Source organism: Cyprinus carpio, chromosome A21, assembly GCF_018340385.1.
Source record: "Cyprinus carpio isolate SPL01 chromosome A21, ASM1834038v1, whole genome shotgun sequence".
Classification (NCBI taxonomy): domain Eukaryota; kingdom Metazoa; phylum Chordata; class Actinopteri; order Cypriniformes; family Cyprinidae; genus Cyprinus; species Cyprinus carpio.
In genome coordinates this window covers 22,313,936-22,386,024 of record NC_056592.1, presented here as the reverse complement: position 1 = coordinate 22,386,024, position 72,089 = coordinate 22,313,936, and the positions used below count along the sequence as shown (strand labels likewise).

The 72,089-nt window shown below is 37.4% G+C and overlaps 1 protein-coding gene, 1 long non-coding RNA gene, 3 other non-coding genes and 1 pseudogene across 5 annotated transcripts; 1 reads left to right on the top strand and 5 right to left on the bottom strand.

Annotated features, from left to right (window-relative positions):
- The first annotated feature begins 6,407 nt into the window (after positions 1-6,407).
- Positions 6,408-21,469, top strand: LOC122134714. The gene is made up of 4 exons (XR_006153065.1): positions 6,408-6,497; positions 12,614-12,765; positions 20,993-21,074; positions 21,161-21,469. It is a non-coding gene; the product is annotated as an uncharacterized LOC122134714 (long non-coding RNA).
- A 25,166-nt stretch (positions 21,470-46,635) lies between these two features.
- LOC122134713 lies at positions 46,636-53,874 on the bottom strand (annotated as a pseudogene).
- On the bottom strand, positions 48,115-48,190 carry LOC122134814. Its single transcript, XR_006153110.1, has one exon. It is a non-coding gene; the product is annotated as a small nucleolar RNA SNORD83 (small nucleolar RNA).
- Positions 49,386-49,462, bottom strand: LOC122134812. Its single transcript, XR_006153108.1, has one exon. It is a non-coding gene; the product is annotated as a small nucleolar RNA SNORD83 (small nucleolar RNA).
- On the bottom strand, positions 51,010-51,086 carry LOC122134810. The gene has a single exon (XR_006153106.1). It is a non-coding gene; the product is annotated as a small nucleolar RNA SNORD83 (small nucleolar RNA).
- A 6,672-nt stretch (positions 53,875-60,546) lies between the features above and the next one.
- Positions 60,547-71,220, bottom strand: LOC122134712 (trimethyllysine dioxygenase, mitochondrial-like). The gene is made up of 8 exons (XM_042711345.1): positions 71,083-71,220; positions 70,775-70,925; positions 69,947-70,123; positions 66,036-66,315; positions 64,852-64,971; positions 64,033-64,269; positions 63,803-63,941; positions 60,547-61,738 (listed from the first exon to the last, which is right to left on the bottom strand). Exons 2-8 carry the CDS (start codon positions 70,917-70,919, stop codon positions 61,655-61,657), a joined length of 1,182 nt encoding a protein of 393 aa, XP_042567279.1. The 5' UTR covers positions 70,920-70,925; positions 71,083-71,220; the 3' UTR covers positions 60,547-61,654.
- Between the last annotated feature and the right edge of the window lie 869 nt (positions 71,221-72,089).

Here is a 72,089-nt window from a genome sequence, read left to right as displayed (position 1 = left end):
GAACTCAGTTTTGGAACAACTGGAGGGCGAAGTAAATGAGGGAACAGAATGGTCATTTTTTAGGGTGAACTGTCCCCTTTGAAGTGATGAAACACTGTGGGGATGACATGTCAGACTTCGGTCTGTTTTTGCTAAAGCTAATTGCACAACTAGCATTGGGATGCAATCCTAAATTACACATAGCTAGCTGAATCAATATCTTGCACCATGATAATCAAACTCATGCTCCCTTAGTGCTTAAACAAGACTGGAAATTCGCCAGTTCAAGTCACTGCGCAGGCGTTTATAGTCATATTACAATCAAAACTACTTTGTTTTATGTTGTTAGACACCACTATTTTTGGGCCCAGTTTATGCATTTTTTTTTGTGTGTGACAAACTTATGCAGAGAATGCAATCTACGGTTCTGGGGAAGCCGAGTCGCTACCGTGTGACGCCCTGCCCTGCACAATTTGAAAAAATAGAACTTTTACTGCATTGTGGCAAGGTCATCAGGAAGTCAGTGTGCAACACGTTTAAGTTCTTCAGAAGGGCAGCTAGAATGAAATGCAGAGCCCGCTCCTCCTGTAGGAATTTATTCTTCTACAAGATTATCATTTAGAGCCCAACATAAAACTCCAATGTGCTGTATACCGTCCTGGCCTGGTCCTATACAGATCTACACCAGTCCTAGCATGCTATAAACAATAAATCTTATAACTGTTCCTTCTGACGATGGAACTCGTTTAAAAAACCCATAAGTAGAGTCAGAACAATCTAAGCCTTTTTGCATGGAGCATTACAAACATTCAGCTCATTTTTGGTGAGGGCAATTAAAAATGACTCCAAAATGGAAAACGTCCAAAATCTGAAGAGATAAAAGTTCAGTATTCTCAAGAGGTAATTGATCAAAAAGTCAACTCAGGGTTATTATAGATGCATTCTCAATGGTGTCTGAAGTGACAAAAAAAGCTTGAGCTCAGGACACGTGAGCTTCAGAAGTGGGGTGAAAGAGAAAAGCGACTGGAGATACACTTACATCACCTGGAAGGACATTAAGAACTGGTTTTTCTAATTTGATTGTATATGTAGAAATTGCTCATTGTTTTATGTTCATAAAGAAGCAATGGAGTAAAAAAAGGCCAATGTGTTGTAACTTCCTAAAACTGATATTGGAAATGTATTGTTGGAAAACATATTATCACAAAGTAAAATAACTGATAAGCTAGAACTTTGCAGCTGTGTAAAACGCAACCATTTTTTGTAATCATGTGTTAGGTGCTCTTTTATAGTAATTATTATAAATATTAACTCCTGCATTTATGGATATATGGTACTCTTGTTTGTATCTACTATGTTTTGGATTCTTATAATTGTTTTGTTAAATATAATCCAAACGACATAATAATATAATAAATTGGTTATGTTTCTCAGCCCGCCATTTTCTCCTGGAGGAAAAATGAGCGCAAAGTTTTAAAAGTAGCACAACCACAAAAAGTATTCAAACAAAAGAACACTTAGCCCCAATATCAGAAGAAACCTTTTTAATTTTGAGGTATATGGCCCATCACTGGCCTTGATATTTAGTGTCACAAGTTTCCAGAGCATTGCCAGATTTCAGCATTAATCCCCAGGTCTTGCGCACTTTATCCTCTGACCACAGAAAAAATAAACACAATGTTAAAAAATTTAGAACAAATACTGCCCACCTTGGCGATCAGGAAAAATCTCATGAGAAACCACTCTGTTTAGGGGTGCGTTAAGTGTAGAGTATGAACTGTGCAATATTGCATTGGATGGTTCAGTGCAGGGACTGAGGGTGTTCATGTAATGTTATACATTAGTACACCTTATAACGGACGCACATCATGTTTTGCATTTCTCTTAGTCCAGCACAAGGCTTTGCTCTAACCCACGAATGCCTCAGTATATCCTGGCCAAAGAAACCATAGAAGAGGCCAATGACACATCATAAATGCCAGAAACAAACAAAATTGCCTGATTTGGGCCACACAATGGCATTGGTAAGGAAGATGGATCACTTTATAGTCTGTGTATAGCAGTATACAAATCTAAGGGCTCTTTTCTTGTACATTTTATGACCTTCATCTGTTGAATTGTTGAGATGTTGCAATAGCACCACAAAACAAACCTCAAGACTGTGATTGGGATGGAGTTTATTTGTCCTGCTTATTATGAGGCAGCTTGGAAAAATGAGTAAACATAAAACAGACATGAAACATTCATTTGAGTTAATTTTTTTATTTAGTGTGATACTGTATAGTTATATACCAAAATTTCCATATAATCAAGATAAAACGATTAATGTGCTGCATTCAGTTGCGTCCAAATCAGTCAGACCATGTAATGTGGCTGTCATAAAAAATGCGGTCTAGTGTGGGATGTATTTGATATTAAAAAGATTTATTAAATATATTTATTCAGTATTAAAGTGACAGCAGCCTAATATAATTGCAGCAAAACAAGAAAAAATCACTCACTGCTCGACTGAATAACTTTAGTAGCTTTAATAAGAATAAATGTATATTTAATTAATACAGTGAAAACTATGCAGTTTTTTTATTTCTACATTTAGTAGGTTATTAACTGAATACTGTACTGTTAGATTGACTTACATGAAAACTTAAAGCATTGTTTATTTTATTTGTATTTTTTCTGTTAAATTTGTTGGATTGTTTGTAATTTTATTAACTTTTATTTTATTAATTACTGTTTACTTGTCTTTAATAATTGTTTGGAGACCTTTTTTTACATTACAGTTATGTTAGATAGCCTAGCATTAGTTTCTGCTATGATATTTGGTATCAGAAATATATATTTGTTTTATTTAAAGAAAAATAAATAAAATAAAACTTGAAAAAAAAAATATGACTCACAAAAGCATGAAGAAAGTGCACCTGTTATTTTTTTAATGTGGTGGTGGTGTGTGAAAAATAGCTATTGTTAATTTGAAAGAAAAATAGCTGTTGTTAATTTTGTTGCACCACAGTAGATAAAAACAGAATGATGTAGAAAGTAGTGTATGTATTAACAAGCTTGGCCTTGTGCTGACTCGACTTTGCCCTCGGCTAGAACACTTATAAGCTCTCTATTGTGAAGCTGAATGTCTGCGTAAAGTGAAATCCATTTTAACACTTGGGAGTGGAATAAATAATAGGGATGACATCATTTGTGTGGTAATGATTAATAGTGTTTTTAATCCCTATGATTTCAGCAATGTTTCATTAAGAAGCTAGAAAATTTCTCTGTATTTGTTATGTTCTGAAGTGTATCTACTGCTGACCTTTTTTTAACCGCAGTCATAAATGGTCAATGATAAAAGAAAACGTTATCTCAAAGGTGAGGGTGCAGAATTATACTCTCATTTGTTGCTGAAAACCATAGAAGGATCCTGAGCAGATTCAGCCCTTGTTCTGTCAGGTGTACTGACAAAGGAGGCATGGTTTGTAACGCATTTATGACTGGTTCTGGTTAATCTTAAACCTTTGATCCAGTACCCTCTCTTCCCATGCCAGGTTCCTCTCTTTTCCATATGTTTGTATGCATTTGTCTATGATTCATAGGAACTTTACATGTCATCATCTCGCAGGCCATCAGCTCCCATGTGGATGTCAGCATGTGAAGCCGTGCAAAAATCATTGTGGGGCTATAGGACGCCAATGTCATAACATTTTTCAAAAGCCAATGAAATAAAATAAATAAAATAAGAAAGCTGCCAATGGACAGTTCAAGCAGTTCAGTTCAGTATTTCTACACATTTAAAGTTAATGTATTTTAAATGTAATAAATTGCAACATCATCATCATTACAATGTGTAATAATAACTATATAAACATCAATACAATTACATAAGCATATTTTAGTGTATTATAAATACTTGTCAGTATATTTGGCAATAGCTATAGTTCCGTGAAGACCATAAGAGATCTAAAATATGGTCATGCAGAATAAGCCATTAGTATGTGCTTTATAAACACTAATAAAAAGCCATTATGCTAGTAATATGCATGCTAATAAACAATAAGTTAATAGTGAGAATTGATCTCTAAACTAAAGTGTTATAAAGTTTATTAAGTATTTATATTAATAGTATGCTAAAGTGCACTTCTGTTTCACAAGGGTTCCCATGCCAGAAAGCACTTTGTACCTACTTTCTTCCATTCTGAAGGCTGGTGTAAGTCAAAACGGAGCAGCTGAAGTCAAGGGCAGCGTGAGTATGAGGTGGAAATGAGGTAGGAAGCACAGAATCAAACGATGAAAAGCCCAGGGCTGTTTGTTAGAGAGTATTAATCACTTGCTCTGCATATGTGACTTACATCAACTCCTTTTTTTTAACACACAACACTATTAAGTATTAAACAGGACCATCTGTCAAACACAAGGTTATGCTATTCAAGAAAACTCAAAATGCGTTACTATTTCAACTTCGAAGAATAGATAGTATATTTTTCTTGTATGTAAAGCCTTTCAATAGCCCCTACATTTGATCTTTTTTCTATTCCACCCAGCTCTCCCTACGTGTGTTAAAGCACATATAGTCCTACTGTACTCAGAAGTTGGACATGATTGCACTAGCGTCATCTGCAAATACATCTGCTACTAATATTCCATACAGCATTATGCTAATGACATCTCATACTGTAAAGTAAATTATTAATTCTGACTTTCGGCCAATTGGATAGTTGTTTGGAAAAACGATGTTCTGTAGAGCTGAGGTCAAGAAAAATGGATACGAACAGCGTCAACTTTATGTTTTGACTGATGTTTGCAAAGTTAAAACTATTGAGAAAGGTGAGGATTATGCATGTGGGGTTTGGCTGCTTTATTTGCAGCATAACCAAACTAATGAGACTTTTTTTTCTCAAGTTAGGTTGGTCATCTTGGTTAAATATGCCGTGATTCATGATATGAACACTGCTGACCATTTTGTTTGTCTTATTTACAATTATTGTCTGGAATACAGTGAACAAGTCAAAGTGTAAATGATGCCACACAAAATAGGGGGAAAAAATAAAGAAAAAAAAACCAATGGCACACATAATGCTTTTTTTCCTTCTATAGAGCTTAGAGAAGCCATCTTTAGAATTTTTTCTTTGAGCTTCCATTTTTTGTGGTATCTCTATAACTGTTTGAGAGTAATTAGCTGAATTTTCGACTACTTTGACTTCTGCAATGACCAATGTTCAGGAAGGGCTTACCAAATCAGGTTTATTATTGAACACACACACACACACACACACACACACACACACACACACACACACACACACACACACACAAAACTGTGTATGATGTTTGCAAAACAACCAGTAGAGATGACACATTTTCTGAGAGGGTTGAAATTATTAAAGAGTTTACATACTTTGGGGTGACTTTGTATTCTGCTTTAACTTTTAGAAGTCATGTGAAAAAGTTGTCTAATATTGTAAAGTTTAATTTAAATAATTTTGACAGTTGGTGCTGCTAGGTTGTATTTATACTTAGTGATCTTTTCACATACTGAGTGTTGTTTTAGTTGGTCATTTATAAGTGGCACAACTCTAAAGACAATAGAATTATTGTATAAGAAGGCGATAAAAGAGTTAGATACAAACACTTGTTATTTCATTACTGTAACATTAAAAAAAAATCAGTTTGGTTTTGGAAATAAGAAGTATTAAATATTGGATTAAATATTGGAATAGCTTACCGCAGTCAATAAGGCAATGTTCGACTTATACCTTTATAAACTGGCTTATGAAGAATCAGTTGTGTAAACATTTTACTTAGAAATTTTTAATATGTGTTGGGTAGGCTATTACTCTTTTATGTAGTGTTGTATGTGTATGTGAGTTTGTGTGTATGTAAATTAGCAATGTTGCTATAATTCGGCTTGTTTACATTTTGTATTAATACAAATGTTCATTAACATAGGCTACATTGTCCCTATCAAACAAATAAACAATACAATATAAAGTTGGTTTACTTACTGAAGAGTTAAAGAAAGTTATCTTGAGCATTGCATTGTAATGCTCGATGCGGATGTTAAAACAAAGGTCATTTTATTTATTTTTTTCATGTGAAGATCTTTAAAAAAAAAATCTTAAGAACCTTTTGTAGAATAGAAATGTGGTTCATTGAAGAACCTATGTTTTATTTTTAAGAGCGCCACTTAAAAGCAGTTGATAAGTTTTAAAGTTTTTTAATTCTTTCTCGTTGTAAAATTTTTTCTGATTGTGTTGATGTTAATTTGCATATGGTTCTGAATGAGTTGTGTGTGGTGTTGTGCTGGGTGGGTTGTGTGAGGTTCCTCCCCCTGCAGCGCTGTGAGTAGCTCCTCCTCACTCGTCAGCGCTAGTTTTATTTAAAGAGTGAATGAGGAGAGCGCAGTTTTTCTGCTGTGGATACTGTTTGAATCAAATATGTCTCTCACACTGTGACTCTCACCGGTCCCTCGCCGTGGGGTTTTCGTCTGGTGGGTGGACGGGACTTTCAGCACACCGCTCATCATTTCAAAAGTACGTCTTTTCTTATTTTTCTCTTTAATGATGAACTCTTTCACAGTGAGGCGCGGGCCTCTTCACAACCGGCGCGCTACTGCAACAATGTAACATGCAATTTTGGGTTTACGTCTCTAAAGTCAGATGAACTACTTAGCAACTCTTTTATTATTTTTGCGTTGGTTTGTTTTGGTAACAGTAAGTATAGAGGGACCGTCTTCGTATTTGCCACCCACTCTGTAACGACAATATTTTAATTTGACTTGTTGCTCTTTTATGCTCATTAAACTGCATGGAGTTCTTGGGGTAGGTTCCATTGAAATATCAACGTCATCTCTAAAAAATCTCTTCAGAGAAATAACAGGAGAAACATGAGACAGTTGCGGACTTACAGTTTAAGCATTTAGCAGTAAAATTCATAATTTTGTCTAGGAAGAAATGTTTGAGTTCATATTAAAACCTCGGACAGTTTGTGCTCAGTCAAGATATTTAGGAGAAAAATGTACAAAAAGCAGGAGCGAGACTTAAAGGGAAAATTCATCCAAAAATGAAAATCATTATTTACTCACCATAAAGCTGGGCTTCTTTCTTCTGCTGAGCACTTAAGATATTTTGAAGAATGTTTGTAACCAAACAGTTGACTTCTCCAGTATTTTTTATGTTATACTCAGTGGCTACCATTTAACCACATTCTTCAAAATACCTTCTTTTGTGTTCAACAGAAGGTTTGGAACGGCATGAGGGGTGAGTAAATGATGACAGAATTGAGATTTTGGGGTAAATTGTCACTTCAGGGAGAGGTCTATATGAGAAACATTCAAGATATTTCGGAGACCTCCTTTGTGATTTTCACATTTCTTTGGGCACTGACTTCGATGCTTCTCAAATAAATGAAAAGCTGAATCATGCTCGACATACCCTATCATTTACTGCACATTTGTGGTCAGTAAATGCCTATGCCAGAAGAAATCTTATTCAGCTGCCTTCCACTTAAATTGCCTTAGAAAAGCAGCAGCTGGTTTTCACCAATTAATATTTAGAGCCAGCCAGCCAGGGCTTTATCTGTGATATGAAATGGTTGTGGATGTTTAGTCTACTCCACCCGTCCAGTGGATGAATAAATGGAGTGGATGCAGGTGCAGTTTTCTAGTTGTTTATTGGAGCTGCTAATCCAAATCCAGATCCTATACAAATAAAATAACCCCTATCCAGAGTAAGAACCCTGCGTTGATCAGTTTTGATGTTGTGCAGGCCAAAGAAACATCTGCAACTTGTAAAGATAGCAGCTCGATCGCACTGAAAGCCGGTGAAAGGCTCCTCAGTATGAAACTGGTAAAGTGAAGGCTCAGCTTTGGATATTTAGCATTCACATCCTGAAGGTTTTCATCTGGCACTGTGGGTAGATTTCCCAGTACATGCTGAAATTAACAGGTCAGCCACAGGTTTTGTTAAGTGTCTGTTAGGGTTGCAGATGTTAAGTTGTCTGTTGCCAAAATAGCCTTTTTTTTCCAGAATCAAAAATGAAAACCTCCAAATGGAAAAGTTTAAACACAACCCAAGATGCAGTTTTAGTAAAACAAACGTGGACAGCTGATTCAGATAATGTGGCAGATGCATTAGTAATATAAAGATATTGTTTTTTAATTCTGCAGTTACTATAGCCATGTTGTAAAATGCCTTTGCTTCTGAGCTAATGGGTTGAACATTTGGTGTTTTCCTGGTGAATGTGAGAGTGGTGAGGTAAAAGCCAAATGCAATACATAAAACAAACGGTCAGCCCTTGTCCGTGTCATACAGAAGGCGATGCTTTCACTACTCTTTCCCAAGTCTTCACTTCAAAATAACTGAAAAGATCTGAATCTTTCATTCCTACGATAAATTAAGTTGTCCGAACTGTTTAAGCAATGCACCGTCTTATAAACATATTTACTCTGTTATCTCTTCATGGTCTGGCTGGCTCCATTGGGGATTTCACAGAACTAATTTATTGCATCCAGGGCCTTCCTCTTGTTATTGCTCTGTAAGGGCATGCAGTAATGCTGGCACGCTGCAGCTCATTGTCCACAGCCGTTCAGCTCTGCATTCGTAACACAGCCACATTCCAGGCAGCCATGTGACATCATTCAAAGTGAGATTAAGTAGCAAATAGGAGATTTTCAAACACAGGACTCATCAAAGTTCACAATTGTTCCGCGTCATGGGTTGTTTTTGCCAAGCAATTAAAGTTGAATGTCTGTTCAAATGCTCTATACAACTGAAAAATAAAAATGGGTTGCTGCTCTATTCTGACAGGGTCATGGACGGTAGGGAAAAAACAATGCTAAAATGCCAAGGATGGCCTACTTAAACAGTGCCTGCCCAAAAAAATCCTACGGTATTTCAATGCGAATTCATCTGTCGCTAGGTAGAAGCTAGGCAGATGCCAGCACTGACAGTTTGTGTGACGTGCACCCATCCTTGAAAAACAATACAAAATAACCAACTTTCAACAAAATATGTTCCAGTTTACAATAAACACGGGTTCAGTTGCAACAAAGATAAACATGGTTTGTGCTGACCACAATCAGAAGCATGACTCACTGTTGCAGGCTTATAACATTGTGGTACATTGAAAACAACTCTTTTATATACAATTTTTCAGTGAGTTTTTCAGTAAATCAAGTATACATATTTTCAGCACCCTAGTATACGTTTTTTTTTTTTTCATAGAATTCTCATTAATAGTCAAAAAAATAAATAATAATGAAGTAGGGATGCGTGATGTTGGATTTTTTTTGTCGATGTCTGATTTGCTTATATTTTTTTAACTCATTTTGACTGACAGCTGATATATTTCCTTTTGTTTGAAAACAACACAGAGGTCTCTACTGTATTGAGACTATGAAACAAATTATTTTTTAAATTTGGTTTTGTGCAAAAACTTACTTGTCAGAACTAAATTATTAAAGTTATTTTTATAATGACAATACATTGAAAGACTCATCAGTTTATGACACTAATTACTGCTTTTTTTATTCAGAAACACAAGTTAAATAACATCTTAATGTTTTTTGTGTATTTTATATTTTATTTTATTACAAGTAGGCCTGCAGCACACCCTAAAAAAACATAACACTTTACCGGACAGGCATTGGGAGCTTCTGTTTGCTAAATATTTTGGGGTTGTACATACGTGCTTGGCTTATTATAGGCTGTTTGCTGATATATTATCATGTAGTGAATGACTTTGAGGTAGGCTAAATCCCACTCATAACAACAGCCCTCGGTGTTTAAGTCAAGTGTCCTGCAGTTAGGAACAATTTCAGGCAATTTCCTGACTTGACGTCTTATCTGGGCTTTTATGTGACATTTAGAGGTCTCTGAATACTTCAACTTCATTGTATCTACACAGTATATAGTTATAGTGGATCTTAGTAACTGTATCTCAGTATCAAAGAATTTTAGATTTGTTATTTTTTACACGAGCTGGGCAATATGGGCAAACATATAATCATAATTTTAAAAAAAATTCATATCGTACAATGTCAGTATTTATTACGATATTCATTTAGCATTAATAGGGAAGGAAATGTTTTACACATGTTTGTTAGACCTTGAGAATGAATAAAGATAATTTGTTTGTTCACAATTAAACTCCACAGAGCTTCCTTTTAATTTAGGGCCGCCATGAAATCTGTTTTATTTTCCACTAAATTCAGTTTTCTATTTTATTTTATTCCTGGATTCTGTGTTTTATGATTCAATGCAAATGTATCAGAAAAACTCTAAATTAAAACTCTAATTAAACAAATGAATAAAACTTGTATGTAATCTAATATAACAATGTAATCTATCTTTTAAAATTTAATGAAATTAAAAAATAATTTACTACAAAACACTGCATTTTTATTTTATTTTATTTTTTTATCTTCAGTACTGAAGATGCATGATATTCCTTAAAATTATTTCTGCTTTTAGATGAATCCATATTGAGTAAAAATGTCCAGAGCTTATCATCGTTATTGACATAATTTTATCGATATCGCAGCTCAATATAATATAATTTTATCGCAGAGCACTAATTTATTCTATGCCAGTTTTCAAAAGCAATTTGTCCTTTTACTGTACATCAGAATGTTTTTGTTACCTGATTTCCTCATCCATCCATTTTTTAAACCACTTGTCATTGTGGTCGGTGATTTCTACTTGTAATTCTCTTTATAGCAGTTTTTTATTGTGAAACTTCTTTTAACAAAGTAGAGTATAGTTTTATAAAATCGACCCATAACATTCCTTACTAACATAAAAAAGGCTATCTAATGGGGAAAAAATGTCTGTTTGCATTTCATTGCTAATATTAAGTGTATTTTGATCCAGAGCCATCCATGAATTGAACAGATAACTAATTTTAGTTTGTGACATCTCAAAGCCAGCGAGTACTGGCAGGATGTGTGATAAGGGCGAGTTAGATGATATAATTACTGAAAATTGTTGTCATGTGTAGAGAAAATGAGCAACTGAAGTCTAACACATAAATGCGTTTTGAAGGAATTCAGCAATTGTTTACTGTAATTGTTTAAAGTACTTTTAAAAAAGATTGTTGTTCTTGCTTCTCATGAAAACAGCTTGTCATTAAAAACCATGTCTAGAAATATGTATCCATAAAATCAAAAGAAGAGGCAAAGAAACTTTGGTTTTTACATGCCTTTTTTGAATTATGGCATTTGGCATTATGATGTTCCTTTCATGACTTCATTATTTCCTTCCCCATTGTCAGAAAAACAATGGCTCATTGGAAAAACTTACCTATACTTACAATTCACTTCAGTTTCCAGCTGAAGTACCACTAGTGGCAGTAAAAACACCACCAACTTTTAATCGTTTCCACGCAAATTATGGTGAAAGAGGCAAAAAATTGATTAATAAAGACTTTTTTTTTTTCACATGGTTCCTTGCACAGTACTCTGATAACCTCAGAACACTATTAGTGTACAATATAGTGCATGGGGTTCCCAAACATTTTATGTTGTAAAAATGTATATTCAAAATATTTACTTGATATATCCCTTGAGATTTTAGGTTAATATTTTAATAATTTAAGGACTTGCTGAGTTCTCAGATAACAGTTAATGGTCACATGACAAGCAAACAGAAAAAAAAAATAATCTTTTTTTATTTTGTTTTTATTTTATTTAATATTTAATATAATATAATTGGAGTTGTAGTAGTAGTAGTAGTAGTAGTAGTGTTTTAATACAAATCATAAAAAATGAAGACACAAATTATTGTTAATTTTTACTGCATGGTAAAAATTCAATATTTGATAATAATTATAACAATAATTTTATTTCACACTAAAATACTGTTTATGTCTAAAGTTCTTCACTTTCAAGCACTCAATCTTATAACATTTCAAATCCTTGAGCTTTTATTTGACACAATACTGGTAAACTTCTGTCCAAAAATATTGGATGTAAATAACGAGAACATGGTGCTTGCAACACCAAGGTCATTGGTTTCATTCCCAGGCAATGCATAATACACTTACACATAATTCACAGTACTTACAGTAAATGTACTGATTGTTGTACTAAATGTAATTAATGCTTTTTTAATAGTAAAAAAAAGTGTTTTGACGATGTTTTTAATTGCTGTATTAAGTTGTAGTGATGAAAATCAGTTTTCTTTTTGCATGGCAATAATGTTTCGATCTATTTATTTATTTATTGATGTTAGCGTAATAAGTCTTTTGCCACATGAAAGTAATGAGCATTTAGGGGGGAAGTTTGGATCTTTATGCAAATATATATTTTTTGTGGGTGGGTGGGGGTCATCTTGGTGGAGCTTTACACCAAGCATAATGAATTGAATTTTGACAGGCAAGGCTTTGCAACTCATAGAGTCACAAAAGCAAACTAATCATAGCTACAATAACTATGGAGCTGCATCATAAGCGTGGATGCGTCACATTGAATAGTCATTACCTTCTACATCAGTCAAGTTTGTGACTGATCATATATCATTGGTCTGGTTGTTGGCTTTGTCTCACAGATGGTTTCCAGTCAGTCAGTAATGGTACCTTTGGCTGCAGGCGCTGCAGTGTTTGTGTTGGGTGTGGTGCTTCCTTAACCTCTTTTCTGTTTGGCTTTTGTTAGATAACACCTGCGAGTAAAGCAGCGCTGGGCTGCTTGTGCCCTGGAGACACCATCCTAGCCATCAATGGAGAAAGCACAGAGACCATGACACACATGGAGGCTCAGAACCGCATTAAAGCCTGCACAGATCAGCTTGTGTTGGCCATCAGCAGGTATATCTGCCTTACTCTACATACACTCACATGATGCTGTTGGTACAAGAGTTGTCACTGGGGCGGTACCTTTTTAAAAGGGTGCCTTATTAAACCCTGAATGGTACAAGAGTTGTCACTGGGGCGGTACCTTTTTAAAAGGGTGCCTTATTAAACCCTGAATGGTGCATATTAGTAACTTAAAATTTCATATTAGTCCCTAAAGTGTGTATATTAGTACCTACATCTTAGTACCTTTTGAAAGGGTACCACAACAGTGAAAGCTTTTGTACCTTTTTTTTTCTGAGAGTTTGAAAAAATGCTTGTGAACTTCTATAAGTGTTTATTATGTAATACAGGACAGTCAGTAGTACCTAAAGGTGGAATTTCTGCACAGATAGCGATATTATTGTGAACTCTTTGTTGGAGCGAGCCGTCTAGGCCAGACATAACAACACTGGCTCAACTAATCATGTGAGTTTGGTGCAAGGCTGGTCCAAGGCTCTACCTGACCAATGGAATGATTTATAATATGTCACAATTTTTCAATCTCTCAGTTTTAATACACTGTACACAGAGAATAAGAAATCCATTAACAATCCCCATTAACAAACTTCTGTTGTTTTTTTTTTTTTTTTTTTTTTTTTTTTTTTTTTTTTCTGTTTTTTTTTTTTATTAATTAAAATGTAATATGATGATGAAGGGAGTCATGCATACATGCTGATATTGCTTTTTAGCAATGTTAGAAAAGAACTTTTCCATTAAAGGGCAATATTTTCCCACTTGGGTAAGTCTTTTTTTTTTTTTTTTTTTTTTTTTTTTTTTTTTTTTGCCTTGGTAAGGTATATTTTTTTTTTAAAATACCTTGTTTAAATGTATCTGTGTTGTATTTTATGTCAAATACTTAAAGTTAGCCTGTTAATTCAATTAGTCAGAATACTGTAGACTGTTACCGATAGTATTTTATCAACATCAAAAGTCATCTTTAAATGGTGGAACAGATGCTACATTTAACATGGCATGTTTATTCATATAGACTACTTAATGCTGCTCAGAGGTGGCATGCATGTAGTTACAGAACAGTTGCATAATGTAAAGCTTATAAATAATACAATTTAAAATATATATATATATATATATTTTTATAGGGTAGGGCTGTAATTTCATGACAAAATTGTCATTGTTGATTGTTGATATTTATATTGTAAAAATTATTATTAATATTGATTAATAGAATACACAGACAAAAATCATCAATTTAAAAAAAATCTATATGTAATTACAATGCAATCTTTGATAAACCATATCATGTTCTCAGGCATTGTTAGAATTAACATTAAAAAAAGTTACTGGCCAACTGGTCGGGTAACACTGTTTCATATACTTGCTGATGCCAGTTTTTACTCGCATTTGGTGCTTGGCGAATGTTCATTTTAGGCCCTGATCATCATTAATTAAAGCATTTGACATGCGTGGAAGATCGTAATCAGAGGAGTACACCTGAAAAAGGCAAAATAACGAGCATGTTTACATATGCATAAATACACTGATAACTCACAAAAATCAAGCTAATTGAAATAACCAGTTGTCCCAGTTTACATGCAAACCAATAACCCAGCATGCAAGTAAACCGTGTTTATAGTGTGCATTAAATATGCTAAGTACGGAAGCTGGAACGTGTGTAAGGTGCTAAATCAGACCTCACTGGTCCTTGAAACAGTGAGACAGAAACAAACTGTGTGTTGATAGTACTGTTCCATTTCTACGCAACCATAGGAAACTTCATTCTCCCAAAAAGTTTAAGTTGTCAGTATGCCAGGCTAAGCCATTGAAATGACAATATGATAAAAGATAATCCTTTTCACACAAACAGAATTTTCATGTGTGAGTGTGAGATTCACCCGGAGGCATCATATGCTACATCTTGCCATATTTGGTGTGTGTTCTCTGAGCAAGCTGCTCTTGTTATTTGAAAAAAGCCCTGACTCATCTTTTGACATCAAGTGGTACATTCACATAGGAGTAGTAAATTTATTTTAAGGACACTCTGGGTTGTTTATACTCAGTCTTCGAATGGGAACTTTAGAGACTCTCTTAGTTTTTCCTCCACAGCTGATCGCATTTCAAAACCTTCAGCATCAGTAAATCTACACGAGTAGAGTAGCAACAAAATTCTACATTTTGTCAACATCTGATCTCTGCTGTCTTTAGGTGTTTTTAAGGCCTGCATAGATGGGCCCTGTGAAGGTCATGTGACAGCATTGTAAATGCAAAAACATGGCCCCCCGTATCTATTGGTATGTGACCTTTAGCATATAACAATGAGTCATTTGTATTAGACTGTGCTCTTGAAATGAGTTTTGCACTGATTACAGACTGTTTCCCGTGTGTTTGGATGGAAATGCAGTTACTTGGACCACGCCACCCATAATCATATTTAATCATATTCTTCTTGAGACTTTGTATTAAACATATATATTAAAATCAAAAACAACAAATAAAGAGACATTTTATGCAAATTTGTGGAAATGGTTTGTTCACACTATTATGTTTAGATGGAAAAAAAATAAAGCAAATCATATGTTGTTAGTTGCAGTTTCATTTGAGAGATGCATAGATGATAAATTGGAAACAATGCATGACACATTATAAAAAAAGACAGTTCAGGTATAGCCAAAAAATGTGCTGCCTCTTTTAACTTTTATAAACCCATGTAAAAAAAATGTATAAAACAAAAGCGGGTTCTTCCAGTTAAATTGAATGTGCATGTCAGTTTAGATTCAATAACAAAATTTAAGATTCAAGAGAAATTCAATACTGGATTATTCTCAGTAAACTGTTTAATTTGTGCCAAAGGGAAAGTTTTTTATATTTACTTTCAAGAAATCATATTTTTCCCACCAGGGTTACAACTGTCATATATCACCATATGTATGTGCCCCCCATGACATTCAGTTTGCAAGTCAACAAATATTAGTTTTTCAGTGGTTGGTTGTTTAACTACTACCACTAATGCTAAAATGTGGTAATAGCCTTGTCAAGTATCAACAGTTTTTATAATAATTAACCCCTATGTTATTTTAGCCCTGTCACAGCAAGACTGGAATTAATGAGCTTGTACAATAAATTGAATAAATAACTGAGTACACTGTGGTAGTATTACAATTAATGTTGGGGTAACACATTACAAGTAACATGAGCTACGTAATCAGATTACATTTTGTCAGGTTACTAGTAAAGTAACATTACTTTTAAATTTACCAGTAAACTTTTTCAAATAATAAATGGGGAGTAAGTGCAGAAACAGAGACACTTCCTTCAGGATTGGGCTTATTGGGGGAAGTCGTGGCCTAATGGTTAGAGAGTTTGACTCCTAACCCTAAGGTTGTGGGTTCGAGTCTCGGGCCGGCAATACCACGACTGAGGTGCCCTTGAGCAAGGCACCGAACCCCCAACTGCTCCCCGGGCGCCGTAGCATAAATGGCTGCCCACTGCTCCGGGTGTGTGTTCACGGTGTGTGTGTGTGTTCACTGCTGTGTGTGTGTGTGTGCACTTTGGATGGGTTAAATGCAGAGCACAAATTCTGAGTATGGGTCACCATACTTGGCTGTATGTCACGTCACTAACTCACTTAATTTAAATTTTGATGTGAAAGGGCCTTTAGAGTTGCCAGAAATATAACTTTGGGGTTTTTTGTTATAATAATAAATAAGCAAGCCCAGCCCAGGTGACAAAAAGTAACGCAAAAGTAACGTATTGCATTACTTTCTATAAAAAGTAACTAAGTAACTCAATTAGTTACTTTTTTATGCAATATTGTAATGCATTACTTTTAAAAGTAACAGAGAGAACAAAATCGTCACTTCCTGATAAACTGAGTGTGTCATCGCCTTAAAGGGATAGTTGACCAAAAAATGACAGTTCTGCCATCATTAACTCACCCTCAGGTTGTTCCAGACCTGTATGACTTTCTTTCTTCTGCTGAACATAAAAAGAAGATATATTGAAGAAGGTTGGTAACCAAACAGTTGACGGTATCCATTGACTTCCACAGTATTTTTTTGTATCCTGTGGAAGTCAATGGCTGCCATCAACTGTTTGACTACCAACATACTTCAAAACCAGCTTGTTATTGTTACAATGTTGTTAGTAGTGTTGTTGGGGGTTAGTTTTTTTTAGTAGTGATTTTTTATGATTTTGTTTTTCTATATAAATGTGTTATTTTTGTTTTACTTAGTTTCTTTTTATGAAAAGTAATGCATTACGTCACTTTTGCATTACTTTTTGTCACATGAGCTGGGCTGGCTTATTTATTTTTAATAAAAAAATAAATAAAAAAACACCAAAAGTTACTTTTTTGGCAACTGTAAAGGCCCTTTCACCCCAAAAGGGAAATTAATGAGCCTCAGACTGAAGGAAGTGCTTCTGAACCTCACTCACAATTTTTTCGGAACATGGGGATAGGAGAAGTTTCAGTGAATAAATGGGAAAACGAAATAACTTGCATAATTATTTGAAAAAAGTAACTTACATATTTTCATGTAACTTTAACAGTAATGCATTACTTTAGTTGTTACTTGGAAAAAGTAATCCGATTATGTTACTTGTAATGCGTTAACCCTAAAACAGATCAGTAGTATATGTAAATAAAAACTACAGATCATACTTGCGCATTTTTGTCTCCCCGTTCATGAACAGTTGGATTGAGCCTAGTGCATTATGGGTGTTGAAGCTTTCCTACCTTTTAGGCAAATAGGAACAGCTCTTTTTCTCAATTTTCTCTAGTCATGATATTTTTTCTACTGTATTGACAGCCAATTATTTAACAGTCCGGTCTTGCCGGTGGTCATTTACCCCTTTAACACCCCTCATTCTTGTATTTCTGACATTCAGTGATGCCATGTCTGGTTACTGGATGTACAGGATATGTTCCTGCTTGACCTCTGAGTCAGCACTCGACAAAAAAGGTCTACTGTAACATGTCATACAAAGCACCCTGGTGTATCCTTGAGCCACTGTGAAGGCAGAGAACAGCTGTTGGGAGTCTCTCCATATCTCACTAGTCTCCTTCCTCTTTAAGGAAAGTTGCAGTCTGGAAAAGGCGGAGAGTGTGGATGACAAAGATTTGTTTCCACAAGTCATGAAGCTGTCGGAAAGAGCCTGCTGGGCCAGCGACTTAAAGCTCAGTGAGTCATAAGAGCTGGGTCATGGAAGTGCAGGGGAGCGGAGAAAAAAAAAAAAGGAGGAATTAAGGCAAAGCGAAACAGGGCAGGACTTAGTGCTTAGTGGACAATGACGCAGGAATGAAGAATTGTGTGTGGATTTGAAAGCTTAGAGGAGGAAACAAAGAGAGGGAAGAGCTACGTTTGCCATTCCTTGACAGTTGAAAGGGGAATTTCAAAGGAACGGTGGAGACGGGTGATGTAATCGAATTGAAGCACTCGTCAAATACCTTACCTTAGTGTTTGAAATGAAAATATAGTTTAGAAATTCTAACTGGTTTTGCCGTTGGTTAAACAAACAGGAATTCCCGACCAAAGACGCACTGGTGGTTGAGCCAAAAGTTGACATGTTAGGACATTCTGCGTTAAGGAGACTTGTATTGTGTTGTTTTTTTTTTTCCCCCAAGGAACACAAATATTTTATTAATAAGATACTAGAGCAGGAATGGACACTGTCCTGCAGATTTTATCTCCATTCCTAATTATACAGGGCCAGTCCCATGAAGCCGGTATAGGTTTTAGATCAGTTGGGTTTTAGAGTGAAAGTAAAGTCTGTTGTGTGTGCATGAAAACAAACACAAAACAACACAATTGCATGAGAGGACTCTTTGAAAAAGCCCAGAAAAACACACAACTGAGTATTTTGACATAAATAAACCAAAAACAGGGATGAAACCGTGGTAAATATCAGATAAAGCACTGGAATTTATGTCTTCGCGTCGCTAGGCGATGTCCCGGTAAAATCGATTCTGACGCAGATTACAGCCAGTGGACTGATGTATATGTTATTGAATATGTGTTAGAATAACACTTTACGTAAAATACATTCAGGTCAAGTCAAGTCACCTTTATTGGTATAGCGCTTATACAACAATTGTTTTCTGTCAAAGCAGCTTTACAAAGTCAAAGTTTGACAATGATGAAAGAAGACAATAACAGAGTAATTTTTCAGCTGAAGTCAGTTCATTTGTTGATTCAGGTGATGTCATCATCTAGTTCAGCTATCTTCCAATAGTGTCTGTGCAATCAGTCAAGCGTCCACAATTAAGCAAGCCAAAGTGGGCAGTGGCAAGGAACCAAAACTCCATCGGTGACAGAAATGGAGGAAAAAACACCTTAGGAGAAACCAGGCTCAGTCGGGGGGCCAGTTCTCTTCAGGGCAGATGAAACCAGAATGGCGTGGTTTAATTCCAGGCTGCAACACAGGTCAGATTATGCAGAGGACTCATCTAGTTTCCGTGGTCTTGTGCTGATGGTCATCGAGGTGATGAGGTCTTAACAGGAGATCCGTCTCTGGGCCGCATCTAGTTGACCTGGTCTCCGCTGACATTCAGGACTGTAGAGGTAGTCTCTAGGTGCTGATCCACCATCTGGACTGGATACGGACTGGATTTGAATGAATGAATGAATGAAACAGACTAATATTAGCGTAGATGCCATTCTTCTTACGATGTATTCTTACATATAAATACTCATGGGATCACATTGAGAAAAATCCCATTTGTCCCCATGAGGAGGTCAGTCTCCATTTATTTGTCTCATTGTCGTGCTGATAGAAGACAGATTTTGAACAGCCTCCCAGTGCATAATTATGTGCCACAAAATTGCTTGATTATAATGGAGAATGAGTGGAAACAAAATGATACATTGTGTGCATCATTTCTGCCCACTGCATCTGCCTCTCTCATTTTCCTCTCATTCCTCAACAAACAGTACTTCATGTTGTTGATGTACTAAGAGTATGACTGTTTATTTGCCATGTGTCTCACGTGACTTTTGTAGAAATTGCTAAATTTCCCAAAAAATTATGAAGAAATTATAATTTTCAATTTCAACAAATTTGGCAAGACATTACATTTAAATGTGGAAATGTTATGTATAAAAACTAAACTAATATGTGTGTGTGTGTGTGTGTGTGTGTGTGTGTGTGTGTGTGTATTCTATATATATATATATATATATATATATATATATATATATATATCTATATATATATATATATATATATATTCTGTTTTTATTTGGAATTTGGGCACAGGCCCAAAGGTAATCATCACAACCAAATGATCTGCATCAGCGTAAAATAATTTAAAAATAAGGCTAACACCTCTGACTGCATTTAAGTTCAATTCCATTTTAAGTTGTACATTACTTGGCAACCCAAAATATTTGGTTCTTCTTTTGCTGCATCTCATTTTGGAGGCTGAGCTGTAGTTGTTGGCTGCATACGTCATCGAGATGGTCTCATTTAAGAAAAGTAACCGTTAGTTTGCGAAAGTAAGACAAAAAAATAACAGTATTTTACACCTCACGAGGAGTAACACAGTCAATTTTAATATGGTTACCTTTCTTAAATGATGTATACAGCCTACAAATGCGACCTCCGGAGGACGCATCCTCTGCAGCTTTTGTCTTGATTTTTTCCTGCTCTGTTTACACCACGGGAAAATAATATAAAGCTGTCATATAGAGTGGTGTTACGGTCATACCACCAAGCCCTACATACAACAATAAAAAAAACTACAGTACAACAATTTTAAAAGCATCGTTATTCAAGTGGGTATCATATGGAAAACATCCTTTAATCAGTAACAATCCAGATGACCCTAAGTTCCTTTGACATTCATTTCCAAGTCATTGCCTCACCCTGCCACATCCAAGCCAACTCGGAAGGGGGTGCATTCATGCTCCAGTGATGAAGTTTCCATTATGGGAGGGAGGGAGGGACCACAGAGGTTTCTTTGTTGCTCAGATCTGCATATGGCTGTATGCATGTAGGTGTAAGTGGAAAGGGGGCAGAGGAAAACTGCCGTCTTTGTTCGTCCATTTGGTCAAAAGATGCTCAGTATCTCTTTTATTTGACCATTTAACTTGACCATTATGCTGTTTGAGATTTTCATGACAAGCAAGCACATTTATCATTCAGTCAGTCAATAATTTATCAGTTGTAGATAAACAGGCATACTGTTTTCACTCATGTATGCAGCTCTATGGCTTCACTCACTTCACTGCTTTTGATTTTTTAGATCTGGAAAGGTTTGGTCTCCAACTGGAATAGAAGAAAACAAGACAAGTCCATTCAGCGGCACACTGGAGTCTGAGTCACAGGTATAAAGACTGTTGGCATAAATATAATGTACTGTATAATGGGATGCTTTTAAACCCTCACAGCTTAAATTATGTTTTAATTCAAGGCATTTAGCAGATGCTTCTCTGGAGCAGTATAATTCTGTTGGCTTCACATCTGAGCATGTTGTGATCAACAGATGTTTTTTTGACGAGCAGCAGCTGCCTTGACCATTCACAGGAATATAAACAACTATACAATAGTGAAATGAGTCTTCAAATCTTAAAATAAATAAATAAATAACATTACAAAAGCCACGTTCGAAATTTCAGGACCATTTGAAGTCAAATCCATTTATGTTTTGCCTTCTGATCTTCTGTTTTGTATGGAAGCTTGTTTCTGACACAGGCAAAAAAAATAAATAAATCCAAATTCTGACATTTTCCTCACAATACTGAGTTTGTTACAATTTTAATTCTGGTGCGCTCTTTTTTTTTTTTTTTTTCAAAATAGTCTCAGAATTGTGATTTATAAACTCATGATTTGTGATAAAGTCAGAACTGTGAGATAAAAAAGTTGCAAATATATTTTTAATTTTAAAATTAGTGGTGGAAACAAAAAACAGAATTGCACGAGTTATATCTTGCAATTCTGAGGTAATATTCACATTTTTCCTCTGAATTCTGATTGGGGGTGAGGGAAAAAAACGTCTGAATTATTAGATAAAAAGTCGTAATTACGTTGATCATTTTTATGCTATGATGGAAAGTTTGCTTTCTATAGTATTGATAAAGAAAGTCACAACAGTTTCTTTATGGAAACTAACTAATAATGTAACACATGGTACCTTTATGTATGATATAAGTCAATGAAGTGAACACGTTTTTTTTTTAGTTTGACAAGCAAAATGTGAGTGATAGTTTGATAGTGTGATAGTGATAGACTTGTGCCTGTCCCATAGAACTTTTATCCCGGAGATCTTTTGACAGTTTCTTGCCGTCCATAGTTGATTGTTTGCTTCAGTTGCACTACCAAAGACTGAAATGCTCCAGGAAAGCTCTTTTCATTCTGATCTAATCAAAATGAGCGCAGCTGATCACAGATGAAAGTTAAATGGCTTTGTGTGCCCATTGAGAAGGTGATTAGCTACACTAGTTTACAAGTCATTTTTAGGAGAGGGGTGATCCTTTTTCCAACTCAGTGATTTTTTTTTTTTTTTTTTTTGACATTGTGTTATATCTTTTACTTGGATGTTATAAATTGCAACAGGCTGCAAAGCAACAAAATGTCTTTTATTTTAAAGGGGGTGGTGACTTTTCTATACCCACTGTATAACAGTGTAGTCTACAGGTGCTAAATGGGGATGTGCTGTTGGTTAATATTCTGGAAAGCAAAGATGACTTTCGCTGGAATTTAAAGAGATAGTTGCCCCAAAAATGAAAATTTTTCCATAATATGGAAGTCAGTGGCTACTAGCAACTGATTGCTTACAAACATTCTTAAAACTATCTTCTTTTGTGTTCAGCAGAAGAAAGAAGAAACTCATACAGGTTTGGAACAACACCACTTTCATTTTTGGGTCAAACTATCGTACAATATTGCTTTTTAAAAGAAAAATTCATCCATCCAGCTAAAATGCATTCTCAAACATGATGCTAGAGCTTTCTTTCTATTCAGTCATGTCATGAAAAATAGCAAATGTCACATATTTGTAGCAAATGAGACAGATGGTCTGAAATGGATTTTTGGCCCTGACATTGGAATCGGTTGGGCATCATGCACAAAATCTTCAGTAAACTCACATTCACATTGTGGTGGCTGTATGTCATAACGTCTATAAAAAGTGTTTTCAGTGATTTCCAGAGCAGATGTGTACCTCATGCTGACATGTAAGTCATTGTGGCTTCTGCCATGGCCACTGGAAAGTATGAATGTTGAAAGTCTGTAAGAACAGTGATAGAACAAGTCACGTCATTTCCAATGGAAGTAGACGCAGCCAAGCATGTGGTAGAGCCAAAGAATTTTTCAGAGGGCTGTATTTTACAGCCCCAGACTGTGTAGGTCAGAGCATAATTGAGGTATTGTTTTTTCATTGCTCGGAATTCTTGTTACTTCAGATTTGTCATACGAGATGGAATTTCTTTTATGAATGGAACAAAATTGCCCATTGCCTGTGATCTGCCAGACTTATTCCTCTTATATAGCCCTAATTTTTGTTTTTTTAATAAATACATTATTAATTCTTGGTGTTCTCCGTTTTTATTTGTACTTTTCCAGTTACGTGAGTAATCCTAATCGAACCATTATTGATTATACAGTACTTAGAATCAGTTTGGAATAATTTAGATTTTTGAAATGAAGTCTCTTATGCTCATAATGTATACATTTATTTGATCAAAAATACAGTAAAAAACATATTATAAATATAATGATAAAATATATCATTATAGTTTCATGATCCTTCAGTAATTTTTTTTCTAATACTGTATGTTGATTTGGTGCTTAATTAGTTATCATTGTAGCGCAATTATTAATAATGGTTCTCATTAGTATCTACGAAACAGTATCTATTTTTGCTTTTTCAGGATTTGTTCAGAATGTAAATTTCAAATGAAAAGTATCAAAACGGAAATCTTTTTGTAACATTATAAACATTTACTGACACTTTTGATTAATTTAATGCATCCCTTGCTGAATAAAAGTATTGATTATTTTTCTTCTTCTTTTTTTAAAACCTACTTACCCTAAATCTTTAAAAGGTAAAAATGTATCACAGTTTCCGAAAAAAGTATTAAGCAGCAACAACTGTTTTCAACATTGAAAATAATAGGAAATGTGATATGCATATCAGCATACTAGAATGATTTCTGAAGAATCTTGTGAAAATTCAGCTTGCACCACAGGAATAAATAATAGTCACTTTAAAAAAAAAAAAGAAAACGGTATATTTTTTTTAATGTATTTTATCTCCAGTATCTTGCAATGTTTGGTGCATTTTGTGTACTGTAACCTATTTGCTTAAGTCTTAAAATTGCATAATTTTTGAATGGTATATTTAGTAGTTTGCTCTGTGTTATTTGATGGTGAGCTGGTGATGTTATGTTATGGGGCTGATGCTGGGGGTGGTGTTTTTTTTTTTTTTTTTTTTTTCTTTCAACAGCAGCCATATGGTTTCCATCAGGTCCTCCCTTCAACTTTTATATCTCCCTTGCAGTGTTCAGGTCGATATCAACCTCATAAAATCAGGGGTCGTTTCCCCACGGCAAACCTTAATTAATAAAAGTAGGTTTGGAGTCAGTTTAGATTTATTCCGTTTTCATTGCTAGCAGTTCCGCTGCAGTAGCAGGGCGCTTTGGATGGTTCTGAATGTTTTGGCTCTCTGGGCCATCACCAGAAACCAAAGGGCATGCTGGGATAGCAGTGTAAAAAAGGTCAGTGAGTGAACCTGATGATGGTCAGGATTTATGAGCAGACACACAACACTCCTCATAAATAATTTGAATCTCTTTGGTGTCTTTCTGTGGTTTCTGGTGGGCCCTCACTGATGATTAAGTTCACTTTAGGAAAGTCATTGCTGTCTGTTTGAATCGTACAAAACATGTCCAGGTTGTATTTTGTTCAAAAAGAAAAACAAGAAATTAAATTTAGCATTTTTTTTTTTGCATCGCCCTGATGAGGACACTGTACCACATCTTTTGAGTCCATTATACTCTGGAAGTTCTCATTAATGCAGTAATTACATTAATAAATAAAAAGCAGTACAACAAAAATACTGATTGATGTTTAGTAACACTTTACAATAAGATTTCATGTTGTTAAGTCGAACTCATCATTGTTATACCCCCGTATACTACACCCCTATTCTCTAATACATTATATAAGAGCAAACGTTGTAAGTTTATTTTTATTAACAGAAATAAACAAGATGAATGAATATTGTAACAAATGTAATTTTTTAACTGTAATGCTCTAATGCATTAACTAATGTTAACTAATGGGATTTTACTGTAAAGTGTTACCAAATACTTTATAATAATAATGTATCTTTTTTTTTTTTTTGCATAACAGTAATTTAAATTGCACTAAAGTAAAAGTAAACACCAATAATACAAATAAAAATAAATAAAATCTAAATTCTTATATCTTTAATAATACATAGATTTTTAAATTTTTTTTAATTTGTAATGTTTTTCATGGGCCGATAGTACAGGTGAGGTTGGTTAGATCTGAAGAGCCACATTGTTTTTAAACTAGGTATCTGAAAAAGTTGTCATGTAATATTTCTTCTGAAGTCGTGATAAATGTGGCCTGCGGCTGCTATTTCAGTGATCCTCTTCATTCACTTTGCTGCAGAATAGGTTAAATAAATCAATTTAATGAGACAAAAGCCAGATTTATTAAATAACAAAAATGTAAGCTTATATAGTGAAAATTTATGGTTAAAGAAGGTACAGAGGTACAATTGAATGGTTTTCAGTGTTAGACTACAAAACTGCCACTTTTATAAGCTATACACCAGATGTGTAGACTAGTAAATCTGCCATCTTTATTGCAGTTACACCCTTTTGTGGCAAACATGTGAAGTAAAGAAGCATGCATCAACACAGGTCTTCAACGGCTATGTTTTAGCAACAAGAAGATTTCTGTCAATGTTTTCTCTATAGAAATGCCTCTGGATGTTGCATCCCCAACAGCGCTGTAAACATTATCTTTTGCAGGACTATTGTTGTTGTTGATGTTTTACTGATCATTCAAAAATATGACTAGGGCTTAGCGTAGCAGTTGCAGCTTGTGCTTCAGAAACCCTCCACCTTCCCCAGCTCTAACCACCTGTATAGATCTGCTATGAGGTGATTTGTGTATGCTGTATGGGGTATTTATTTCAGGGGGGGGGGTATGTTATATTGGGGCAGCAGCAATATTTCTTACATGCGCACTAGCAGCCTGTTTGGTGGTCTAGTTCAATTTATGTTCCCAAAAGTTTTTTTAGATGTTTTCCTTCCCAGTAAAAGAACAATCTTTATTGGCCTGCATTGTAATTGTTTTCAGGTATTAACATTTTTTTAGATACTTTGGATGACCTTAATGTTTCTGTTTCAGTGTTAAATCAGCTAGTGGCGGAATCATTGCTCAAATACTGTAAAACAAACAATGTTTGTAATTATAAAATAACAAATGTTTATATGATGATGAATGATCTGCTGTTCAGGTCTAACCAATCTTGACCATTTCAAGACCAGAGTCTGTAAATTTGTGGCATCTGGTATCAATTGTGATGCTGCTTTGTGAAGTTTGATTTTAGTGAAGTTTTGCATCCGTATTGCCTCCATGCTTTTCCAAGATTTTTAAAGGTTCCTGGTATTTTAAAGGTATGTTTCTGTATGCTCTGAATATTTATTTGAAGGTATGAAACTTAAGCAAAGATCAGAACTGTCAAATGCAAAAATAATTTTCATTCAGTGTCTATTGTGAAAGGCATCAGAACCTTTAAATGTTGCTGGCTGTACAACAGTGTTTCTCCTCTTGATAACAAGAAAATCGTAATATTTTTCTTTTGAGTAAGTTTTCTGACACCAGTTTTTACGGGTCTTGTGAGACAAAAGAGCTTATGACAAACATATTCGTAACTCTGTTATTTCTCCTCAATACAAAAAATAAAATAAAAATAGCAAGTAAAATTTCCACTTTGTGGACGTTAAAGAAACTAACTAACATTTATTCAGATGACCTGCAAGAGCTTCTGCACCTTTCTGATGCCAGCTTGATGAAAAATTTTGAATTAACCATTAGCAAGTTTATTTATCCCTGATCATTTCCGCCTGATCTTTTACATTCAAGCTCCATGTGATTGTTTTTGTAACTCTGCCATGCATTTTTGCACAGAAGCTGGATGGCAATGTTGGAACTTTATGTACTTCTATCTTATTTTATATTCTGTGAGGGTATTTATAAAGATACAGAGGCAAAGAATTCTGTTTTAACACATTATAAGTGGCACTCAAGGGATTGAATAACATGATAAAATGCACATGAACCTACTAAATCATTCATATTGCTGCATAGAAATAGTCTCACACATTGTTTAAAATGAGCGACTGAGAACAGCTGGCTTCTCTCCACTCAAAATGAGAAATGCAATCTTCATACTGACTTGTTGCCCTTGGAACATTTTGTACCATAATACAGAGGGATGTGAGATCTTTTTCATTGTCAACAAAAATCAACCTCTTCCTGAAAGGATGAAAATGTGGTTTGCAGACTAAACTTTCTGCCCCCTGCTGTGTGTGGAGCTGAAAGATGGAGTATTGCATAGATGCCACGTTTGACTCTTGTGACTTGTTATTTATGAGGAGAGAGAGAGAGAGAGAGAGAGAGCCACATGATCCTTCAGAAATCATTCTAATGCTTTTTAAATGAAGACTTTTTTGACGCTTTACCTGTGGTCAAGTTATTATAAAACATTGCTGCTATCAGTTTTTACCGTTTTCTTTTTTTTTGCGATCAGATTAATGTATGATCATATATTGCCCATCATATCAAGGGATAGGGATTTATTCACATGTGTACGTTCTCTCGGTGATGAGATGAAGCTATAGCATACTCAAGTTTAACAAATAGCATATATAAAATCCCCCTAGTAAATTTGTAATATGTACATATGCTATGAATAAGTTTATGATAATTTTTTTTTTCTATGGTATTATATGCAACCATATATGTCAACCAACATATATTTAATTTGTATATGCAATTTTATTAAAACCATCATGTATACAAAAAAAATCTGTATGTTTAGAGGTAATATTTTAAATGCATGTCTATCATTTTTGCGTATGTACTTTAGGATGGATGTACATGTGTATGGGATATGCATGTCAGGTTGCATGTCTTTAAATGTATGCACATACAATATTTTGTATAGGCTAGGAGAGATATACGTGAATGAATTACATGCCTTCCATTTCTAATAGATAGCATATATGTGTTTACTTCATATGACAATGTATTTCATATAGGATTATATAATATATCATATATTAACTGGCCTGGTATCCCGGATGCAGAGTTTTGAATTTGGCAGCCCATTCATACTTAAACATAAATTTCTTTCTTATTCTCAGAATTAGTATTCAATGTACACTACTTCAGACACAACTATTTAGCGAAAAAAAAAAAAACGCGCATCTCCACACTCCCATCTGTGAAGGATAACACAAATATGTTTTCCTTAAATGACTGCTGATGTCATAAAAAAAGCTTGCTACAACATTGTGCTCAAGTACTGAGTTGACCAGGAGGCGAATGTGTATGATGGGGAATTTGTGTGCAGCAGTAAATATTTACGTATTTGTAGGTAAGTGCTGTTTATTGGGTGCTATGTCCAGATCTGTAAACCTGTCAAAGGCTTTTATTACTGTTCCAGTCAATGGATCATGCTGGCTCGTACAGTCATCTCAGTTCGACAGGGATGTAACGATTCACAGTCAGTTCACAATGGAAGAACTAGATTCACAATCACAATATGATTTTTCTCAAAAATATTTTAATAAAATATGAACGATGGACAATTGTCTTTTTATTGTTTCTCTCAGATAAAGGTTGATGCACATTTCTTTGACACACACGAAATTAAGAATAATCGTTTATGTCAAACACAAATTTTTAAAACAAATGCTAAATCGCAATAAATAAACAAAGAATACCACTAAAAGAGATATCTTTTTATATACAACATAGTGTTTTATTCTTCTTTCCTAACTTGGATTTTTCTTACTTTTTTTTTATCAATACGCAAACAGCCGTCCACATTCTTCCCGTCAAAAAAGTGGACGGGCTTTGTACATAAAAGAAAGTCTGAGCTTTAGTCTTTATGAGAAATTATGCTGCACTAAACTACATAAACGGCAGGCAAACTTGAAATGAGAGACTCGACAGGCTCAAGCTCGCGGACAGGGCAGGTGCCGCTTTGATTGAGACAATCAGGCAATACCAGCGTTTCCTAGGTTTAACAGCTGCGCTTATAAACCAACTACTATTAACTAATAGGGCAATATATCAGAGACAAGATCGAGTGTTTTCTGAAGATGTAGTCTGTTCCTCTTCAAGAAAATACAATCATTATACCCACTCACTCCCTCCACTGTATAGCGATTTTGTTTTACTCATTCTCAACAACTCCCCGACTTGATTGTCACATTATTTTAATCGATTTTCAACTGGCTCGGGGTATCCATGCATTACATAGGCTACCTGATAATATAAACAGGATAGCTAGGCTTCTTAGTAGAAAAGTGGATAAGTTTGCTTCTTGGAATTTAGACATTTTTTGAATTATAATCACTTTTTTGTTTTTTCCACAGACCTTTAATCGGCCAATCTCACTAAGTGGAAGGCTTCTATAGCCCCACTCCCCAAGAGTCGAGCGTCCGTCCGACCAAGAAGAGTCGCGGGTCCATTGCACAGGGCGGTGTGGCCCTACAATAAGTAACGGCAACTACTGCCAGACGCTACACCTACAACCCTCACCCATAGGCCAATACGCAGCGGACTGGCGGCTGTATTCAGCAAAATGAACGGATAGATGGTGCCCTACCGAAGCAGATGGCATGGCCTCTCAGCCTGGCTCTCGCCCCCCACAGTGTGTGTAGGCAACCATTTTACAGCTTATCACACATGCACAGGGCATAAAGCATTTTCTTCCGGTGCAATAAGAATTAGAACGAGGCTACCTAGAAGGTAATTAGATCAGTTCTGACTTCTCACGATTAACTGTACTCATCTCTGCTTCAACTTCTACCAAGCCACAAAGCTGCACCACTGAGCTATGTGCGAAACGGCCAGTAAACTGATATTTATGATATCTCTCACAAGGCTGTGCAGAGAAAACATATGATTTTATCAAGGAAGCAATTCTGAACATCAATTTCTCATGTTGGGAAATGCACAGTGCAGGTCTCTAGTCTTACTCACTCAGAGCACTTCTCAACAATAAAAACTTCAGACTGGGATAAAGATATTTATATCCAGCTCTTCATGCACTACTGTTTACGTAAAAATGAGTTAATGTTAGAACTCGGATCGTGAGTGAAGGCTCTTCAGGGAACATCTGCTGCACTGGTATTTGCAAAACACCCTTGAGTTTCTCTGAAGCACTAGAGTTATTTGTATGTATAGATAAAGGGTGAACGAGAGTGCTTGTAAACACAACGGCCGCTATTTACTCTGAAGTACTGACCAGAAATCCATTGTTTTAAGGCTTAATTCCTCGCTCGTACTTACAAGTGGTCGTAACGTCGCCTTTGTATTTATTTTCAGTATTGTTCTCTCTGTTGGTCTCACTTACTAAGTGTTATGCAAGAGATTTATCAAGCATCTTTTACATTCAAAAAACCATTGGCATAATCTGAAGTAGTAGTAGCGTCTTTTTCATGTTCCTGGTTTTGACCCGCCTCAATCGGGTAATCGCATCTGTTTTGAATAGATGCGGTATCTGTTGATGAAACGGATTTGTAGACTCTTCTGTAAGGACGCCCACTTTGAGGTGTGGGCATAACTCGTTGGGTATTGTTTTGAACAGGGGCCCTACACGGCCTTGTATAAGATGCATGCTGTTTGATTTGGGCATGTCAAAACACATAAATGACTAAGCAGCATTCAACGATCATGTAATAACAGACACTAGCAATAGTGAGCGACCTTTCATCACACGGAAAGGCACTTTGTGGTGTCTGCGAGCATTCCTCGTCAGAATTCCAGATATTAGTTGGGCAGCTTGTGGTTGCATAGAACGACTGTTTTTTTAGGACATAACCAAAATTTTGGGAGTGCTGAACAGCTTAGCAGGCGATTTTGTAATACAGTACACACGACCGAGTTTGTGATTTGTTCACAAGAACGCATATCGACTATTTTATTTGCTCTTCAGTTTTTCATTTACTTCTCTAAGGTTTAAATTGTTATAAGACACTGATGACATCACATGAAACGTCTTAAATCAGAAAATCCTGCTGGTGACAGATATTTGGAAAAAACTTACCTATCAATGCCTGTCATAAGATGTTTAATAGCATATACCTAAAAGTTTGGCCGAGCACCTATCTCTTTACACTCAGTAGTGGTTCTTTATTAAACTTTTAAAATGAATATGAGTTTCAAAGATCTATAGCACTTGAAGTGGCATAATTATAACTTTTTACAGATATTGTATTTTATTTTGGGGTGGGGTGGGTCTGATACTGTATCTCAGGCTCTATTAAGATGACCCTAAATTCCTGCAAATCTGTTGCACAGCTGAGATTATTTTACTTGATTGTTGTTATTTTCAAATGATAAGTAAGCATGTTTATTTTGGGTGAGTTGATGTCCCATTTAGGGAAATGAATTTTTTAGATGAATATTACCAAAAGTTCATAACATAGCGGTAAATGATATCCGCGAAAATAGTTTCTGCCATGCCAGATACTTTAAGTACTGGAGTATGCAGGTTTTACCAGGTGTTCAACAACTACTTTGACTGGTAGAATTTTTAACTAATGTGATTTTGATTTATTTTAAGACCCCAGAAAAAAAAAAAAAAACACTTACATTGGCCTTCCATTCTTTCAGCTTTTATAAATAACTTGATACACTTGAAATATTGTTTGTGGCTCAGTATGAAAACATATGGCGACTAGCAGATGCTTCTGGAAGAGATACACAGATGGGGATGTGTCTTTTACTCTCAGTTTCATCAGCCCTCGAACTGGGCAGTGAATTCATCAGGGGCATCCCGTGCATAACGGTTTCGCAGCAGACACACCAGTGCAGTATGTCTACAGGATGCTTTCATGACGCATGAGGAACCTGTGGGGGGGTCAGGCTCCAAACAATCTGGGCTTCCTTTAAATACGCTGGGCAGGAATCCTGGAAGCGAGGTATGGGGGTCAGATTTGACTTTTTATTTCTCTCTGCAGAATGTGTTTAAAAATAAAATAAGTGAATTACCAGTAATATGTTAATACCCCGGTCCTATATAGTAATGTGTTTTCTATGATTTTAACAAGTTGTAGCGGCTTTAAAGACTAAATTCACTTCTATTTTTCTATTGTTGGCTATCCACTTTTCGTCGTATAAAAAAAAAAAAAATAAAAAAAAAATATTCATAACATTAATAAAAACAGAAGGAATGTCATAGGCAAATGTATTTTGGATCTAAGGTTTTTGGCAGCTCTTTTGGAATAAATCCTTTTGTGTTTTTGGGCTGATCATAGTAAACAGAAAGCCCGTTAATTCAAAAGACGTCCGACAAAATGAGATGTCGTTCCCATTATTTTGCTGCTGTGTCACTCTAAGTGTGGGTCCTTTAAATGGAGAATCTCAAACTGACTGAGATGATGAGTGTTTTCTTGTATGCTTGCAGTGTTAAGGGCATTGTAAAATAGTCTTTGCCCATTTGTCATAGCCGCTATATTGAGAGTGAAAGTGTTTTCTAAAAAAAAAAAAAAAAAAAAAAAACATGGGCAGATGTTGTGGGTGCGGCAGCTTATAGTGGGCAGTTTGGCAAAAACATGCGCGTCGCAAGACTTCTTTGGGTAGTAAAAGTGTGGACTTTGCATGCTGAACGACGTATTGGCGATATGGCACACCTTTGTAGGAGTTTCCCTTTGAGATCAACAATCCTACCTGTGTCCTGGAGGAGGATGAGTTAAATGCATGTTTGCCGGCTGCTCTTGGTAGTTGTGTGTTTGGTCATTATGGCCTCTGGCTGCATCTGTGTTAATCTGAGGCATTGGGGGGGCAGTAAAAAAAAATGCACGCTAGCAGAACTTTGCTCACTCGTGGCATCTGGTGATTTTAATGGTCCTTCAAGGTTTAATTTACTCTTTTTAGTAACTGTGGCTTTGAATGTTTAATAACTTTAACGGAGCAGGATTTTGTGACTCATTGAGTACTAAATACGTGTCAAATGCGCAGAAACAGAAAAAAAAAACTAGAAAAGTTTCGCAAAAGGTTTGAGTCACTTGTTTCATAAAACAATCTGCAGTTTTACAGTCAAGTTACTATTTTGTTTGGTTTTTTTTTATAGTTTGGTAACAACGTGTGACCTAGGTTTTTATTACAATAATCAGTATTTCACATTGTTACTAAGAAAAATGCTACACTATTTTAAAATTATCATGCTACTGTAAAAATGTATTCAGTAAATGCACTGCATTTTGGGGCCAGATCCTCTCTAGTTTCTTCACAACGCCAAACTGAGAAAACCGGGGCGGGGGGGTCCAATACGACTATCATGATTTATGTATTTAAGCCAAAAAAAATATGTTTTTGTCTTACTCCAATCCCATAGATAGACTTCTAGAACGCGCGATACATACACTTTGCCATTTCTCTTGCATGCTGGAATTAAAGCCCTGTGGGCGTCCTGGGACGTCGTCAGAGATCAAGTGTTTTAAGAATGTGTAAGCCAATAGGTATTCCGTTGACAGGTTTTGGAGTTGTAACCTGTCCCAGCCAGCTGATCGTTGGGAATCAACTATTTCATGATCTCTCATTTGAAAAAGCACGTTTGGATGAAAGGGAGGCAGGCACCCTTGTAATCATTTATATCGTTATTTTTTCTCGGATGTTTTCCTCATCCCAGCAGCAGGCTGTGGTTTTCTCCACTGAGCTCATGCGACCGCCAGTCCTGGTTCTAAACTTGGCTTGAAACCGAGAAAATAGGTGGAAGGCCTTGGCAGCTGTTGGGCTCCATACTTGGCCACAGGCGCTGCCCCTGAAGCTAACACACACCCCACGATTTTTTCAGCTACGTGTGCATGGAGGTATTGTAGCTGACCTAAGGTTGAAGCATGAAGGCATTCAGTTTCAGGCCATCCTCTTGTTCCAGGGACAGCTGCTGGAGCGCACATTGTCGAGTTGTTCTCACTTTTTAAAAGCAATAGTTCACAAACGGAATGAGAATGTTTTAAGAATGTTATCTGAAGTGCGAATTTGTATTTTGAATTAATGGAACAGCATAGCACTGAGGCGCAGTTTTGGGGGAAAGTTACTTTTAAAAGTACTGCATTACAATCGGTTGCGTTACTCTCACTAAAAAAGTAGCTAATGACTGCATTACTTATAGTTAAGTTTTAATGAGAGAAGTGACATGTTAGTGGATGTTTACTTTTTATTGTATCTTTTGCATTTACTCTTTCCTCATTTGGGCCTAAGGTTTTGCTTGTTTGTTTTTAATATAAAAAAGTTATTTTTTAGCACCAAAAGTGAAATGAATAAGCCCTCGGCTGAAGGAAATGGTCAAATTCAAAAGCTCAAATAAACCTTTCAGTTGTGCTGCCTTTCGTGGTTTTTGCATATATGCTGCAAAATAGGAGCTGTAGAGCCGAGAAGTTTCAGCAGTGTTCTGTTTATCTAAAGTTATTTTTTGCTCATTAGTGTATGGTTAGATTCGATCATGTGGTAGGTCAGCTGCAAGACAGAACTTAATAAAATATGGGAGTAAATGCACATAAAGGAGATTTGTATTATTTAACATATTTTACGTAGTGCGGATTTTGCGTCATAATTATTTGCATTTCACTGCATTTGTTCACGTTTCAGGAATACTGAATCGGTTTTTTGCATTGTGGTGAGGAGAGCGTGGCCATATGCATTTGGCTTACTGAATATGAACATGTCAGTGCAAGCGGGGACACACATAAGTTGTTTTCAGTCTGGTTTCTGCTCGAGAGCACCTGGAGTTTCAGTCTTGAATTGCTCACATAACGATGACCAGTGGACCCGGATTAAATATAACTATACTACAAATAAATAATTATATAACATTGAAGGGCACTATAGACAACCCTTGTTTTTCATAAAATCATGAACAAAACACTAAATACACGTGTGATAGTACTATAATAATTTATAAAAGTGCTCTGCAAAAAGTATGACAATTTTTTTATCAGCAGTCTATACGCTAATGACATCGCTAATAGGTTTACATGTCAATTATTTTTCTTTTAAAATGAAGTTTCAATCAACATCATCGTTTTCCAACGTTAAATCAGCAGTATAACAGTCAGACAATCTAAACGGTGATTGTGAATTGATGGTTGTGAATCTTGTCGGTTGTGAAAATTGTCTGTTTGTGAAATGATTTGTCTGGAGTAATTTTTTATTTTGGTTTTTTTTTTTTTGGTTGCACATTACTTTTTGTGCATCCCTGCTTAGGTAATAATTCCGTGGTGCCCCTTGAATCGAGTTTATTTTGCCTTTCAGGGACCTCACAACCCTGGGGGGCCCCAGACAGGTGTCTAGAGGCTTGCGTTTTCCACCTGTCAATATCCCCCGCCAAAGCTGGCAGCCCCATAGACACGGACTCCCTCTGGCACACACAATCCCTGGCTTAAAAGACCAGAGCTGCAAGCAGTGTGCACACTCTGTGCAAACGTCATTGTGGTGAGGGTTACTGCTCCATATCAGAGTTTGTTTAAATAGATAGTTAATATTTGCAGAGAAAAGCCCACAAATGAACATTAAGAGAGACTATTGATAGTACTGACATAGCAAGTGACTTTGGAGGCCAATATGTGTTTGTTTCTATATCTTTGAACATGAACCTACGAACCCTAACTTGCTGTCAGTGAAATGACATTAATAGTAGGCACAACAATAGAGGCACGTTCATAAGAGTGGTAATTGTTAAGGAATTAGTTTTACTTCTAAGAAGGTAGCCGGAAATATCCTGATAATTGTACGACAAAACTCCGTCCATGTCATCCAGATGGTCCATGTCGATTTCCTGTTCTTCAGTACCATCCGGCACAGAAAATGTAAGATTTTGGGAGGAAAGCAGTCCCTGGATGTTTTTTTCCATTATTGGACTTCAGTGGGGACCAACGGGACTCAAGGTCTGAAAAATGCATTTGTTCACGTGCAGCTTCAAAGGGCTCTACCCAACGATCCCAGCTTGAGGAAATAGGCTCTCATCCTAGCAACATACATGGTCCTTATTCTTAAAAGATAATAATAATGTATATACTTTTCAAACGCACAATTGCCTGGTCCTTGCCCATTATTTCTCATGCATTACGTAATCACGTTCCAGAGAAGGCCACGGACGTGAATGATAGGTGGAGAGCAACCGAGCCTCCGATGTTTGTGAATCGAACAGTGCAAAAAGGTTCACAAACGTGGTAATTTTAACAAAAAAAGGTAACAACAACGATGTCGGAACGATTTTTGAAGTCTGGAGATTCTACCGAGATGGGAGTTTTTATCGCCCATACCCTTCCTTTCTGAAACCGAAGCAACACAGAACGAAGAGCTGACCATGTGTAGACCTTTCCACCTGATTACATCACTGTGTGATATGTTGGGGATTGCAACACAATCTACAGTCAGAGCTAGTGCAAGATGTGCATTTGGGTGGTATAAAGAAGAATATAACATATTGGCATTCTTTTGTGACGAAAATGAGCGATGGTGTTTGCTGAGATAAGAGCCTTATTTTATGTCTCGAGACTGGGATCGTGTAGAGCCCTGGTGATGATGCACTGAAACTGCATTTTAGACCTTCAGCCCGTTGGTCCCCACTGAAGTCCTTTATATTGAGAAGAATATACCTGGAATGTGTTGTCCTCAAAAACCGTATTATATTTCGTTGCGACTGTCGAAGACAATGAACAACACATCTGGATGACATGGGAGTGAGAAAATTATCAGCAAGTTTTTATCCTGGAAGTGAACTAATTCGTTTACATGAAGCTGACCGTGCTGCAGCATGGTTCCGTCTTCACTCGGCACCAGACTGATCCACATATCAACTGGTAATGTGCACTTCACTGCTGTTGGGTGCCGTATCCCCACAATTTTCGCGGGGGGGGAGGGGGATGTAAAAATGATAGAACATTGAGGTCCATTGATAACGGAATTGGAAAAGAACAGAAGGAGGACTGGACGACAAAGGGGGTGGTCGTTGTAGAACGCTGTTGACAGATGTTATAAGGCCTCCAAAATACTGGAAACGTGTTTCACTGAGGAGTAACGTAACGCTTATTGGAAGTGGTATTTCTAGCTACAACAAAAAAAATTCTAAAAAAACTTTATTTCTGCGAATGTTTCGGCTGAATGACACCAATAGTCCAGTTTTTGTGAAGGGTGGGGGGAGGAAACACGTAGGGGTGAACGTAGGGGAACGGTTAAGGGCGCCCTGACAAAAAAAAAAAAAAGGTGGTAGGAGGCTTGCAACTCATGGAGAAAAGGCACTCTGGGAATGGGGTCTCTGAAACAATTCAAAAACACAAATAAGCAACATGTGTGACACCCTCCACTGGACACAGGTGACAATACGTTCGCCCTGAACCATGGATACATACTGTTTTTGTTGCTTACCTTTAAGAACATCATTACGGACAGCAGATAAATGAACCAATCGAACACTGTTTCACCTAAGTTTATGATTATTCTTAGAAATAACTTAGTTTTACATTTAGAAAGATAGTTGAAAGGTTTCTAAGAAAACTTAGAGTTGGATGCTCCCAAGTTGTGTGGAAATATGTGGAATGAAACATTTATTTTTTAAACATGAATATTAAAGTCCTTATAGTGTCTCTTTATAAGCTTTGTCCTTTTTGGTACACTATTGAGCTGGCGCATTGACAGTAAAATCCCAGAAGAGTTAGGTTCACAATAAATTACATTTAAGAACTGTCCTTAAACGCAGGGAAACTTTCTTGAGGCCAGAGACAAGCTCTATCACCGCCAGACTGCTTCGTGTGGTATGACTGTAGGGCTGAACTCGTAAGGCGAGAGGATATTTCTTCATCGATGAGAATCTGTATTGCGAGATTGCGCGCCAGGGCCCGTTGTCAGCCGCCTCCGTAGGGTATGACGTGGTGGCAGTGGATATCCCAACTCCAAAGTGGAACTGGTCTATGCATAAACACACACACGCACACGGTTTTCTCCGTGATGATTCAGCTTGGCGTAAATTGGAACTGAGAAGAACAAACTGAAATAATCTTTATTCAGTCGCTGGCTCCCTTCAACTTTATCCTGGACTCGACTTTTCTGTAGTTTTTTTAACCCTGTCAGTTAACCTCCGTAGACCAAATCGAGCGGCAACCTATTTCTAGGTTAGACGGGCCTGCCTAACATTCGTACAGAGCAATTCTATGTGTTGCTTTTAAAGTTGGGAAAGGCAAGAATAGCAGAATAGGATCAAACAACCTCTGTTCCACCTAAATTCCAGTGGAACACCAACGATTGTATTTTTCTGAAAGATGTGTGAACACTGAAGGTGCTCCGAAAAGGCCACAAAGACAGTGTTTCGAGCCATGTGGAAAATGGAAAAGATATTCCATTTATTCAGAACGTTTTGGGACGGGGTATTTCTTATTTCGATTGGTTCAAAGCAGGCCACAGTCCGTGTTTTTTTCCTAGCGTTCCATCAAAACCCAAACCCAGCCTTAAACGCTTGAAGAGAAATGAGACTGTCATTAACGGAATAACTGCATTTGTATTTGGCTCTGAGCAAAATTATGCTGTATCCCCGTGTTGCAATGTTAATGTAATCTGACACATAATGGCTTTTCTAAATGCTGTCCCCAACACAAGTTTTCTGCAACACAAAGATGCATTGCTTTTCTACAAAAGAAACAGCTCTACGGACAGTTTTCCTCCTCCCTTTACAATGTACATCAGCGCTTCTTAACCTATTTGATGAGATATTGCTAAAGTGAGGCTTTTAATCTCGATTCAGCATGTTATTCTGTCACACACATTCTTGCTAGCTGAAAAAAACAATTTGGTTTAATGGTCCGAGAACATTGCTCTAAATAACTTAATCACCTTCCGCTGCTGATTACTGACACATTTTTCAACACACACGTTTATGGACACTAGCCATGCACATGAGGTTGAAATGGTGTATGCCAAAGCGCATGCGGACTCGGCGTTTGCATATTTGCGGTACCGTATGTTAGCTTGCCTAACTTAGAATTCTTTGAAGGGTTTCAATGTGCTTAATTTAAAAACGAAAGCCAGAATTTGTAAATGTAGAAACACGATGCAATTTATGTTGTTTTGTCTTTTCGTTCAGTAATGGCGGAGTCTTTTCTGTAATTCGTGTAAAAGAATGAGAAATTTTCTGTTTTTTTTACAGTTTCTTATGAATGATATATTGAGTGGGTTTGTATGAAACATTTACACCCTAACTTTAACTTGTGTTGTGACTAAGAACCTTCTGGTACTAAATTGAATGCTAACATATCATTTTATTTTTTTCACTCATATGACATTTTTAAAACTGCAAACGAAACTAAAAACAGATGTACTTAGATGTCCTTGTTAAAATGGTTATGTCCATTCCAAACCCTAGCTGTACTTTTCTTTCTGTGTACACAACTAGTGAGTATATGCTCGCATTGCTGGCCCAAGTGCTGCTAGCTAACTAAAAAGCCAGCATGATAGTAATTATCAAAAATAGTCCAGAATGACTGGTGTGCTGCCGTCTGAGTTATCTGTGAGAAGCCAAGCAATAAGCCAGTTGTTCGCGCTGAGGATCAACCCAAAACTGAAGTCAATATTGCTGGCACCACATATTCCATGTATCAAAACTGCGCTTTGACTAATCACACTTGGTTTAACTAATTTACAGTTCTTCGTGAAAGATTGTGATGATTGTTTCTCTCATTTGACAACTCCTCATGAATGTGCAATGAGGCTCTACATGTCCTCGACATACCAGATGTTGCTTTGGGAAACCGTGGGTGCAAATTGTGGTTGTCATTTGTAATAGGAGGTCAAACTGAACCCCAGTGGTTTCCATACGATTTGCCAAAAAATCAACACTTGGGTTTGCGAAAGGCAGTAAACGGGGTCAAACACGTCCCATCTACGTATGTTTTGCATAGACAAAACAATGGTAAGCTTGCACTTGGAATGGAAACAACACGTTCTGGGTTTACTATGCCATCCCGAAGACTCATTTTATACATATTTAGGTCTGCCCGAGCTGGTCAATATCTTAAATCTTTAAAGATGCACGCATCAAGACATGGCCATTCCAGAATCACTGGTTCTCACATTAAGACCTTGATTTACTAATACTCATGTGTTGTTTTATTTAAATCAGCAGCCAGAACGCCGGCAGGATAGTAGTGCCCTCCCTTTGGAGATTTGCGACAATCCTTTCTACTACGTATTCCACAGAAAGAAAGGCCATGCAACTTTGTAATCCCCCAAACAAATGGACAAGAAAAGAACATCCAAGCTAGTGTCCTTTTTTTGAGCAGAATGGCTAACTTGGAGGTCCTGTTTCTGTGTCAGCACCCACCTCCAAAGCTCCTGTGGATGTGTTTCCGCCTCTTGCCCAATACCCATTCGGCTGTTTTTACTGGTCACAACACAGCACGTATGCTTTTGGCGTATCAGACACACTCTGCCAATAGTGACGCACCTTAAATCTACTTTCACTGCCGTTGGCTCTTTGGCTGTTTTTTGTAGAAATTTCACCAGCTGAGAGGTTCGCGAGTACAATGGAGGTTTGTATTTTCAAGCTGTCAAGGGTCAAACTGCACTTTCTGATGCATGGCTCTCGAAATCATAACCAGAACTAGTACGGGGCATTTCACAGTTGCTTTTTCACGTTCCCATTTCTTACTTTGTTCTCTATCCCTCATGATTCTCCAACCACAACGATGGCTGTTGCAATTCCTTTCCATGGGAAAATAAATGACTCAGTCTAAATGCTCAGCCTAGCTGGAACTCTCCATCAGTTTTGCCATACTGACCTTCGTGAATGTTTTATCAGGTCGGGTCCATGTTAAAAAATCTTGTGGAGGCATGTGTGGTACTTCAATACTGATACAAGTTTTCCCCTTGCTCAACAACGTCATACAATTTCAAAGGAGTGAGATTACGATTACAGGTTTTGCCATGAATAATGGTTTAATATTTTTTGTTTGATTATTATTTTGAATTGTTGGGGGGATTTTATGAAGTGTTCTGCAAAATGTCACATTTTTTTAATGGGGTTTTCATGTAATATATGAATCATGTACTTTTTTTTAAAGTGGGTTCACATAGCTAATGCAACAAATGTAAACGAAGTTTCATCCCCCCATTATCGATGAACGGAAAAAAAAAAATATTTTTTTTTTTTTTACATTTTTTTGATTTCTTATGCTGGGTCATAAGTGGTTACATTTTATATTTTCTACCCTTTAACACAACATATGAATCATGTCCACGTATTTTTTTTTTTAAGTGAGTTCACATATCTACATGCAAAAAAGTTCACCATAAATCAGTTATATTCTGAAAGACCTAAACAATTTAAAAAAAAAAAAGTCCTAAATTTACAGTTATTCAGTCCAAAGTGAACAATAAAAGCGGCCCCAAAACAACCATCCATGAGTCACTAGTGTTGTCTTGACAAACTCCTGTAGAAGAGTTAAAAAAAAAATCAAAAAGTGCACAGAGACTTTGACACAGCCAAGGTATGGTGCAACCATACTCATACTTTCGTGCTCTTGCATTGTAACCTGTCCAAAGTGCAACGACACACAGTCCAGTGAACACACAACAACCCGGAGTCAGTTGGCAGCCTTTATGCTGCGGGCGCCCGAGGGAGCCGTGGGGTTTCGGTGCCTTGCTCAAGGGGCACCTCAAGCCAATACCATCGAACCCCACAAACCTTGGGGTTAGGTAGTCCAACTCTTCTAACCACTATGCACAACTTCCCCACGCTCCCGCACTATTTTCCTTGGTTGCTTGAAGCTATATACATAATATTTTAGAACTTCTTAGGATTTTATCTTTTCGAAATGTCTTTTTTTGTTCTCTTAACATATTTACCATTAACGCAGCCCCTGCCCTTTTAAAGCACCAGGAAGACAAAGTATGCTCACATGCACTGTCAAGCTGTGACTAGCCTGGCAAATTTGACGAGTCGATTTCAGCTGGGGTCACTAGTTGCTGAAAACATTGGAAAGATCCGCGTGTAGATCCATAGGCCATGCATAACAGAAGCCGATCTCTCTTGTGCTGAGTCAGAGAAGGGCTGGTCGAGCACACTCTGACACTTCTCAAACCACGTTTGGACAAAACTGTGGAGAGGGCTGGGGATGGGAGTATGGTTTACGGATTAAGAGCAGAAAAACAGAACACCAGATATCTGGAAGATCTTGCGTTGTGTTGCAACGCAGTCTAAAAATAACCAACGCATTTGGTTACTGTAAAAACAATCAGGCATTCTTTATATACTTATCCCTGCAGATAGAGGTCTCTTCTAAAAAACTCTTGGTTACTCCCATTACAAACTATGTCAAGAATAATCATGAATTACGAACAAGACAAGAAGCTTTCATCAGGATTTGAGGAGAAGGTAACACCAACATGTTGGTATAAAAGAGTGTAATCCAGCGCTTCTTATTGCGATGGAAAATGTTAACAAGGAAAAAGAAAAATCCATTTTTATTGTTTTCATTATATTAATTTTTTAAAAACTGGGGGTACCTGGTCAATCCAGCACGGTGATCTCTATTGAATCATTTTGTACAACATTTTTTTCCATTAACCAACGAGTGTAAATCATTGAAATTTGTTGTTAAAAATTGGAACCCTCTAACAGCAGCCGAAGCAATCATTGAATTTTCTTTACTGTATTTGTATGTGACAAAATATCAATCATATAGCAGAGCAAACCGCAGTATAAATTCGAGGTTTGACCGAATCAATATCCCGTGGCTTCTCAAAACAGTTTATGTTGTGTTATCGGCTTACTAAAAGTTCCCAAAGTTTGCTAATGGGTCCAGTAGAGGCAATAGAGGGAAACCCCTGCTCTCACCAAGCTATAATAAAACAAGAACGCCTCTTTCATGTATACCCGAATACCAGCCAGCCAACCAGGTTGCCAATGTGCACGCTTTCCCTGCAGAATCAGGCCTACTTTTAAACTCGGTTGGTTTTTGTTTCACAGATTGCATACTTTTTTTTTCATTGAAATGTTTGCCCTCAGAACATGCACTCTTCCCCCAGTGTAGGTGGTTCACACTTTACAGAGAAATCTGTGTGCTTTGGGAACGGTAGGTTTTTTGTTCAGTTTGGGCTTCAACTAGTAAATGGAGGGCCATATAGTTTAGTCTCAGCCTCAGACGGCACACCCATGAACCGACTGGCTGAACATTGCCTGATGCACCACACACACCCAAATGGAAAACACTTCAGGAGTTTCAAAGCCGTCATCTGATTGGATTGAATCTGCGGCTTTCCAGCGACGGTAACAAACACAACCGACGTTGTGACTCCAAAGCCCCCCCCCTTTAAGGTCAAACGAAAGTCGTGGACAACGGTGATGATCATTATTTATCAAACAATCAACAAAATGGCTGGATTTCCCCAAAGTATTTTGAAATTCCCCCCCCAGTACTCATTATTGCAGTAATCCACTTGCACAATGTTTTACTAAATGTATACACATGATATTTTAGATTGACGTTTATTGCAGAGATAAAAAGAGACTGCAGAGAAATAAAAAACAGCTTCAACGTTCATTGCATTCAGGATTCTTTTGATTAAAATGAAAAACAGGACATCTTCAAAGCTTGGACTTTGTCAGGAAGTATTCTGCAGAATAAACACTCGCTGTCATTCATTCCTATTATATTGCAACTGAATAATACACTGATATTTATATCCATCATTCTAGAAAGTCTATTCTCACTAACTAAAGTCGAGAGAAGAAAGAAGCGGGAAGCTGTTTGTTTCCAGTTCCATTGGTTTGAAGCTGAATTCTAAGGGAACGTCCGATACACAAAGCTTTTTATGAAATCCTTTTCAGTTCTCCTCAGTGAAGGTAGAGCTCTATCCCCAACTCTAGTTCACTACAATTCCTTTCAAACCTCATGAATAGCTACATAACAGCTTCATTCAAATTGCAGTAGTGATATTGTTGCTTTAAGTTGTTAGTTAAATGAAAATTGGGATTTTTTACTCACCCCCGAGGAATTCTAGGTGTATATAGCCCCTTTCACACTGCACGTTGCACCCGGGAAATTGCCAGAACATTGCCGGGTCGCCTTCTGTGTGAACGCAAACACGTCCCGGGATTGATAGCTGAGATCGTTTGCCAGCTTTCAGTGAAACGTTAAAATGCCTAGCGTTTATTCGTGTGAACACAAGCAAATATTCCGGGTAGTCACTGGCAGTGGTGAAAGTGCAATACTTCCATTACCCTGTGTATTTTCCGGGAATCACAGTGTTGAAAGGGGTTATGGCTTTCCTCTTTAAGAAAGAAATCAGTCAGAGTTTATATTAAAAATTGTCTTTGAGCGTTTAAGCTGTATCATTGCAGTCAGCGGGTTGTTGCATTGCTTCAGTCCAAAAGAAGTTAAATAAAAAGGCGCCCTTCGCCATTTAGAAAAAAAAAAAAAAAAAAAAGTCCTCTTAAAAAAAAAAAAAAAAACTATCCATTTTGACTACACCTTGCTAAGAACCGACACTCAGTTTCCAACAACCGGTCCTAATAATTGCTCTACAGTGGTAAATCACTCGTACTGATTCCGGATTTTCTGTGATGCTGATAATGTGACCGTGGTTAGGAGAAAGAGCCCCACATGTCACGACAGATATTTATAACAGACCAATAAATGCATAAGACTTCTTGATTTCCAACCATTTGAATTCCTCTTTTCGGCCTTATAACATCATAACGCAACCAGAATTGCATGTCACTGATTATGTTGGGGCATCAGAATAAATTGAGGTGGCTCTTCCTAAAGATGACCTCTATTTTCTCCTGTCTCATACTATAGGAGTTGTGCATTTACATTTTTTGGGGGAAATAAAACTTATGAACCTCTTCTTCTGAAATGAAAATGAGAACCTGCTAAACCAAGCAAACACTGTAAAGGGAAAAAGAAAACCAAAAACCTTTTGGGGGAGGGGGGGGGTTGCAGTCTGTGTAGAAATGACTGCAACCCAGCTCCACTGTATGACACACTGACCTGTTAAACCAGTTCAACACAAGAAATGAAGGCTTTTTTTGTTTGTTGTTGTTGTAAAAACTCAGATCATATTTCATTTGATTACAGGATTACAATTTGTCTGTATTTACAAAAACAAAACTCACATTCAATCCCCGAATAAACCCATGCAATATGGGTTTCATTTTGGACAATCCACGCAATGAGAAAAAAAAATAACCGCAACAGCATTTACAAAGCAACGCCTGGGTTATGCCCGACCTGCCGTCCACGATGAACTCGTGGACACGGACATGACTGACGGGTGGGTGAGGACGGGATAGAAGAATCTGCTCAATATTACCTCCTGCACAGAACTTCAACAGACGAGTCTCTGTTCTTCTGGATCACCTACTCGGCATCTTTAGGACTTTTTCTTTCTTTTTCTTCCGGCTTTGCGCTCGGTCGGGAACCTTTGTTGTGAAGGAACAGCATTTAAATAGTGTCGGGTCAACTGCGAAAAAAAAAAAAAAAACATAATTTTTTTTCTGTTTTGCTTTCATCTTTAATAATATTTATATTGTCAATTTTCCACTGATTGACGCAAATGATGCAGAACCAGATGGCATATGTGAACCCAGTAGTCTATTATGTAGGGAAAGCAGAATAATTACCAAGACTGCTACTGAAGTCTCTAGTAAAATGCTTTCTCTCCCTCAATTTTAGCTATTAAATTACAACATTACAGTATAACGAAGACAAATTTTTAACATTTTAATAGGCTTTGAAATGTGTTACTTTTAATTCAAAAGAAAACAACTTAAACTTCACTAAGCTTAATTATATATGCATAATCGGTCATTTGGAACTATAGATGAATCTATATTACTTCCTGATCTCAATCAAATGCCAGGACTGCCATCAGGGTTCACTTTAAACAGCGCTGTCTCGTATAAAACCTGACGCACATCTGGTATCCTCCCACCTCTTGAAGAGCATTAAGGACTTTTTTTTTTAAATAAAACACTCATTTAGAGACAGTTTGAGATGATCCCTCACCAAAAAAAAGACATTGAGCATTATTGTGTTTATTGTACCGTTCAAACATACACCTAAACTCCGACGCTGTCTAGAGCGTGTTCACATGTCCGGATGTCATGAACCCAATTTCAAAGTCTCTCGTGATAGATCGCAGTAACACTACCAAGAGGATGCCAAGTGAACATTAAAAATAGGATGCTGACAATTTATTAAGCTGATTAAATTAATTGTACAATTGCCACATTCCCTTTGCAACAGCCTTCATGCTGAATGAGAATCTACTTATTTTGCATTTCATCCAATCAAGCATCAAATGTGCTCACGCTCATTTCTTCTTTGCTCAGCTGGATGCCTAGGGCCGCTGCCCCTCTGCGCGAGCGTCAATTTCGTTTCGGTCACTTCTTGTCTTCCTTCTTACTCCTTCCTGTCTTCTTTTCTGCTGTCGTTGTGTCCTAGCATCTGCCTTCGCGCACTGTTCGCTCGCTGCCGCTGCGCATCATCGTTTCCTCGAGAAAAGAGAATCTTGGTAATCCAATAATCCAGATTTGGAACATACATGTGGATCCATGTGGTGGGCTTCCTAAAGCATACCTTTGATGCCGTCGTACCCAACGGTCACCACGCTTGGTCACCTTGGGTGTGCTAACCAAGTAAAGAGACAGTTCCATTTCTGGTCCAAGAGGAAGTGGTCAGGGTGTATCCACGAGCGCACGAGCTGGCGGTCCAGCCCGCTGCCGACCAGAACTGTCCTGGGCTCAGTGTTTTCACTTTAGCATACAGGCTCCCGCCCCGGGGCACAGCAGACCGAGAAAGGGCTAACCAGTCTGCAGATACTCTCCACTTAAGACTAAGATCGACCAAGAATCGGTTTTGAGCTATTCTTTTTTTCACCTGATATTTCAGCCTCGGTTCCTTATCATCGATCTAGGTGGATGATTTGTGACCTCGGTGTGGGCACTTAAGAAGTGTCAAGCGATAATAAAAGTGCAGCATTACAGAGTGAAAGTGGTTCACAGGTACTTTATATTCTGTTGTGTATGTAATTTCTTGACATTACGTTAAACGGATACGAGAACCAAGTCAAACACACACAGACACCAGAACGGCCAAGCCCAGTTTATATAGAAGCGACGTTGGGGCATGGTTTTGGGTTTGTAGGTTAAAGGAAATCATGGTTGATTGTTTTTAGGGCTTAGTTTTTCTAGGGCTGTCGATTTTAATGCATTAATCTGGGCTGGAAAATTTTGTTTCAAATTAATGCATCCACCCAAATGCAGTCCTATGTCGGAGCTTACATTGAATGCAGTTGCTGATAACATGATCAGCATGAAGTGTAGCGGCGGTTACTGCAATTTATCTGCCCTTTGTTATTAAAAGATTGTGACAGCAAAATGCTCCTATGGGGTTATCTTGATTATACCACCGTTTTGCACCAAAATGGAGCTGTAATTTGGTGCAAGAGATGCTGCATTTCAAGACTACTGCACTGAAGCCGGACAAAGTACATTCCCTACACAGTCTACTCTGAAGTAATCCGATCATGCCATTACAAGGCTCTTTAAACACAACGGGAAGAAACTTCTTAAATTGCACTGAAACAATGATATGTTCTCTACTTGAAAACGCACAATATATATTTGGCTGCTGTTGTTTAAAAAAAACTAATAATAAACTGTGATAATGTTGTTGTGATCATGAGTAAAACATTAAATATTGGTGGCTCAGAAGCAGCTGTACCTGTAGTCTACGTAGCCCTCTTTCCAGTCTGCCGGGGGTGCTGCCGTTGGTTTTGCCGTGTTTGTCTAGAAGTCCTTTCTGGATCATCATTTTTCTTCTGACTAGCCTGAAACACAAGTCTTTTTAAAATACATGTAAACACTGATTTCACTAATAAACAGTGATTTCTCTACACGTTTCTCACCTTCGGTCCAAGGCCCCATTTGCGTGGATACGTGTCTCGCTCCATAATGACCCCTCTTGATTTTGGCAACAACACCGTGGTCACACGTGGATATGACGGCGGTCGTCATCAGGGCAACCGCTGAGGATAAACAAATCAAACTCAAATCTGCACAAAGACGAGCGGCAGCTTTAAACTCTGGACTGATGCCATCAGTCTTGGGTGATAGATAGAAGGTCATCTTTGCAGTAGTGCTAATGCAATCTATTTCACATCATGTGGCTTAGAGCGGTGCTGAGAGACATCTTAACATTCACCTGTACAAATGGCTTCTCCTTTAGTGGTTATAACGACTATGTCTTGATTCACTTCAATCCCATCTTCATACCGCAGGACACCTGGTAACATGATCTTAGCGCCGTAACATATAGCGTTCACCTGTTACACAAACAAAGCATCAGAGCCGCCGACTTCAAACTTCGTCTGGAATATTAAATTACGAAATGAACAAGTTTTCATACAGCGCTGTCCTTCATGACGATCCTTTTGTGGGAGATGAGGAGTTTTTCCAGAGGGTAGATCACCCTCCTCAGGTAAGTCTCATCTTTGTTGTGGTCAAACTGCCACTGGGCGTCCAACACGTCATGCATGGTCACCAGGTTATCCTTGGAGAGACAAACACTGGTATCAGCCAACGAAAAAGCTTTTTATGTGGCCTTGTGTAAGTAAATATTGTTTTTATTCATTGCAACTAGATCCGTTGACGGAACCCAATTGACTTCCACAGTAATTTTTTTTTCCATACTAGGGAGAAGTCAGTGGTTACTGTCAACTGTTTGGTTACATGACTTTCTTCAAAATATAATCGTTTTTGCATTCAACAGAAGAAATGAATACAGGTTTAGAACAACTTGAGGGCGAGGAAACGATGCAGAAATTATTTTTGAGTGTACTATCCATTTAAACTAAAAATAGCAGTTAATGCAGGATTTATTTGAGCCTTTTAATCAACCGTAGCTCAGGCCAGGGTTGCCATGTCCACGTTATTTCCCTTCACCGAACATTTATAGCATGCCTCCCCTTCCATTAATCACAAAAAAAAATGGTTACTTCTGACAGCAAAGATTCAGCTCTCAAGTTCTGTCCATTTTAATTCCGAGTCATAGTATAGAGTTTAATGTTGGCTGAAGTTTATGAAGGTTATGCATGTTTCTAATATCACTCAAAAAAAGCCCAGAACTGAACTCAACAACACTTTGGTTCTGCAGACGTACCTTTTCTCCCATCACACCGGAGCGGACTCGCCGCAGCTCCTGCATCTGACCGCCGACTCCCAGCAGCAGCCCCAGGTGAACACACAGAGTCCGGATGTACGTGCCCGCTTCACAGCTCACCCAGAAGATACCTGCACACCGATCGAGAGCACACAATTACTCACAATCACGCACTTCGCAGACAGAGTCATCATAGTGCATGAAAGCCATCAGTCATGGGTGATAGATAGCAGGTCATCTTCACACAGAGTGCTAATGCAATCTACATCACATCATGTGGCTTCAAAATAAGAGTCAACATGAAACTGCATTCACAACAGCCCTGAAATAATCACAATATTCTCCATATCATATGCTATTAATATTTATAAATTGATATTCACTTAACAGTGTTGGGGAAAGTTACTTTTAAAAGTAATGCATTACAATATTCTGTTACTCTATAAAAAAAAAGTAATTGTGTTACTTTATGGAAAGTAATGCATTATGTTATTTTTGTGTTACTTGTCGGCACCTGAGCTGGGATTGCTTAGTTTAATAAAAATACAAAAAAGATATTTTTGGCAACTCTAAAGGCACTTTTGCACCAAAAGTGAAATGAATAAGCCTTAGACTGAAGGAAGTGCCTCTGCACCACACTCTCAATTTCAGTGAATAAACGGGAAAATAAAGTAACTGGTATTACTTTTTTGAAAACGTCAGATATTAAAAGTAATGCATTACTTTACTAGTTACTTGAAAAAAGCTTTGCACGTTCGATGAAGCCACGCCATTAATTTCCCCAGAGACACGCAGAGTTATTAGACAATTTATTTTACTGAGGGATCAGCTGTTAAATAAGTCCATAGAGTAAAAAACGTTTTTTTTTATCACCCAGACTTATTTTTGGAAAAACAAATTATAGAAACAAGGTGCAGATTTCATGTTGACTTCAATAAAACCTTAAGTTTATACCTAATCGTCTCTCTGCATCATATTCGAGCAGCTTTGCTCTCATAGATGGTCCGCACTCGTAGTTGGCGCTTCACAGCGGCGATGAGCGGAGGCCTCTGGAACAGGGCTCCTGTCAAACACTCCAGAGCCTGCAGAGGAAAAGCACAACACTCAGAAGCTCTCTCTCAGACTTCCTGTAGCCGTTTAGGGTCACACGGCCCATGTGTACGTGATCAACGTGTCAGCTCTTCTTCGGTGAAACCGGGGCCCTCCCAAACCTGCATGAGGCTCCAGACCCCCAGCGGCTGCAGCAGACACTGCAGCAGAGAGTCAGGAGACCAGAGAGAGAGATGGGGGCCCGGAGACACTCAGAGAATGGGATATAAACACGCGCATCATCTCACACACACAACAGAGAGACCGCCACACTGACAGACCAACTCGACTGCTTGATTAAAGCCTACTTACCCTCGCAGCTGGTGATCGTGTTCTCGAGCGCATTGTGCGCAGCCGTACTATGCCCACATACTCTTTGCCTAAAAGCAACGGCACAAGAGTAGTAAGGAGAGGCCACTAGCTTTACTGTAAGTGTGTGTGAAGATATCAATCTCTTGATCTGGGAGCGTTACGGCGGACCCACCTGCGCTCTGCTGAGATTTGACCAGTCGCGTGGCTCGCTCCACACACCCGATCAGGCAGCCCGTGACCTTGGGGTCAAGAGTGCCGCTGGTGGCCTGTTTTCTCCACACGAAAGAATTCTCTTGATCCAAGCGACGATTCATGGGAAGAGGGGTTTGCAGGTTTGTCCAGATTGATGAAACCAGTCCTGGGTGGACAGATTAAAAACACTTGTAGGAACTCACGGTACAACTCAAAACGCTTGTGTTTTTGGAGAAGCCATCAGTCATGGGTGATAGATAGCAGGTCATCTTTGCACAGAGTGCTAATGCAATCTACATCACATCATGTGGCTTTGCGTCATACTGAATACTTTGATAACTTATAGGGATGTAATGATGCGATATGTTCCACAACAAAGATTTAAGACAAATTACAAACGAAAAAGGTATGATTTTATTATTTCTCAGACAAAATGCTGAACATTTCTTTGTGAAATTAAATGTCAAATAACAAAACTAAATAGAAATGAAAACTAATCCCAAATCAGATAAATACAAATAAGAAATCTCTTCATATAAACAAACTAAGGCTTTACCTGTGCTCTTTCCGTTTAAAATCTGAGGCAGCCACTGCATTTTTACTCACGATGCAAACAAAGATGCTGCATACACACAACATGAGCAGGACTTGAGTCTGACTTTAGCTTTATGAAACTATTCTACATAAAAAATCTGAATGCAACCAAAACAATAGACACGGGGCTGAATGAGACACAGTTTCACTCTCTGACAGCAGGTGGCGCTTACAGAACAAAGCAGCGCTGCGCTAATAAACACTGCTTTAATACACATTATACAAAGAAAAGATGAAAATAAAATACCATCTAAACTTTTCTGAAGAGATACATTCAGATAACCCCCCCCCCTCTCCCTCCCTCACAAACGATTTAACATTTCAACCGTCACATATTTTCACCCGGATCGGACGCATCATTACATCCCTGTAACTTCTTAATCCAGGATTTCTTACCTGACATAATCATGTATGTTCCTCTTGAGCGGGTTCGAGCCATGCGGCAGAGGAGTGTAATGAGCCGTCCTGATTGTTGAGCTTATCGAAGTTCTGCAGAGAAGCAGGTTTATAGATCACAACAAGAACACAAAGCAGAAGCGAGTATCTGAGAACTCAAGTGACGCGTGTGATCAGACAACGTCTATTCGTCTTTGTCAGAACCGCTCTGACCCCTCGCAACCAGCACATCAGACCCCGCCACGGCCGACCAACAGAACACTGGACCAGCCGAGCAGAACCAGACCGCTGTTGACCCCCGCGGCCCAGAACGGACCGCGAACGGCCGCTGAGGGAGAGAGTCGGCAGCGCTCGCGGCGAATGGATAAACACCTTCATCATGCCACGCGTGCACTTGACCAAAGGATCTGTGGGTAAACACTGACCTTCAGCAGTAACGGCCACTGAGACGTGTCCAATCTCACCACCTTAGACTCAGGTTTGATGAGGAAGTCTCCGCTTTCTTGAAGGTCCTGATAGCAACAATACAAAAACCAACATCTAGATTTAAATCAGGTAGCGTAGTCACAATATCAAAAAAAATAAAAATAATTATCAGTCATCAATTCTTGACACTACAACAAAAGGCTTTTTTAAGGCAATTCCTCAGAACATGCATCTAAGATCGGTCAATTCACTGGACATATACAGGGTTTCTGCAGGATTTGATACTAATATTTTTTTTAGACCAAGTTCAGAAAGTTTAAGGAATAAATCAAATGGAAGAGCATGTCAATGTTCTCTTAATGTAACAGAACACAAAACGTGTGGTATTTTCAAAACTTTGAAGCGCTACTAACAATTTAGTTTACAGTACAACAGCATAATGTGACGTTCTTCCTCAGTATTGGTCTTGTTTACGAGTATAAATGTCTCAAGTTTCATAAATTATGATACATTTACTTTGTTTTCTGTGAAGCTGATATAAATGAAGTGAATTTATGATTTTAAAAAAAAAAATCTGCCACAGGTCCAGAAACAACCAACTTCATTTAAAAGGGAAAAACCTTTCAAACCTTATTATAGACATATTTGTTCTTTTTTTTTTTTTTTTTTTTTTTTTTTTTGAGTATAAACTCACATTTTGTTCTATGACTCAAAACAAGATTTCAAATAATTTTGCATCAAGGAAATCTCCAGTACTTTGAGATAAGGACATTTGGCTTTATGACTTTATTATACATATACATTACTACATGTGTGTCAGTGGATATTTGTGCTTTAGATGCATCTATACATGACAGTTCAGGCTATACAGTCTCTAGTGTGAAAGTGACAAATCAAATATAAGTCATAAACGTGCATGCATATAAAAAAAGCAATTACCCCGATTTCTCCTTCTGAAATTTTTCTTGGTCTTCTGTTTTTCTTCTCTTTCTTAGCTGACCCAGCTGAGGACAAAGTAAGTCAGAGTTACAGATGATCTGATCATGAACATGTATTAAAGTGTGCTGAAAGCGGCTGCTGTTAGCAGGAGTTGCGGAAGCACGTGGCGCCTTCGGACAGCACGTGCAGTTTGATTCTACCGAAAGAGTTCACCACTGCTTTATTCACGTTAAATTACATTAATTACATTCCGCAACGTTTAAAGTTACGAGTTGCTGCATTTTAAAGCAGCCGCTAAATTCTGGCCCTCAATGCATTGTAATTTATTAAGGCTTTTATTAAGATTTTAAAAGGCCAGAGTATCAGGCGTCCACGCAAGCAGAGAAACATTTAATTTCCATAATACTAGCTTAACTAATAACAGGTTATTTGTGCATGCTTAATTTCCTACTACTAGCAGTAATAATAATAGTATGACTGTAAAACGCATTTCTAAACGAAAACGTTTAAACTTTCTAAATGCACCCGGGAATCTTTTAACACGAACGATAATGCTACCATTCGTCCGGTTGAAGTTGAGAACTCGTGTTTTGATCGATGTATACTTCTTAAGCGCATCATACTCGGGAATAAAAGTGCTAAGATAAATGTTTAGAGTTTAATTTAAGCAGCATCGTAATAGAAATAACGCAAATGTGAAAAACATGATCTTACTTTCTGTGTCCGCCATCTTCACTGCTGCGCGCTTCAGAGGAGGCAGCACGTGTGAATGAACGCGCATGCGTATTTCTTACACAAAGAGCCTCACATCTCGGGATGTGAATTATCGCGATATTATAGACAAATCCGGCGAAACACGGAAGTAAAGCAGCGCCGCCATTACTGCGTGCCTTGCTGCTAAGGAAGTAGCAGAAGTAGCGTTAGTCCCGTAGGCGGCTGTAGCAGATTATAGCTGTACGAAAAGTTATTTTTATTTAGTTTTTTTAGTACGTATGCTGTCCAGTGATGCCGAGAAGAGTGTGGTGTGTGTGTTGGCTGTTTTAACAACAGCACAAAACTACAGGCATGGAATAAACCCGTTTGTGAAATCCACGAACCTTTGTTGCACATTGACTGCCCATGGTTTACGGCCATACGGATTACACAGAGTTCTTTACTATTTAGCTAGATATGATCAGTTCAGTGCCGCTAGGGATCTGTCGCGTCACGTTTACAAGCACCAGAACGGTATTCATTGTTTGAATTTCATAATAAAATTTACAGAATCTGAGAGCTGAGATTGTCGGTCTCCGTGTCCTCCTTTTGCTTCGCGATTTTTCTGTGCATGAGAAAATGGATGTGTGGTGTGAGAGCGTGTGAAAAGCGTCAACTGCGTGTGTCTCACATTTTATTGCATTTGTATTAGTTTGAAGAGTAAGTAAAAAAATATGTGTATGTTGGTGTTATTGCAATTACAATCAGCAAGTCGGTCGGACTAAAAGGGGAAAAAAATAATTTTTTGTGAGTCGTTGTAATAACTTGAGAGAGACAGATCTGGTCAAGATGAGGAAATTTACTCAGGAGGAACCAGCAGCAAACAATACACACCCACATGTCACAGGATCACAGGTGGATTAAATCTACCACTAACATCTTCTTTGCTGTATTTAAACCAAGTCAAACGGCAATAGATTGCCCCCTACAGGTCAATCAACCATAGCTCAGTCTATAACATCTCCTTCCCTCCAAGTGTACAATATTTCTTCATAAATCACAATACCACAATCATGTTACAATATAATTCAAAAAAAAATATATATATAACTTTTTTCAGTCTTTTCTTTTTTTTTTTTTTTTTTTTTTTTTACTTCAGTTCATAATCTTTTAAATGACCAGGCACTTTCCTGGTTCTCTGTGACCGTCTCACAACAGGGCTACAGGATTGTGTCAGTAATTCAGTGGTTATCTCACACCAGGTTGAGCAGACTCCCCAATTACTTCAAGGGGATTAGTCTCACTAGAAATGTCCTCAGTTTCTTTTTTCATCAGTCTCTTTAGCCACTACAGGAGCTGAGTTATCAGAAAAGTCCAAATCAGGATATTTATGGTCCATAACCTCCTCTGAAAGGTTCACAAGCAATTTCTGTCCAGCATGAATTTGATCCACATGTCTTCGGACCACTCTCCCATCACCCAACATCACTTTATAAGAAAGTGGTCCAGTCACCGTCTCAATATGCCCCGGAATCCATTTCGGTCCATAAGTAAAATTCCGAACAAGTACTGGATCTCCAACACCCAAGCTACGTGCATGGGCCTTTTTGGTCATGATGGACTCTTTGCTTTTGTTGTTGTTCCTGAATCTTCCCAGTTAAAATCGGGATGTATAAAGTCCAAAGAACATCGCAATTTCCGTCCATGCAACAGTTCAGCTGGAGAAAGTCCTGTGGTAGTCTGAGGAGTAATCCTGTAACTGAACAACTAACTCGAGCCAATTTAGTTGCCATTGTTCCTTCAGCACATTTTTTTAACATGCCTTTAACAATTTGTACAGCCCGTTCTACTAACCCATTACTGGAAGCATGATAGGGTGCAGAAAGTAACATGTCGTACTCCATTTTTTTGCAGGAACTCTTTTGAATTCAGAACTCACAAAGCAAGTAGCATTATCTGATACAATTAGTTGAGGTAGTCCATGGTTACTGAAGCTAGTACGCAAACATTCAATGGGTTTGCAGCAGATGTAGCGGAGTTCACAGGATACCCATCTATCCATTTTGAATGTGCATCAATCAAGATCAAGAGCATTTTTCCCATGAAGGGTCCTGCATAATCCACATGCAATCTTTGCCATGGTTTTTCTGGCCAATTCCAAGGATGAAGTGGAGCTACAGCAGGAACGTTTCTATGTTCTTGACAGATTCGACAGGTTTTTAACTAACCTTTCCACATCCTGGTCCATCTTGGGCCACCACACATAACTTCGGGCTAAAGCTTTCATCCTAGACACTCCGGGGTGACACTGATGCAGCTGGTTCAGGACTTCTGATCTACCCGCACTGGGAATGATTACGCGAGCCCCCCAAAGCACACAACCATCCTGTACACTTAATTCATCTTTTCTTGATGTGAATGGGTCAAACTCTGCTCCTATTAATTCCTGCAGCAATCCTCGTTGCACCATTTCTCTCACTCTGGATAATACCGGATCTGATTTGTGTCCAACTTCTCATCTGTTCTGCTGTAATCAAGGTTTATGTCTGCATTCTCCAGCATTAGTACTCTTTCCTCCTGCTCAGGGACAGATTCAGGTTGGCAAGGGGTAACCGACTTAGAGCATCTGCATTTGCCTGATCCTTGCCAGGTTTGTAGATAATGTTGTATTCATATGCTCTTAATGTCACAGCCCATCGCTGGATCCTAGGAGATGACATTTGGGGAACAGATTTTAACTCGTTAAACAAAGACAACAAGGGTTTATGATCTGTAACGATGGTAAACTTCCGACCATACAAATACTTATGGAAGCGTTGTAAGCCAAACATTACAGCCAATCCTTCCTTGTCCAACTGCGAATAATTCCGCTCAGCTTGATTCAATGTCCGTGACATAAATCCAATGGGTCTTTCACTGCCATCTGGCATCTTATGAGAAAGAACTGCACCTAAGCCATAAGGAGAAGCATCACATGATAAAGTCACATCCTTCTGGGGGTCATAATTGACCAGAACCTTACTGATTGGAGCATTTTTTTAGACTGAACAAAGGCAGCTTCTTGTTCTCCACCCCAGTGCCATTTTGCATCCTTCCGCAGCATCTTGTGCACTGGGGCTAAAACAGTAGACAAGTTGGGCAAAAATTTGTTATAGTAGTTTAAACAGTCCCAAATAGGCCTTCAACTCAGTCACAGTCTTTGGCGAGGGAGCATTTTGAATAGCAGTCACTTTTTCGGGTACTGGGTGTAGGCCAGTCTCATCGACTTTATGACCCAAGAACATTACCTCTTTTTCCATGAAAGTACATTTACTCCGTTTCAAACGCAGTCCTGCTTCCTGCAACCTTTCCAATACCCTAGCCAGCATTTGGAGATGCTCGCCATCATTGCGACCGGTCACCAAGATGTCATCCAGGAAAACTGCCACATAAGGAAGACCTTGCAGTACTCCCTCAATGGTCCTTTGGAAGATAGCAGGACTAGATGAAACTCCAAAGGGTAACACACGGTAAGTAAACAGCCCCTTATGGGGTATTCACTGTGACATATTTCTTAGACTCTGCATCTAATGCAATCTGATGGTAAGCGTGACTCATATCCAGGTTGGTGAACTTCCTGCCCTCCTGACAAATGTTGCAAACAGATCATCTAATCGAGGAATGGGGTACTGTTCCAACTTTGAAACTTGATTTACTGTTAGCTTGTAATCACCACACAGTCGTACTGTATTATCAGGCTTTAAAACTGGCACTACAGGTGCAGCCCATTCAGAATGTTTAACAGGTTCTATGATGTTTTCTCTTAACAGGCGCTCTATTTCAACTTCTACCTTCGCTTTCATTGCATAAGGGACTGGTCTGGCTTTGAAAAATCTGGGAATGGCTTCTTTGTCGACATAAATCTTTGCTGGTGGACCTTTCAATTCACCCAACTCCTCTTTGAACAATTCTGCATGTTTACTGAGTAAGTCAGGCAAGGTTAAATTTTCAACCCCTTGAATCTTGTGTTTGGTGTTGGATTTTTTGCCCAGTTCCTTGATCCACCCTCTGCCCAATAAATTAGGTCCTGTTCCAGGCACTACCACTACTGGCAATTCCTTCACTGTTCCCTTGTGTCTGACAACCACTTGCGCAGAACCCAACACTGGTAAGGCTTGGCCAGTATAAGTTTTTAACTTCAAAGAACAGGTCTTTAATTCTGGATTTTTATGTTCTTCCCACAATTTGGAAAAATTTGACCCATTCATTACAGTCACACCACAGCCTGTATCCACTTCAAAAGGTATGTTTGAATCATTTACAGCCAATGTGATAGTCAGAGGAGCAACCTTAGGAATCTCTGTCTCCTTCAAACTGTACACTGTAAAAATACCTTCTTCATCAGATTCACTTTTTTCATCTCTGCTGACATAATGTGATCTCTGTCCGCCTCTGGCCGCAACTTGCTTGCGTCTTTCTCCCCCTTGAAAGGTTGTTTCTCTGATGGAACTTTTTGATCTACATACTTTCATTATATGTCCTTGTTTCCCACATTTGTGACATTTCTCTGAAATAAATCTACACTCATTGGCTAAATGTTGCAAATTCCCACATCTGTAACATGCTCTACCTTGACTATCGTGTTTTACTGACATTTTATGCACTCTCATTGAAACAGATGTTTCTGAACTTTGAGCTTGCAAATCCTTTACATCTTTATTGGCTGTTTCCAATGCTTGAGCTATTTTCAACGCCTTCTCAAATGTTAACTCTGATTCTGCCAGCAGTCTACGTTGAATACGGTCATCATTTATTCCACATACCAGTCTATCCCGCAGCATCTCTGTTAATTTTTCTCCATAATTACAGTCATAAGCCAGTTTCCTTAATACTGCCACATACTCAAGAACACTTTCCCCTTCTTCTCTTGATCTTGAATTGAATTTAAACCGTTGGACAATCTCACTGGGTTTTGGATTAAAATGCTCTTTCAATAACTCCACTAATTCTCCAAAAGTCTTTGTTCCTGGTTTCACTGGACTCAATAAATTCCTCAGTAGACTGTATGTTTGACTTCCTACCGTGCTTAACAGTATAGCTTTTTGCTTGGCTGCTTCTGTAATCTCATTTTGCCTCGAAGAAATGTTGCAAGATTTTCACAATACTCTTCCCAAGACTGCGATTGACTATCAAATGGGTGTGACTGTTCCTACCATGTTGGCCATCTTCTTTTCGAAAGCTCCCACTTGTACGGATCCAGCTTTTTCACCTTTTCAAAACTTCCTTTTCATTGCTTTCATCCTCGTCGCCAAAATGTAATAACTTGAGAGAGACAGATCTGGTCAAGATGAGGAAATTTACTCAGGAGGAACCAGCAGCAAACAATACACACCCACATGTCACAGGATCACAGGTGGATTAAATCTACCACTAACATCTTCTTCTTTGCTGTATTTAAACCAAGTCAAACGGCAATAGATTGCCCCCTACAGGTCAATCAACCATAGCTCAGTCTATAACAGTCCTAAATTGACAGGGTCGGTTATGGCAAACAAGAATATTTTTAAGGATGGCCTAATAGTTATTTGAAACTTGTGAAGCTTGTGAACATATTAACAACACAGCTAGTAATGACAGCGTTTCGGTTTTATTGTTGTCATCAATTAATACACTTCTTAATTACAATACATTACATATTTATACATTATTACATTATGTTGTCAATAAATTACCTTTATCAGTAAGTTTTGGCCCACTGCCTGACATCATCTACCCAATTTTCACTTTCACCAGACATTTTCTTTAATGAGCAGGATCCGCTTTCATTGAAATGTCATTAGAGGGCACCGGCAAGTGTCACACCGTCACACTTCGCAGGCACGCAGTAATGGCGGCAGGCAAGATGGCGGCGCCCATAGAGTTTGCGGCGGATTTGTGTATATAACGTTAACAACGAGTAGTGGCCGCTAGATGGCGCAAACAAACAGGTCCCTTCCTAGGGGACGAGAAAATCTCCGCTCAACTTATCACGACAAAATGAACACTATATTTTTTACTCCACAAATCTAAAAACATAAACGTGTCCACAAATCCCTCATTAACAAATACACACAAAAACGTTGATATTCAACATAATGTAATGTCACGGATCACTTGTCCAAATACTATTACAACCTCAAAACGGGTTTGACTGACTAAATCTCACAAATGATGATCTTAAGATGAAAAGACAAAATTAATAAAATCATAGGCATTCATTAACTGTGTTGAAATTAGATGCAGAAGAAAAACAGAACAAAACCAAATCTCTAAATAAATAGTATGGATACACTTATATGATCGTCCAGAATAAAGACGCGTTTCTTTCGCATATATATGAAATATTTTGAATTTATTATCATTTTTTAGATAATCTAGATCTATATATATATCTATATCTATATATATCTATATATATATATATATATATATATATATATATATCTTGTTTTAAACTACCTTTAAATTGTAAAATGTGAACTGCATTGACTCTTCCCCTTCCTGCTGCACTTGCACTGTGTGTAGGCCTACTTTATATTTATTGTATGCATTTTATAGCATTGGCTACAGTATGTTCTTTGTCTAAACTAAAACGAATATAATCAAAAAGTGATAAGATTATAGTCAAAGTAAACAAAATGCAAGGAAAAAAGACAAAATGCAAAGACACAAAATGCAAGGAAATTAAAATTGATTTTTTTTCTAGAGGTACCATTGGTATTTTTGTGCGTACATACATTTGAGATCATTGTTTATAGGATACAGAATGTTAAGATGCCACAGATTACAAAAAAAGCTCTGATTAATGCAATACAGTATATTTAAGCTTTGTGAGATCTTTAATATTATCTCAAGCATGCATTCCCATATCACTGTTGAAGCACAAACCTAGAGAAATACCCTTCATTTACAACCGTTTAAAGGAACAGTTCACAGTATCAGTTTAATTCATGACTCTTTTTTTTTAACTTTAGGACAGTGCTCCTTCTTTCTGCCTACAGTGCTGTCACACAAGACTGAGCTGGACCAGCATCTGCAGTTTAAAATATTGAATTTTATTTATTTATTTTTCTGAAATTGACTGATCATTTCACTTAAAAAAAAAAAAAAAAACCCTGTTTGTCAGCTTGGGTCATGTGGATTACTTTGATATGGATTTTGGTCCATTAAAAATGGTCAACAGCGAGCACCATTCACTTGCATTAGATGGTGAAAAATCCTGTAATGTTTTACTCTAAAACTTTAATTTCTCTTCAGCTGAAGAAAGAAAGACCGATGCACCTTGGATGGCCTTGGGGTGAGTAATTAATCAGGACATTATCATTTTTGTGAGAACTGTTCCTTTAACACATTTCCACGATTCAAACATCATTCTGCGAAACAAAGGATCTTCTGAGATGTGTGAATAAACTCCTTAAAATCAGACTTTATAGTACGACTCTTTTGAAATATGTGCGTTTCACTCCATATTCTCTCGAGTTACTGCGTGTCCTGACCATTTCTAAAAAATCTATCATTTAAATTAAACTCTTTATTACTGCCGTCTGTTTTTCTGTGGAAAGAAATCGTTATGGATCAAAAGATTCATCCTCTACAATAAACTCCTTTCATTCAAATCATAAAATCATTCAAAAAAGAGCTGAGATGATCAGTAATACTGCTGGGATCCTGCTGTGTGCTGTTTATCCTAATGCTTGAGAAATCAACTTGTTTTTGGTAACTGCTGGTGTAGCACTGTTATTTGGGTAGTTTAGCATTAGGTATTCAGGCCTGGAGGCCGAGAGAGCGGGCTGTGTTCAGCACATCGTCACGCGTCAGATAACATCCGCACAGCTGCCGCAGGCCGGTGAATGACTCTCTGCCATGCAGAACGCGCCAGATTTATCGATGAACAGAACCCTTGGAGGAAACAACAGCAGTATGTTAACATGCACTGATTTTTAGCAGCATGAATAAATCCAATCTGATTCTGAAAGTTCTGTTTAGATGCACCTTAAATTATGCATTACATCTATTCTGAACAAAACTGTAGACAACTGCGTTCATTAATGGAGAAAGCCACTGCGAGAAAGTCACAGAAGCCACCATTTTTGCTTTGATGACATATCATAAAAACATTTAGGCTTTTTTAGCAAATATGTACAGTACAGGTCAAAAGTTTGGAAACATTACTATTTTTAATGTTTTTGAAAGAAGTCTCTTCTGCTCATCAAGCCTGCATTTATTTGATCAAAAATACAGAAAAAACAGTAATATTGTGAATATTATTACAACTTTAAAATAATAGTTTTTTATTTGAATATACTTTAAAAAAATAATTTATTCCTGTGATGCAAAGCTGAATTTTCAGCATCATTACTCCAGCCTTCAGTGTCACATGTAACATCCAGTCTATCACATGATCATTTAGAAATCATTCTAATATTCTGATTTATTATGAGTGTTGGAAACAGTTCTGCTGTCTAATATATTTGATGGATAAAAGGTTAAAAAGAACTGCATTTATTCAAAATAAAAAAAATTATAATAATATATATTCTAATAATATATTTTCTTTACTATCACTTTTTATCAATTTAACACATCCTTGCTGAATAAAAGTATTGATTTTATTTTTTAAAAAAAAGAAAGAAAAAAAAATTACTAACCCAAATTAATGGCCAGTAGTGTATATTGTTATTACAAAATATTTATATTTTAAAAACATAGCTTCTTTTTTTTTTTTTTTTTTTTTTTTTTTTTTATTCATCAAAGTATCCTAAAAAAGTTTCACATGTTCTGAAAAAATATTAAGCAGCAGAACTGTTTCCAGCTTTGATAATGAATCATCATATTAGAATGATTTCTAAAGGATCATGTGATAATGATCCTAAAAATTCAGCTTTGCACTATTCAGAAATAAATGATAATTTAAAGTATAATACATTTAAAAACAATTATTTTAAATTGTAATAATATATCACAATATTACATTTTTTTCTGTATTTTTGATCAAATAAATGCAGGCTTGATGAGCAGAAGAAACTTATTTCAAAAACATTAAAAATAGTAATGTTTCCAAACTTTTGACCTGTACTGTATGTAATACTACAGGGCACTGTGCACGTGCAGACGCAGTTTTTTTTAAAATGCCCCTGCAGTATGTAACACAGCTCAAAGTGAATGAAAACATCCTGCAAAGTCTTAAATCTGAAAGTGCACCGTGTGTAAAGTTATTGTATCTCAAAAGAAACAGTCGACTCTGAATCATTGAAACGAGTCGTTTTTTTAAAACGAATCCCAAGACCTTTCACGATGATGTCAACATAAAACATTAGCATATTGCCCGCCCACTCGTTGGTCGTTTTGCATTGGACTGAATGAAAATGCAAATTCATTCTTTGCCACTAGGTGCCGCTGTTGGAGCGGTTAAAAATAGCAGTTTCCCCTGTAATGCTGTACAGAAAACAGCACTGCGCTCACAAACGCTGCTTTATTATGAAATGAAAATGAAATTGGTTTGGAAAAATTAATCGTTGAGCAAATTGTTTGGCAATCATTGAGCAAATAAGGTAAAAATAAAAGCATATTATAAGACAATGAAAGTGTTTTTTGACCTTGCATGCATGTCAACCTGCTGTTGGAGACTCGAACCAAAATATAAACCTTTCGTAACCCATAATAGGGTCATTATGTTATATAAGAAATTTATGTCTATTAAGAAGTTGTTTTTTTTTTTTTTTTTTTTGCATTGGGAATTTTTATGACACTGTAAAGCTTGACATATGAAATAATAGCTGAAATATATTAGTTTTTGAAAGTACAGGGCCAAGCACATTTTCCATTTAAATTTTCAAAACTGAAATGCAAATACATTACAATTCTACTTTAAGCATGTACTTTGCAATGTGTTTATCTCTCATAATATCAAATGCAAAAAAAGGCATGCTTTTAGATCATTTTCGTAGAGATGTCCTGCATACCTTCCCAGGTTTGAGTTTGACCCACAGCTCATTGTCTGGTCTCCTGAGTTCAGCGGAGAGCTGCCTGTGAGCCGTGTACCAGCGCCGCACCACATCATGAGGGACTGTGTTAATAACAGAACGGTCATAGTTATTATACCTGCAAAACAAGAAAACACAACTCAAACAAAACTGGTGCAAAAACGACTTGGGTTATAATGGGTATAGATGCAAAGATAAAGGTCTCTTACCGAATCATGTAAACCTCGTTGTTCCACGGATAGACGTTGATCACGGGGCCGATGCCGATCATGTGGTTGCGATGCTCACTCAGGTTCTCCACATACTCGTGTTTGATGGGCACATGTGAAAGCAGCTCAAAGTTCTCGGGCGTTCGCTGAAGGACCGCGTCAGCGGCGTGGAAACCGTCCACCAGCAGAGTTCTGCCCCCCGTTCCTTCATGTCTCAGACAGTGAAACACCTGGATGCTGATGGAGCGAAACACGGCATTAAAAGCAGCACTGAAGAATGTGGAGCATATTAATCATCATTACACTGTTCATGAAAGTTTATGTTACTCTTGAGCTTTACCTCTGCTCAAACTAAATCTGACACAGTTTTGCTTTACATCCACCATTAATACAAATGTTTTTGCTAAGCTTCTGCAAACCATTATGCAGTTTGTTTTTTATTTCTACTTTTTAATGCAATAACTAAATCGCTGATATCAACAATAAATAATTGTGTATTTTATAATCATAATAATACTATAGTGCTACAAGTCTAATATTTCCTGTAACATTTCACTGAGTAGCTGTTACAATTCGAATAATTTATGGAAAACAAAACATTAAGATAAATGTTAAGTTAATAATAAATACTGTAGTGTTGGGTTTTCGACTTTAGAGGCTGGCATTTACTTATGAGTAGAAAGTGTGGCCATCAGTAAAAAAATAAATACATAAAAATCAGTCGAATGTCTTAACTTGTAATCTAAGGTTACTCCAGTGGTCAGCAGATGTTTTAAGCTCTTATAATAGAATAGAGAGAATGTGAATTCTGCCGTTTACCCGCAGGGTTCTTGAAAGTATGAGGTATCTGTGTGGCGGTCCAGTGCCAGCTTTGTGTAGGCTGTATCTCCACGAGAGAAATCTGAAGTGAAGTTCCACATCCGCCCATACATGGTCTCCCTGGAAACAAAGAATTGCTCAGCATAAGTCATCTTAATTAGGATAAACTATTATCGTGACCTTCATTTTTTAAATCAATCGTCAAAATCTCTGGATCTTCTCAAAATCTCGGTTCTTCTTCCTAGAGCTGCGCGATATAATGAAACTCAAAATATCGACATGTATCACGGTATGCATATCACATGGGCTTAACACAATGATTGAGATAATGATTTTAATACTTCAAAACGTTTATGGTGATGCAGATAGCAGACAATAAACTGGGTACAAGGCGTGTGTGTGTGTGCTTATGTACTGTACATACCATGCATTTTTCACTACACTCGCACACACAGATCTGAGATCGCTCTTTGCAAAAAGTTACATTCAGAAGCTCATAAACTTGTTGTCAGCGCTGCCACATGACTTTTATTAATCGATACTGGATCGCTACTTTTTAGCTACTTTTTACTAACTAAACTCAGCTTCATATTTTTGTAGAGACTGACACAAAATGCAGACTATTTACACCTCTCTCTCGCTCTCTCTCTCTCAAAATGCCCATATAGTAGTTTGCATCACTGGACATGGCTGCCGGTCATTTAACATTTCTATCGTAAAACGTATTGTTAAAAGTTAACGAATATTAAATTATTTGTAGCTTCATCTTACCTCGCTCTCTTTAATGTTAAACTGACGCTTCGCGCTCTGCTTCTGTCAACAGTAAACCCCGCCTACTTTGATTTGATTGGCCATCTCAGTCATGTTGACATTGACGAGCGCTGTTAGACCGCTGAGGCTTTGATCTGAAGCGCCTGGTATGTGCAGCGGTCGCGCTCATCCGTAGACTAGCACAAGTTCATTTTCTCACACTTTAATAGTGTTTATATCTCCTAACAGGCTGTGTGACTATGAGAAGTTATTACCTCAAAATGTACGTCAGTATTTAGTTTTTTCCTACTGCTCGCATGCCAGCGATTATCCTTCTGCGTGCCACTGGTGGCAAGCGTGCAAACTCCTGATCTATTCCATTAAATCAACTATCAAAACAAGTCTGCAGGATATTTGTGCACACTAGCCCTGACCTGATGAGGCTCACTCTTTGGGTCGCTGTTTCAGTAGCTTCCAGGGTTGGTGGGACGCCTTCCACAAAGGCAATTCCATAAAGCAGGAAGTTGTTGAGGAAGTTCTTCAGCTCCTCATCGCAGCTCATGAACTTGTCCCAACTGGCAGAAGGCACCTTAGCGCTGGAGTAGATATCTGCGCTCCACAGGATACGAGGTTGCATCGCACTTCTCTTCTGGCCCTCGTAGCTGTTTTGGGCCAGCCATGTCAGGTTGTACCGCGTGATGTGACCATCTGGCCCTGGAGGAAATGACATCAGTAGGATGATCAATGAGTTAACATTTCATCAGTTTTTCTCTACTGAGTGCTTGTTTGTTTGTGCTTTAGCACTGAAACTGCATATACGCCCTGCTTCAAGTTTCTTGCTTGTTTGTTTTTTCCCTTTTTTTCCCCCTCCGCCCTTTTTTTGTATATTATTATTATTATTATTAATGGTTGATTATGTTAATAATTACTAATTATCATTTATATTGTTGTTTTTATTGTTCATATTATCATTCATTGATTTTGTATATATTTTATAAATCTATTTTATTTTATTTTACTTTTTTGTAAAATTTAAAATTCTAATAAAAACACTATAAAATAATTTTTTATCAGTGTGAGATGTTAATATTTTAGTGATGAGTCTATCGAGTATTGATGGTTCTGTACAATTTGAGCTCAATCGACAAAAATGAATTTGTACTTTTTCATGGCTTACAGTGAGGCACTTACAGTAGAAGTGAATGGGAACAAAATGTGCTCGGTTTCAATAGTGTAGCCAACACCATAAATGTGTGAAAAAATTGCTTATAACTAGTTACATCCACTTTTACAACTTCATTGCCCCTGTAACACAAGAATATAAACCCTGAAACACTAAAGGAGCTAAAAATGCTGATTTAAACAGCAAAAATAGAGGATTTAATATTAAGTTTAACTTCCAGTGAATCTGACTCAAAAAGTTAAATTAACGTCAGTCTTTAAAGATGGATTTAAAGAGTTTTGGGACTGCAAAATACAGCAATGTTACAAAATAACCATTATCCTTACAATTAAATCATTATCCTTAGAGTTTGTACACTGTCTTACTAACATAATGACAACTGAATCATTTAATTTATTATATCCCTCATAGTAGATCATATTTATCATAAGTATGTTGATTGTATTGCCAGATGAGGCTGAGTAAAGTATGGTTCCTCTCATTCTTTTTTTTTCATCAATCTAACCATTAGACAGGTTTTTTCTTGCCACCGTCACCTTTGGCTTTCTTACTAGGAGCTTAAAAGAGATTTCATCCAAAACTCATGTTTTTTTAAACCTGTATGACTTCTTTCTTCTGCAGAATACAAAAGAAGGAATATTATATTGAAGAATGTGGGAAACCAATTGTACGGACAAAAACCAGAGACATTTCCCAACATATGTTACACAACGCCATGAGGATCATTTTGAGGTGAACAGCAGAGGTGGGAGTGTGTGTTTTCTAGATTTCTTCAAATGAACAATATTTACATCATTTTAATTTGTAATATTAAAAAAAAAACTTTTAAATACACTTTGCATTAGTTTATAGAACTGACAGCTTATAATATATATTATGAAACACTTGACAGATTCAGACTGGATTAAAATCTCAAAGCACACAAACTTCTACAGCATCCTCTGGGAAAACTAGTCCTGTCCAAACAGGGCTTTAAAGGGGTCATATGATGCTGCTAAAAAGATCAATATTTTGTGTATTTGGATGTGTTTGTGTGGTTTAAGGTGAAAAAAAACACATTATTTTCCATATAATGTACATTATAGTTTCTCCTCTATGCCCCGCTTCTGAAACGCACCGATTTTTACAAAGCTCATCGTTCTGAGAAGCAAGGTGTGCTCTGATTGGCCAGCTATCCAGTGCGTTGTGATTGGCTGAATGCCTCAAGCGTGTGACGGAAATGTTACGCCCCTTAACATACTGTGATGCGGTCTCCCAGCAGGATGAGACTCAGTCCAGCTGCTCTGAATAACTGAATAAGTAACTGAATAACTCGGGATATTGGTTTATTTTGCATCAGAGGGAGGGTAAGGCATGTTTATAAACCGAATAACTTGTGCGTACTGGAGACGCGAACCATTTCAAATGATTCAGATAGATTTGGTGAACTGGTTCAACCGTTTCACTAAGAAGATCCGGTTAAATAGAACGATTCGTTCGTGATCCCGACATCACTAGACAAGACAAACCAATAAAACCTATTACAAACGAGACTGATTACTGATTATAATGACTTATACTGTCTTTTTACACGTTGCATTGGGTATTGCGCTGCGTAAACATAAAACCATGTCTGCATTTGTGATCTGAGAAACAACAAACCTACTACACTGCTCAAAACTCACATTTGAATCATCATTGGCAAATTATTTAAATATAAAAAACGTACTTACAGGCTGTGAGTCAGAAGCGCCAGACTGTCCTTGTAAAGTTTGAACTGCCCAACTTTACAGAAACAGTCATTGTGCCAAAGACGCATTACAGGCTACTGGTTCAGGAAACAGTCCGCATCCTCTATAAAATTTTCAGCACACATCTGAATATTTGGGTTGAACTGTTCTGGAACAGTGTTGAAATACAACTTAGCCACTGATTTCTATTCATGTCCTTTTTTGGAGGGCCAAACAAAGTTTCACGTCAATGAAACACACAGCAACTCCACAACATGGCAGCTGCGGTAACAGAGAGAATAAATGTTACGCCTTCTTTCTTTGTGTGAACATTTGGGCGGCGTTATGAAAATCTTCCCACATAGTGATGTAGAGATATGGGGCGTGATAGAACGAGGCGTTTTAGGGGGGTGTGGTTGACCCTTAACTTTTATAAAGAATATCTCTTTGGATTTGCGACTTTAGTCTTTGCAACTTTACAGATCTTTTTTATGCACCAAGAGCTTGTAACACTCCAAAGAGAAAGGAAAAATTGAAATCGCATCATATGACCCCTTTAAAAAAGGGGAACTGCAGGGCACTTACCTCTTCACACCAAATATTTCACCAGTCGACTGACACAATCGTGGGTCAAAGTAACACAGACACAAAGTCATGAGAAAGTGAGGAATGCTGTTACTATGTAACTAACTGTAAAAATAAAGTAATGCTGTCTGTAAAGTGAATCTTACAGATGAGTTTCGTAAGAGTCAAAGGTTTGTCTGTCTTTCTCCCAGAGTCTTATCTTTACTTAGGAAAGAGATATCCATCTTTGTTTTGGAAGAGTGTTTAACTTATCTTAGGACCACAATCTCTGAGGAGAGAAACACGAAGACAGTGAAAGTCGGATTGTCTTTCAATCCCAACATTAAGCAATCCTGCAGAACACCGTGAACATTTTGTCAATGTGACACGTTTAATGATTTTGTGTTGTTTCCCATACAAATCAATTTTGAAAGGATGTTTATCAGGAAATGAGGAACGGGGAATAAATAAAGGTGTGAAAAAAAATCACTTGAACGCCAATCTCATCCTAAAAGGGTTGGTTCACCGAAAAATTAAAAAATTGCCGGTGCATATAAATTCAAAGGCTGTGCATTTGCCAGCTGCATATGTTAACTGCAAAAAAGTAACCATTATATTTCAAAGAAAGAACAAATTTACTCAACTAAACACAGCCAAGTTTATAATGCTTAATTTTTTTTCTGATTACATATGCAGCCAACAATCTCTGAAGGGTGTGGCCTTTGAAAATGAGACACAGATGTTGTCATTAATTTGAAACATCGTCCTTACTGTTTTTAACAGCAGCTCATAGTGCTCAAGTCTGTCAAGCTGCAAAAAAAGACAGCAACAAATGGGACTAATCCATATTTGTCAGTGAAGACATAGAGTGAACTGGATTAAGCCTTACATGTGAGGAAGAGGTTGTTTTCATCCAGTCTGCTCTTGAAAGGCCTGATGTTCAGATCAATGCTGGCATTGTCCAGGTTCCGCTGGTGTGTTTTTGAGTTGTAGCATGAAGGTGAGCGGCAGTGATCTCGCAGCCACACGTAGTCAAAGTGCATTACAAGACCCCCATAGTTGAGCTCTGTAGAAATATAGTAATTAATTACACTTGTTGTTTACAACCATTCATTTTTTAAACTACTGTTTATTATGGAATGGAATAAATGATGTTCATGAATAAGTTCTATAATGATGCACATATATCAGTGTAAATAATGTGGATATAGTAGTGATAGCATTTTAGTGAATAGTGAATAAATATAGTGTAAAATAAAATAATCAAAAAATAAATGTAAATATATTTGTTTGTATCTTGTTTGCGATTATGAAATTGTATTCAAGCCTAATCAGCCATTAAATTAAAAAAAATAAATAAATAAATAAAATAATGATTTTTAATCTAAAAAGCATTATTTTAGCATCACTGAGATACTTTTATAATTTTTTATTTAATTTTTATATTTTATGCTTAAGTCTTAAGTTTAAGCTATTTTGTTTTTAACACTTTTATTAGTTTTCATTCTTTTTTAAAATGTCTTTTATTTTAGTACATCATGTTAAACTGAATGAAAATAACAGTTTTAGTTAACTAGAATATCTATGTATAACTATTTGGTTGAGAATGAGATACAAAATGATCCTTGGCAGGTCCACAAATTTCAAAACCCTTATAATAATAACACAATATTAAGCTATTTTGAAAGCAGCAGTCTGGGAATGCGATGTCTCTCACCCAGGCAGTCAGGCAGAAGCTGATAGTTGCATGAAGATGAATGGGTCGCAGTGTGCTGTAATCTCTTGCTCTGAGAACTGGCTCCCAAACCTTGTTCCAAGTGCACATGTCCACTCAGTCTGGTCAGCATCCTTATCAATGCCATGGTGACCTGCAAAGAGAGAAACCCCGTGCACATAACGCACTTATCACCAACAAATGCAGCCGAATGCCCTCATACATATAATCTATTCTAGATAACAATAGCTACAGGTTGTAACAATGTAATATATTGTATCAAAGTCTGCATGCAGCGCAACGAGACTCACATGCGAGAAGGATCCCGGAACTTCAAGCTCCTGTGGGCGATTTTGAACAAGTGTGAAACCTCGGTGAACTTCAATTCGTGTCCTGTTTCTTAAAGAGCTGACATATAAAGTCGCTAAACATTAATCATTGAACTTGAGCTTCATCCCCGCCATTGTGTCACGTGGGTGTCCCACGCAAGCGCTCAACATCTACTATGTTGAACACTCACTTAATATTCATCGATCCACAGCGCTGTGCCATTGGAGGTGTACCGAGCAAACGTAAGCAATCACGTAATTAATATTAACAAGCCTTTCACCCGGAAGGTTAGCACGCAACGTCACTTCGGATTGTATTCATATTAATAAGCCAAGCCTTTACCATAGTAGGATTTCATTTTTTAGGGGTTTGTGTTCAATATAAAAATATGTACGCATATTATTACATTTATTTACCAGCTTATTAAACGCTATTTACTTTACACCATCGTCATTAATTTTTTATTTCTTTATTTTTTTAAAATAAATAATTAAAACTGTATTTATTTTTTAATATTAACATTTTATACATTTTCATATCACTTCAAAAATAATAATACAGTAATAATCATCCATAAACTAAATGTAATTAAAAAGCCACTTTCATATTTCTTCCTCAACTTACAACTTACTAGTATGTTTTTCTAGACCTAAGCGCTTCATTTGATACCATTGACCACAACATTTTTCTTGAACGGGTAGAATATATGGTAGGTGTCAAGGGCACTGCACTAAAGTGGTTTGCTTCCTACCCCGAAAAGAGGACTCTTTTTTCTGTAAATTTAGGAACACTACCTTGTTCCTCGTCAACTGTGCCCTGGTTTTGTTTGGTGTACCCCAGGGATCTATTTTGGGACCTTTATTGTGTTTTCCCTTTATATGCTGGTGCCCTTGGCCCCTCATTTTTTCAGAAGTACAACATTTCATATCACGGTTATGCAGATGATTCTCAGCTTTACCTTCCCAGTAAGGCTTGACACCACTGCTTC

Coding starts and splice junctions, on each gene's coding strand:
- LOC122134712 (XM_042711345.1), bottom strand. CDS start 70,919: ATGGCATTGATAAGGATGCTGACCAGACTGAGTGGACATGTGCACTTG. Junction 66,316..69,946: donor AAACAACCTCTTCCTCACAT/GTAAGGCTTAAT, acceptor CATTTCCTCCAG/GGCCAGATGGTCACATCACG. Junction 61,739..63,802: donor TCAAACTCAAACCTGGGAAG/GTATGCAGGACA, acceptor TTTCCTCCAAGG/GTTCTGTTCATCGATAAATC.